The 72,089-nt window shown below is 44.3% G+C and overlaps 1 non-coding gene and 2 pseudogenes across 2 annotated transcripts; 2 read left to right on the top strand and 1 right to left on the bottom strand.

The window, feature by feature from the left end:
* Positions 1–50,323: 50,323 nt before the first annotated feature.
* On the bottom strand, positions 50,324–50,430 carry LOC115897071. Its single transcript, XR_004057018.1, has one exon. It is a non-coding gene; the product is annotated as a U6 spliceosomal RNA (small nuclear RNA).
* Positions 50,431–54,062: 3,632 nt separating this feature from the next.
* On the top strand, positions 54,063–54,501 carry LOC104662920 (annotated as a pseudogene).
* An 8,461-nt stretch (positions 54,502–62,962) lies between these two features.
* On the top strand, positions 62,963–66,916 carry LOC104662919 (annotated as a pseudogene). The gene is made up of 9 exons (XR_004056976.1): positions 62,963–63,116; positions 63,531–63,732; positions 63,851–64,120; positions 64,360–64,635; positions 65,212–65,487; positions 65,591–65,707; positions 66,138–66,170; positions 66,277–66,324; positions 66,492–66,916. The product of XR_004056976.1 is annotated as a class I histocompatibility antigen, Gogo-B*0102 alpha chain-like (transcript).
* The last annotated feature ends 5,173 nt before the right edge of the window (positions 66,917–72,089 follow it).

Here is a 72,089-nt window from a genome sequence, read left to right as displayed (position 1 = left end):
CTGAAGGCCGACTGAGCTCCAGGACTCCCTGATACCCTTACTGAACTTCCCTTAGCCTGCAGTGGGTCCAGGGCACTTCCAGCTGACTCTCCCTCCCTCTCTCCTTCACTGGAGTTTAGACTTGCATCACCCTCTGATGGCTCTCCCAGCGTTTTCTATCTTCCTCCCTAATTTCTGTCACAAGCATTTCCCCTAATAAATTCTTGCACATCTAATACTATATTAGGGTCTTCTCTGGGGACGCTAACAAGAGTGGTATCAGGAGTGTTCCAAGAACACAGGCCAAAGCATGGGGATTTGGGATGAGCTCACCCACTGCCTTGCTGGCCGAGAGGATGCCATCTGGGTTGGTGGAGGACACAGAAAGTGCATAGCACAAGGTGCCGCCAAGCAACTGTGGACCTGCCCAGTGCTGACCTGAGAAGATGCCCTGGTTAGGGGAAGCTCTGGCGGATGTGATGATAGAAGCCTCTGCACAATAATGACAGGGTGAGAGGGAAACCTACAGAGACAGTAGAGTTGGCTGAATACTAATCGGCTGTGTTGGTGTCCTATAAAAGGAGAATGAGAATCTGAGGAATGTTAACAGCAGTCAGTGGCTATGTGTGAGTGCCTCTGCAGTGTCTCATGGACAGTCCTTTATCTCCTCTAGAGGAAGGGCAGGTAGCATGGAATAGCAGCTGAAGACATCATTGTGAGGGTCACAGCACTCCAGAGATGTTTGACACTCAGCCAAGGCACACCTGTTGTGGGAAATCAGGGCCCTGCTGGGGAAACCTGAGATCCTGCAAACTGGAACAGAGTTATCTGATAGGTGCCCTCCAGGACCCTCTAGGCATGCAGGGGAGGCTCGACTTTCTCTGGTAATAGTTCCCACTTCCTATACTGGAAGATGCTGCAGAAGCCTCACCCCTGTGATGCTGTGGGAATCCCTCTCAGGAGCTTTGCAGGAACCAGCCGGCATGTCCTTGTAGGAGCCCACGGAGCACTTCCGGGATTGGAATGTGAGGGTGTTTGATCAAAGCATCAGAATGTCAGACTGGATGAATAAAAATCATTTGGCTTGAGGGCAGTTTCTCAGGACATGGGTTTATCTGGGACTCCAGGGCATGAGGCACACTCACTGCTGGGTGGCTCTACGTAGACTGGAAAAAGTAATGCCCAGCTCTCAACAAGTTAGCCATGACTTAGTTGCCCTGGAACATGCAGAGGATGAAATAAGAAGGCTGAGGAAAGTGGAGTGTGGATGGAGCCATTATGTGAGGCCAGAGGCCCATCAGGGTCATGTCCCACCAGAAGGCCCAGAGGGCACACCTTGTACCAGAGCCCTCATGAACTTGCTGGTGAGAGAGACCTGCATCACTAAGAAGTGTCGGGGTTCTGTCCTCTGTAGGATGGGGATGATGACAGGAAACGTGGTGCCAGAGTTGGGCTAGTTACTATCTGTTTGAGGATGTGGGCCTGAAAAGATAGAGATCAAGTGGTGGCAGTGACCTGCAAAAGTCAGAGGGCACAGTTACCATGACAACCCCAACAGAGCAGCCAAGGTTGTCAGGGAGTGTGGAGAAGGTTAATAGAGGGCAGTGTCTCAGGTTCAGAACAGAAGGACAGCCAGCAAGGGCACTGCTTGATATCTATGGAAAGAAAGCAAGAATTGAGGAGTAGGAGGCCGAGGGTGATTGACACAATACAAAATCATAATCCATTCGCAATGCCCAGACCTCAGCCAACTTTCAGATTCACATCCCAGTGACAGAGGAGGAGCCCATACCCATAGGAGGAAGACCCTGGAACAGCATGGAAGTGTATGCTGGCTCAATTCCCTGAGCTCTTCTGCAAAGGAACCTACATACTGGGCAAGGGAAATATGCAGAATTTGGAGGACGATTGACATTGGGTGTGAGTTGATATTGATGCCCAGATTCCCACAGCACCATCATGTCCCATCACATAGGGGCTTCCAGAGGCCGGGACACATTATAGTTCATAATCCCATAGTCCCAGACCTGTTTATTTCCTTTTTTCCTGAGTGCATAATTGGTCTTGATGCACTGGTAGCTGGAGTCACCCCCACACTGGATCCCTCGCCTGTGGAATAAGGACTCTTATTGGGCTGAAAGCCAAAGGGAAGCCTCTGAAACTGCCCCCTTCTCAACTGAATCGAAAGTGATGTCACATCCCAGGGCAGGTCTTGTGGAGGTTACTGTAGGTATTGTGGGTGTAGCACCACCAGTAGAGAGCTGTAGGAAGTGGGGTGGTGTTGGGGTTGCCTGTTATCTCCGTGTATTCTGTCCTTGCTGAAGCCTGATGGGGCCTAAAGAATGAACAGGATTACTTCAGACTTGACCTAGTAGCAGTCTTGATTGCAGCTGCCATGCTGGCCGGGTATCACTGCTAGCGGAGGTTAACAAGGCTGCAGGCCAATGGTGTGCAGCTGGGGATTTGCTGAGTGCATTCCTTTCCAATTAGAAAGTGGGTATGGAGTTATTCACATTCATATCATATTTATTTACAGTTTCCCTGAGAGCTATTAGAACTCTCCCGCAATCTATAACAGAGTCTTAAGAAATTCTGAACATTCTACAGTATATTCAATCTGTTCATTTCATTGGGAACATCATAGATTGGGATGGATGAGAAAGAAGATGTAAAGTATGCTGGAGGCCTTGGTAAAACACATGCACCCCTGTGGGGAAAAGAAAGAGAGATCAGCCTGTTACTATGTCTATATAGAAGGAAGTAGACATAAAAGACTCCATTTAGTTCTGTATTTGAGATGCTGTTAATCTGTGACCTTACCTTCAACTTTGTCCTTGCAAGAGACATGTGCGAAGGTGATTTAAGGTTAAAAGGATTTTGGGCTGTGCAGAATGTGCTTTGTTAAACAAGTGCCTAAAGGCTGCTTGTGGTTAAAGGTCATCACCATTCTCTTAAATCTCAAGAAAGAGAAAAACATTTGTCTCCTGCCCCTCCCTGGGCAATGGAACATCTCTGGGTAATACCCATTGTGTGCCTTGTTTACTGAGTGAGGAGAAACCGCCTTTAGGAATAAGGTGGGACTTGCTGGAGCAATACCGCTAAAAGGTTTATGGAGATGTTCGCATATGCATCTCAAGGCACAGCATTTTCCTTTAAACTTATTCATATTACAAGGATTTTTTCATATGTCTTACTGCCGATTTCCTCCCTACAATAATCCTATTGTCCAGCCACTCCCTTATCCTTTTAATGACTAAGATAATTCTCAATAAATACTAAGGGAACTCAGAGGCCGGTGCCGGCGTGGGTCCTCTGTAAGCTGAGCGCCGGTCCCCTGGGCCCCGCTTTTCTTTCTCTACACTTTGTCTCTGGTTTTATTCCTTTTCTCAAGTCTTTTGTTTCCACCTAATGAGAAACACCCACAAGTGTGGACGGGCAGGCCACCCCTTCATCTGGCGCCCAACATGGGGCTTTTCTCTAAGGTGAAGGTACGCTGGAGTGTGGTCATTGAGGACAAGTCAACAAGAGACTCCCGAGTACGTCTACAGTCAGCCTTGCGGTAAGCTTGTGCGCTCGGAAGAACCTAGGGTAACAATGGGGCAAACTAAAAGTAAATATGCCTCTTATCGCAGCTTTATAAAAATTCTCTTAAAAAGAGGGGGAGTTAAAGTGTCTACGAAAACAGTTTTGTCCATGGTTTCCGGAACAGGGAACTTTAGATCTAAAAGATTGGGAAAAAATTGGCAAAGAATTAAAACAAGCAAGTAGGGAAGGTAAAATCATCCCACTTACAATATGGAATGATTGGGTCATTATTAAAGTAGCTCTAGAACCGTTGCAAACAGAAGATAGTGTTCCAGTTTCCGATGTCCCTAAAAGCTGTGCAGTAGATTGTAAAAAAGAGGCAGGGAGAGAATCCCGGAAAGGAAAAGAAAGTTCACACTGTAAATGTGTAGCAGAGCCGGTAATGGCTCGGTCAACGCAAAATGTTGACAATAATCAATTACAGGAGGTAATATATCCTGAAACGTTAAAATTAGAGGAAAAAGATCCAGAATTAGCAGAGCCATCAGAGTCTAAACCACGAGGGCCAGCTCCTCTTACAACAGCTCAGATGCCTGCAACCTTAGAACCTCAAATGCAGGTTAAACAAGTACAAACTCCAAAAGAAGATCAAATAGAAAAAGATAGAGTCTCTGTCACGGCAATGCCAATCCAAATACAGTGTCCACAATATCAGCAGGTAGAAAGTAAGATTCAGCCGCCAGTAGCCTATCAATACTGGCCGCCAGCTGAACTACAGTATCTGCAGCCCCCAGAAAATCTGTATGGACAGCCAGGAATGCTTCCAGTGCCACAGGGCAGGGCGCCATATCCTCAGCCGCCCACCATGAGACTTAATCCTACAGCACCGCCTAGTACACAGGGTAGTGCAATACATAAAATTATTAATGAGGCAAGAAAACAGGGAGATATTGAGGCATGGCAATTCCCAGTAATATTAGAAGCAAGACCACCTGGAGAAGGGGCCCAAGAGGGAGAGCCTCCCGTAGCTGAAGCCAGATATCAGTCCTTTTCTATAAAAATGCTAAAAGAAATGAAAGAAGGAGTAAAACAGTATGGACCCAACTCTCCTTACATGAGAACATTATTAGATTCCATTGCTCATGGACATAGACTCATTCCTTATGATTGGGAGATTCTGGCAAAATCCTCACTTTCACCCTCTCAATTTTTACAATTTAAGACTTGGTGGATTGATGGGGCACAAGTACAGGTCTGAAAAAATAGGACTGCCAATCCTCCAATTAACATAGGTGCAGATCAACTATTAGGAATAGGTCAAAATTGGAGCACTGTTGACCAACAGGCAATAATGCCAAATGAGGCCATTGAGCAAATCAGGGCTATTTGCCTTAGGGCCTGGGAGAAAATCCAAGACCCAGGAACTGCCTGCCCCTCCTTTAATACAATAAGACAAGGCTCTAAAGAGCCCTACCCTGATTTTGTAGCAAGACTTCAAGATGCTGCTCAAAAGGCAATTACCGACGAAAATGCCCATAAAGTCATAGTGGAGTTGATGGCATATGAAAATGCCAATCTGGATTGTCAATCAGCCATTAAGCCATTAAAAGGAAGGGTTCCCGCAGGATCAGATGTAATCTCAGAGTATGTTAAAGCCTGCGATGGAATTGGAGGAGCTATGCATAAAGCTATGCTTATGGCTCAAGCAAACACAGGGGTTGCTTTAGGAGGACAAGTGAAAACATTTGGGGGAAAATGTTATAATTGTGGTCAAATTGGTCATCTAAAAAAAATTGCCTAGTCACAAATAAACAAAATGTAACTACTCAAGTTACTACAACAACAGATAAAGGGCCACCTGGCCTATGTCCAAGATGTAAAAAGGGAAAACATTGGAGTATTCAATGTCATTCTAAATTTGATAAAAATGGGCAACCACTGTCGGGAAACGAGAGGAGGGGCCAGCCTCAGGCCCCGCAACAAACTGGGGCATTCAAAATTCAACCCTTTGTTCCCCAGGGTTTTCAGGAACAACAACCCCCACTGTCGCAAGTGTCTCAGGGAATAAGCCAGTTATCACAATACAGCAATTATCCCCCGCCACAAGTGGCAGTGCAGCAGTAGATCTATGTACTTTACAAGCAGTCTCTCGGCTTCCAGGGGAGCCTCCACAAAAAATCCCCACAGGGGTATACGGCCCATTGCCTGAGGGGACTGTAGGACTAATCTTAGGAAGATCAAGTTTAAATCTAAAAGGAGTTCAAATTCATACTGGTGTGGTTGATTCAGACTATAAAGGCGAAATTCAATTGGTTATTAGTTCCTCAATTCCTTGGAGTGCCAGTCCAGGAGACAGGATCGCTCAATTATTACTCCTACCTTATATTAAAGTTGGAAACAGTGAAATAAAAAGAACAGGAGGGTTTGGAAGCACTGATCTGGCAGGAAAGGCTGCATATTGGGCAAGTCTGGTCTCTGAGAGCAGACCTGTGTGTAAGGCCATTATTCAAGGAAAATAGTTTGAAGGGTTGGTAGACACAGGAGCAGATGTCTCTGTCATTGCTTTAAATCAGTGGCCAAAAAATTGGCCTAAACAAAAGGCTGTTACAAGACTTGTCGGCGTAGGCACAGCTTCAGAAGTGTATGAAAGTACAATGATTTTACATTGTTTAGGGCCAAATAATCAAAAAAGTACTGTTCAGCCAATGATTACTTCAATTCCTGTTAATCTATGGGGTCGAGATTTGTTACAACAATGGGGTGCAGAAATCATTATGCCTGCTCCATTATACAGCCCCATGAGTCAAAAAATCATGACTAAAATGGGATATATACCAGGAAAGGGATTAGGGAAAAATGAAAATGGCATTAAAGTCCCAATTGAGACTAAAAAAACTAAAAAAAGAAAAGGAATAGGGTATCCTTTTTAGGGGCGGCCACTGTAGAGCCTCCTAAACCCATTCCATTAACTTGGAAAACAGAAAAACTGGTATGGGTAAATCAGTGGCCGCTACCGAAGCAAAAACTGGAGTCTTTACACTTATTAGCAAAGGAACAATTAGCAAAGGGACACATTGAGCCTTCATTCTCACCCTGGAATTCTCCTGTATTTGTAATTCAAAAAAAATCAGGCAAATGGCGTATGTTAATGGACTTAAGAGCCGTAAACGCTGTAATTCAACCCATGGGGCCTCTCCAACCTGGATTGCCCTCTCCGGCCATGATCCCAAAAGACTGGCCTTTAATTATAATTGATCTTAAGGATTGCTTTTTTACCATTCCTCTGACAGAGCAAGATTGTGAAAAATCTGCCTTTACTATACCAGCCATAAATAATAAAGAACCAGCCACCAGGTTTCAGTGGAAAGTATTACCTCAGGGAATGCTTAATAGTCCAACTATTTGTCAAACTTTCGTAGGTCAAGTCCTTCAACCAGTTAGAAACAAATTTTCAGATTGCTATATCATTCACTATATTGATGATATTTTATGTGCTGCAGAAACAAGAGACAAATTAATTGACTGTTACACATTTCTGCAAGGAGAGGTTGCCAACGCAGGACTAACAATAGCATCTGATAAGATCCAAACCTCTGCTCCTTTTCATTATTTAGGGATGCAAATGGAAAATAGAAAAATTAAGCCACAAAAAATAGAAGTAAGAAAAGACACATTAAAAACATTAAATGACTTTCAGAAATTGTTAGGCAATATTAATTGGATTCGGCCAACTCTAGGCATTCCTACTTATGCCATGTCAAATTTGTTCTCTATCCTAAGAGGAGATCCAGACTTAAACAGTAAAAGAATATTAACCCCAGAGGCAACAAAAGAAATTAAATTAGTGGAAGAAATAAGTAGTACAAATAAGTAGAATAGATTCTTTTTTTTTTTTTTTTTTTTTTTTTTTGAGACGGAGTCTCGAGCTGTCGCCCGGGCTGGAGTGCAGTGGCCGGATCTCAGCTCACTGCAAGCTCCGCCTCCCGGGTTCACGCCATTCTCCTGCCTCAGCCTCCTGAGTAGCTGGGACTACAGGCTCCCGCCACCACGCCCGGCTAGTTTTTTGTATTTTTTAGTAGAGACAGGGTTTCACTGTGTTAGCCAGGATGGTCTCGATCTCCTGACCTCGTGATCCGCCCGTCTCGGCCTCCCAAAGTGCTGGGATTACAGGCTTGAGCCACCGAGAATAGATTCTTTAGCCCCACTCCAACTTTTGATTTTTGATACTGCACATTCTCCAACAGGCATCATTGTTCAAAATACTGATCTTGTGGAGTGGTCATTCCTTCCCCACAGTACAATTAAAACTTTTACATTGTACTTGGATCAAATAGCTACATTAATTGGTCAGACAAGATTACGAATAATAAAATTGTGTGGTAATGACCCAGACAAAATAGTTGTTCCTTTAACCAAGGAACAAGTTAAACAAGCCTTTATCAATTCTGGTGCATGGCAAATTGGCCTTGCTGATTTTGTGGGAATTATTGATAATCATTACCCAAAAACAAAAATCTTCCAGTTTCTAAAATTGACTACTTGGATTTTACCTAAAATTACCAGACATAAACCTTTAGAAAATGCTCTGACAGTATTTACTGACGGTTCCAGCAATGGAAAAGCGGCTTACACAGGGCCAAAGGAGCGAGTAGTCAAAACTCAATATCAATCAGCTCAAAGGGCAGAGTTGGTTGCAGTCATTACAGTGTTAGAAGATTTTAATCAACCTGTTAATATTATATCAGATTCTGCATATGTAGTACAGGCTACAAGGGATGTTGAGACAGCTCTAATTAAATATAGCATGGATGATCAGTTAAACCAGCTGTTCAATTTGTTACAACAAACTGTAAGAAAAAGGAATTTCCCATTTTATATTACTCATATTCGAGCACATACTGATTTACCAGGACCTTTAACTAAAGCAAATGAACAAGCTGACTTACTGGTATCCTCTGCATTCATAAAAGCACAAGAACTTCATGCTTTGACTCATGTAAATGCAGCAGGGTTAAAAAACAAATTTGATGTCACATGGAAACAGGCAAAATTTATTGTACAACATTGTACCCAGTGTCAAGTACTACACCTGCCCACCCAAGAGGCAGGAGTTAATCCCAGAGGTCTGTGTCCTAATGCATTATGGCAAATGGATGTTACCCATGTACCTTCATTTGGAAAATTATCATATGTTCATGTAACAATTGATACTTATTCACATTTCATATGGGCAACATGCCAGACAGGAGAAAGTACTTCCCATGTTAAAAAACATTTATTATCTTGTTTTGCTGTAATGGGAGTTCCAGAAAAAATTAAAACTGACAATGGACCAGGGTATTGTAGTAAAGCTTTCCAAAAATTCTTAAATCAGTGGAATATTACACATACAACAGGAATTCCTTATAATTCCCAAGGACAGGCCATAGTTGAAAGAACTAATAGAACACTCAAAACTCAGTTAGTTAAACAAAAAGAAGGGGGAGACAGTAAGGAGTGTACCTCTCCTCAGATGCAGCTTAATCTAGCACTCTATACTTTAAATTTTTTAAACATTTATAGAAATCAGACTACTACTTCTGCAGAACAACATCTTACTGGTAAAAAGAACAGTCCACATGAAGGAAAACTGATTTGGTGGAAAGACAACAAAAATAGGACATGGGAAATAGGGAAGGTGATAACCTGGGGAAGAGGTTTTGCTTGTGTTTCACCAGGAGAAAATCAGCTTCCTGTTTGGATACCCATGAGACATTTGAAGTTCTACAATGAACCCAGCGGAGATGCAAAGAAAAGCGCCTCCACGGAGACGGAAACACCGCAATCGAGCACCATTGACTCGCATGATGAGTCAAGTGGTGATATCAGAAGAACAGATGAAGTCACCACACACCAAGAAGGCAGAGCTGCCAACCCGGGCACAGTTAAAGAAGCTGACACTGTTAGCTAGAAAAAGCCTAGCCAGCACAAAGGTGACACAAACCTCAGAAAAAATGCTGCTTGCAGCTTTAATGGTTGTATCAACGGTGGTAAGTCTCCCCATGCCTGCAGGAGCAGCTGCAGCTAATTATACCTACTGGGCCTATGTGCCTTTCCCACCTTTAATTCGAGCAGTCACATGGATGGATAATCCTATTGAAGTATATGTTAATAATAGTGTGTGGGTACCTGGTCCCACAGATGATCGTTGCCCTGCCAAACCGGAGGAAGAAGGAATGATGATAAATATTTCCATTGGGTATCGTTATCCTCCTATATGTCTAGGGAAAGCACCAGGATGTTTAATGCCTGATATCCAAAATTGGTTGGTAGAAGTACCTACTCTCAATCCCACCTGTAAATTTACTTATCACATGATAAGCGGAATGTCACTCAAACCACAGATAAACTATTTACAAGACTTCTCTTATCAAAGATCATTAAAATTTAGGCCAAAAGGAAAACCTTGCCCCAAGGAGATTTCCATAGAAACAAGAGATTTAGTTTGGGAAGAATGTGTGGCTGATAGTGCGGTGATTTTACAAAACAATACATTTGGAACTGTTATAGATTGGGCACCTCGAGGTCAATTCTACCACGATTGCACAGGACAAACTCAATTCTGTCCCAGTGCACTAGTGAGTCCAACTGTTGATAGTAACTTAACAGAAAATGTAAACAAACATAGGCACAAAAAATTACAGTCTTTCTACCCTTGGAAATAGGGAGAAAAGGGAATCTCTACTCCAAGACCAAAAATAATAAGTCCTGTTTTTGGTCCTGAACATCCAGAATTATGGAGGCTTACTGTGGCTTCATACCACCTTAGAATTTGGTCTGGAAACCAAACTATAGAAACAAGAGATTATAAGACATTTTACTCCATCAACCTAAATTCCAGTCTAACAGTTCCTTTACAAAGTTGTGTAAAACCCCCTTATATGTTAGTCATAGGAAATATAGTTATTAAACCAGACTCCCAAACTATAACGTGTGAAAATTGCAGACTGTTTACTTGCATTGATTCGACTTTTGATTGGCAGCACCGTATTCTGCTAGTGAGAGCAAAAGAAGGCGTGTGGATCCCTGTGTCCATGGATCGACCATGGGAGGCCTTGCCATCCATCCATATTTTAACTGAAGTATTAAAAGGCATTTTAAATAGATCCAAAAGATTCATTTTTACTTTAATTGCAGTGATTATGGGATTAATTGCAGTCACATCTACAGCCGCTGTGGCAGGAGTCGCATTGCACTCTTCTGTTCAGACAGTAAGCTTTGTTAACAATTGGCAAAAGAATTCCACAAGGTTGTGGAATTCACAATCTTGTGTTGATCAAAAATTAGCTTGTTATGCCCAGACCCTTTATTCCCCGAAGAAGTCCACCAGAATCCAGAGTCAAAGCCAAGCGGCAAGGATCTTTAATGCAAGTTCGAACTTGGTCCCTCTGTTTTACAACATACAAGAGGGCCCCGAATGATGCATGTGGCCGCTCTTTATAGCCCGATGCATACAGGATATGCAAGGTTACAGAGGTACAAAGGAATTCTTTTGGTTGCAGCATTACAACTGGTAATTGGTTAATACAATTAACAGTTTTCCATTTGTTCCCGCGCTTTTAGTAAAACTACAAACGGTTGTGATCTTATCAGGGGCTCTCTAGGTGGTGTTTCTGAGATGTGTGAGGGGGGGATGTGTTGGGCTCAGGAAGTTGGGACAAAATAGAGGATTGTGTTTGTACTGGGCCCAGGACTAAGATATGTGGCAGACACCGGTAATTAGAGCAGGACAGAGACTTTCACAACGTTTGTCCTTACAATGTCCGGAGTCTATAGATAACCTAATTAACCTAATCAGTTGGGTCCGGGGTCGATCTTTAACTAGGCTGAGGGCGCCGCCCGGGCTGTCAGGGCGCCGCCCGGGCTGCTTGCCTGTAGACTTCATTTCTATCTTTTAGTTTTTTTCATTTGATCTCTTTCATTCCCCCCTTTCTCAGGTACATCTGGAGCCAATCTTGGGTCTTGTAAGTCTGATTCTGTTTCAGCGCTTACAGGTTGGTATTGGGCTCTGAGGACCATGAGCTGTATGGTGTCAAACCTTTCCCTGACAAACCGCAAAATTCTGTTAATAACACAAGTTCCTATGGTAAGCAGAAATAGTAGACTTAGCAGGGGTCCAAGGAAGGGGGCTAACAGGGGAAACATAGAGGAATTTTACCATTGTCATCATGACACTGAGATTACAAACTTTACAAAGTAATACAATATTACAAAGTAAGTGGGGGCAGGATGAGAGCACAGGATGGTGTTAACATTAAAATTGCTAATGAAATTTTGGGCACTCATAGTCATTGATAACATTTTGTCAGGAAATAGGGTTTGAGAGCAGACAACCTGACTGACCAAAATTTATTAGGTGGGAATTTCCTCATCCTAATAAGCCTGAGAGCACTACAGGAGGCCGGGGCTTATTTCATCCCTTCAGCTTCAACTGTAAAAGGCGGCACGCCTCCAAGGGGGTCGTTTATAGGCCTACCCTTAGAGCGCATTCTCTTTCTCAGGGATATTCCTTGCTGAGAAAAAGAATTCAGCGATATTTCTCCTATTTGCATTCAAAAAGAGAAGAAATATGGCTCTGTTCCGTCCGGCTCACCGGCGGCCAGTTCAAGGTTACCTCCCTTGTTCCCTGAACATCACTGTTATCCTGTTCGTTTTTTCAAGATGCCCAGATTTCATATTGTTCAAACACACATGCTCTACAAACCATTTGTGCAGTTAACTCAATCATCACAGGGTCCTGAGGTGACATATATCCTCCTCAGCTTACAAAGAAGATGATGGGACTAAGAGATTAAAGACACAGGAAATTACAAAAGTATTAAAGTAAAGACAGACATAAGAAATTACAAAAGTATTAATTTCGGAGAACTAATAAAATGTCCATGAAATCTTCATATTTTATGTTTTTCTGCCGTGGCTTTAGCCAGTCCCTCCATTCAAGGTCTCTGACTTCCCGCAACATTCTCTCTCCCTTTTTCTCTATATAAATGTGCCATGGCGATGAAGGCTTGTTCGTTCTCTCGATTGTGGCATAGGATTTTTTTTTGACTGGTCCAGCACACTAAAAACAAACCGATTAAACAGAGACACATAATTCCAAAATTTACTGCAGTAGAGTTCTCAATAGACCTAATCCAAGTGGTGGGGTTTAATCCATAAAGAATTTTTTTTTTTTCACACTTGATCTAATGCCTCAGTTCCAGGCACAATATTTAAATGACTTTGAGAGGCTTCAAAATTTGTTGTTCTAATTTAGAAATGTCTAAAGTGAGATTATCTTCTCTTCCCTGTAGATGGCGTTTTGCCATGTCCCAGTGATGCTTAGACTCATTATAAACTTGGGGTGTAATACAAAAATCTGAAGTATTCCAGTCACACTGTAACTGGAAACAATACCTAATGGAAATATTTATCATCAATTATTTTTCCTCCGGTTAGGCAGGGCAACAATCTCTGTGGGACCAGGTACCTACACACTATTATTAACATATATTTTAATAGGATTATCCATCCATGTGACTGCCCGAATTAAGGGCGGGAAAGGCACATAAGCCCAGTAGGTATAATTAGCTGCAGCTGCTCCTGCAGGCATGGGGAGACTTACCACTGTTGATACAACCATTAAAGCTGCAAGCAGCATTTTTTTTGAGGTTTGTGTCACCTTTGTGCTGGCTAGGCTTTTTCTAGCTAACAGCGTCAGCTTCTTTAACTGTGCCCAGGTTGGCAGCTTTGCCTTCCTGGCGCGTGGTGACTTTATCTGTTTTTCTTTTTTTTTTTTTTTTTTTTTTTTTTTTTTGAGACGGAGTCTCGCTCTGTTGCCCGGGCTGGAGTGCTGTGGCCGGATCTCAGCTCACTACAAGCTCCGCCTCCCGGGTTTACGCCATTCTCCTGCCTCAGCCTCCCGAGTAGCTGGGACTACAGGCGCCCGCCACCTCGCCCGGCTAGTTTTTTCTATTTTTTAGAAAAAAGTTAGCCAGGATGGTCTCGATCTACTGACCTCGTGATCCACCCGTCTCGGCCTCCCAAAGTGCTGGGATTACAGGCTTGAGCCACCGCGCCCGGCTATCTGTTTTTCTAATATCACCACTTGATTTATCCTGCGAGTCAATGGTGCTCGATTGCGGTGTTTCCATCTCCGTGGAGGCGCTTTTCTTTGCATCTCCGATGGGTTCATTGTAGAACTTCAAATGTTTAGTGGGTATCCAAATAGGAAGCTGATTTTCTCCTAGTGAAACACAAGCAAAACTTCTTCCCCAGGTTATTACCTTCCTCTATTTCTCATGTCCTATTTTTGTTGTAACAAAGTGAACAGTTGGTTTAACTGATTATCTATGCTATATTTAATCAGAGCTGTCTTAACATCCTTTGTAGCCTGTACTACATATACAGAATCTGATAGAATATCAGCAGGTTGATTAAAATCTTTTAACACTGTAATGACTGCAACCAACTCTGCCCTTTGAGCTGATTGATATTGAGTTTTGACTACTCGCTCCTTTGGCCCTGTGTAAGCTGCTTTTTCATTGCTGGAACCATCAGTGAATACTGTCAGAGCATTTTCTAAAGGTTTATGTCTGGTAATTTTAGGTAAAATCCAAGTAGTCAATTTTAGAAACTGGAAGATTTTTGTTTTTGGGTAATGATTATCAATAATTCCCACAAAATCAGCAAGGCCAATTTGCCATGCACCAGAATTGATAAAGGCTCGTTTAACTTGTTCGTTCCCTGAGGTAATACTTTCCACTGAAACATGGTGGCTGGTTCTTTATTATTTATGGCTGGTAAAGTAAAGGCAAATTTTTCACAATCTTGCTCTGCCAGAGGAATGGTAAAAAAGCAATCCTTAAGATCAATTATAATTAAAGGCCAGTCTTTTGGGATCATGGCTGGAGAGGGCAATCCAGGTTGGAGAGGCCCCATGGGTTGAATTACAGCGTTTACGGCTCTTAAGTCCATTAACATACGCCATTTGCCTGATTTTTTTTTTTTTTGAATTACAAATACAGGAGAATTCCAGGGTGAGAATGAAGGCTCAATGTGTCCCTTTGCTAATTGTTCCTTTGCTAATAAGTGTAAAGCCTCCAGTTTTTGCTTTGGTAGCAGCCACTGATTTACCCATACCAGTTTTTCTGTTTTCCAAGTTAATGGAATGGGTTTAGGAGGCTCTACAGTGGCCGCCCCTAAAAAGGATATCCTATTCCTTTCCTTTCTTGATTTTTCTCAGTCTCAATTGGGACTTTAATGCCATGTTCATTTTTTCCTAATCCCTTTCCTGGTATATATCCCATCTTAGTCATGATTTTTTTTTTTTTTTTTTTTTTTTTTTTTTTTTTGTGGAGGCTCCCCTGGAAGCAAAGAGACTGCTTGTAAAGTACACAAATCTACTGCTGCACTGCCACTTGTGGCGGGGGAAAATTGCTGTATTGTGATAACTGGCTTATTCCCTGAGACATTTGCGACAGTGGGGGTTGTTATTCCTGAAAACCCTGAGGAACAAAGGGTTGAATTTGGAATGCCCCAATTTGTTGCGGGGCCTGAGGCTGGCCCCTCCTCTCGTTTCCTGACAGTGAAAGGAGGGGCAGGAGGTTCCTGGGTCTTGGATTTTTCTCCCAGGCCCTAAGGCAGATAGCCCTGATTTGCTCAATGGCCTCATTTGGCATTATTGCTTGTTGGTCAACAGTGCTCCAATTTTGACCTATTCCTAATAGTTGATCTGTATCTATGTTAATTGGAGGATTGGCAGTCCTATTTTTTCGGACCTGTACTTGTGCCCTATCAATCCACCAAGTCTTAAATTGTAAAAATTGAGAGGGTGAGAGTGATGATTTTGCCAGAATCTCCTAATCATAAGGAATGAGTCTATGTCCATGAGCAATGGAATCTAATAATGTTCTCATGTAAGGAGAGTTGGGTCCATACTGTTTTACTCCTTCTTTCATTTCTTTTAGCATTTTTATAGAAAAGGACTGATATCTGGCTTCAGCTATGGGAGGCTCTCCCTCTTTTTAAGAGAATTTTTATAAAGCTGCGATAAGAGGCATATTTACTTTTAGTTTGCCCCATTGTTACCCTAGGTTCTTCCGAGCGCACAAGCTTACCACAAGGCTGACTGTAGATGTACTCGGGAGTCTCTCGTCGACTTGTCCGGCGTACCTTTACCTTAGAGAAAAGCTTCCACGTTGACGCCAGATGAAGGGGTGGTTTGCCTTTCCACACCTGTGGGTGTTTCTCGTTAGGTGGAACGAGAAACTTTAGAAAAGAAGTAAGACCCAGAGACAAAGTCACCAGCGCTCAGCTTACAGAGGACCCACGCCGGCCCTTCAGAGTTACTTTCCCTTTCAGTGGGTCCGGGTGCGCTGGCCGCCTCCCGTCCGCCCGCTCCCTCCCGCGGCTCAGCCTGGGGGGTGGGCTGAGGCCTGCGGCCCGGAGAGGTACGGAGGGGGTTCTGTGGACAGTGGGTCCTTGCTATCAGGTAGAACAGGATGGGGGAGGGGCAGTCGGTTGCTTGGATTTTAGCGGCCGAGCAACCAGTGTCTTACAGGGTTCAGAGGCTAATTGGAAAGGGGACAGCCAAGGGGGCGGGTTCCCAGCTAGATCCTGCCATACGAGGATATATGGGATATGATCCGGGTGACTAGCACGCCCAGGCTGGAAAACCTTGGACTTTACTCTAGTGATGACAGGAAGACAGAATGTCCCTTCGGGTGGCCACCCTACGTTAAGGGCGGGCCACTCGGAGCGGCACAGAGTAATTAGCTTTCCCTTCCTGATGTCCATACCAAGATCATGGCCCCTTGCCCTAACATCCTTGAAATTACTTGTAAGGAGAGATAGGGGAGTGCTCTGGGTATTACCCATCTTGAACAGTAGCGCCCAGAGTGGTGCCTGGAACAGGTCCTGCAAGGGAAAAGTGAGTTGCTGGAACAGGTCCTGCAAGGGAAAAGTGAGTTGCTGGAATATCAACAACAAGTTTACGTCAGTCGCAGGCACGCACCAGAAATCTGGGTCAGAGTTCAGGCAAGAACCAGATGAGAGCCGGGGGACGTCTCCCACCGGTCTCCGCTGGCTGTCCTATAGCGCGTCCGCCAGGACCTATGCCAGCTTTCAGCTTCAAACCTCGCGAGTCACAGATTGATTCAGAGCGGACTTAGAGAGCCGCGAATTCAGACAGGCTAACAGCCTCAGGCGGACTTAGAGAGCCGCAAATTCAGACAGGACACAGACAGACAAACATAGACGAGCCGGCTCACCTATTAGCAGATCGATCCTAGTAGATCCGTTGACCGGGGGCCTGGTGGGCTTGGGGGAATCCCAGGAGAGCCCCCAAATGTTATGCCCAGACCCTTTATTCCCCGAAGAAGTCCACCAGAATCCAGAGTCAAAGCCAAGCGGCAAGGATCTTTAATGCAAGCTCGAACTTGGTCCCTCTGTTTTACAACATACAAGAGGGCCCCGAATGATGCATGTGGCCGCTCTTTATAGCCCGATGCATACAGGATATGCAAGGTTACAGAGGTACAAAGGAATTCTTTTGGTTGCAGCATTACAACTGGTAATTGGTTAATACAATTAACAGTTTTCCATTTGTTCCCGCGCTTTTAGTAAAACTACAAACGGTTGTGATCTTATCAGGGGCTCTCTAGGTGGTGTTTCTGAGATGTGTGAGGGGGGGGATGTGTTGGGCTCAGGAAGTTGGGACAAAATAGAGGATTGTGTTTGTACTGGGCCCAGGACTAAGATATGTGGCAGACACCGGTAATTAGAGCAGGACAGAGACTTTCACAACGTTTGTCCTTACAATGTCCGGAGTCTATAGATAACCTAATTAACCTAATCGGTTGGGTCCGGGGTCGATCTTTAACTAGGCTGAGGGCGCCGCCCGGGCTGTCAGGGCGCCGCCCGGGCTGCTTGCCTGTGGACTTCATTTCTATCTTTTAGTTTTTTTCATTTGATCTCTTTCAAGCTAATCAAATTAATGATCTTAGACAAACTGTCATTTGGATGGGAGATAGACTCATGAACTTGGAACATCGTTTCCAGTTACAGTGTGACTGGAATACTTCAGATTTTTGTATTACACCCCAAATTTATAATGAGTCTAAACATCACTGGGACATGGTTAGACGCCATTTACAGGGAAGAGAAGATAATCTCACTTTAGACATTTCTAAATTAAAACAACAAATTTTTGAAGCCTCTCAGAGTCACTTAAATATTGTGCCTGGAGCTGAGGCGTTAGATCAAGTGGCAAAAAATCTTTATGGATTAAACCCCACGACTTGGATTGAGTCTATTGAGAACTCTACTGCAATAAATTTTGGAATTATGTGTCTCTGTTTAATCGGTTTGTTTTTAGTGTGCTGGACCAGTCAAAGAATCCTGTGCCAAAATCGAGAGAACGAACAAGCCTTCATCGCCATGGCACATTTATATAGAGGAAAAGGGAGAGAAAACGTTGCGGGAAGTCAGGGACCTTGAATGGAGGGACTGGCTGGAGCCACAGCAGAAAAACATAAAATATAAAGATTTCATGGACATTTTATTAGTTCTCCAAAATTTATGCTTTTTAAATTTCTTATGTCTGTCTTTAATCTCTTAATCCTATCATTTTCTTTGTAAGATGAGGAGGATATATGTCACCTCAGGACCCTGTGATGATTGCCTTAACTACACAAATTGTTTGTGAAACATGTGTGTTTGAACAATATGAAATCTGGGCATCTTGAAAAAAAGAACGAGATAACAGCGGTGTTCAGGAAACAAGGGAGGTAACCTTGAACTGGCCGCCGGTGAGCCGGACGGAACAGAGCCATATCTTTTCTCCTTTTGCACACAAATAGGAGAGATATCGCTGAATTCTTTTTCTCAGCAAGGAATATCCCTGAGAAAGAGAATGCGCTCTAAGGGTAGGCCTATAAACGACCCCCTTGGAGGCGTGCCGCCTTTTACAGTTGAAGCTGAAGGGATGAAATAAGCCCCGGCCTCCTGTAGTGCTCTCAGGCTTATTAGGAAGAGGAAATTCCCACCTAATAAATTTTGGTCAGACAGGTTGTCTGCTCTCAAACCCTATTTCCTGATAAAATGTTATCAATGACTATGCGTGCCCAAAATTTCATTAGCAATTTCAATTTTAATTTTAACACCATCCTGTGATCTCATCCTGCCTCCACTTACTTTGTAATATTCTATTACTTTGTGAAGCATATAATGTCAGTGTCATGATGACAATAGTAGTTTTGTTGAAAAGAAAAGGGGAAATGTGGGGAAAAGAGAGGTCAGCTTGTTACTGTGTTTATATAGGAAGAAGTAAATTTAAGAGACTCCATTTGGCTCTGTATTTGAGATGCTGTTAATCTGTGACTCTACCCCCAATCTTGTCCTTGCTAGAGACATCGCTGTGGTAATTAAAGTTGAAAAGATTTTGGGCTGTAAGGAATGTGCTTTGTTAGGCAAATGCTTAAAGCGTGTTTGTGGTTGAAGGTCAGTACCATTCTCTTAAATCTCAGTAAAAGAAAAACATCTGTCTCCTGCCCGTCCCTGGGTAAATGGAACATCTCCGTGTATCTGTATGTCTTACTGCTGATTTACTCCCTTATCTTTTGAGCAATAAATACTGAGGGAACTCAGGGGCTGGTGCCGGTGTGGGTCCTCTGTAAGCACAGCACCGGTCCCCTAGGCCCCGCTTTTCTTTCTCTACACTTTGTCTCTGTGTTTTATTCTTTTTCTCAAGTCTCTCGTTCCACCTAACGAGAAGCACCCACAGGTGTGGAGGGGCAGGCCACCCCTTCACTCAAATACAGAACAAAATGGAGTCTCTTATGTCTACTTCTTTAAGACACAGCAACAGTCTGATCTTTCTTTTCCCTACAAAAAGTTAGCTGTGTGTGGTGGCACATGCCTGTAATCCCAGCTACTCAGGAGGTTGAGAAAAGGAGAATCACTTGAATCCAGGAGGCGGAGGTTGCAGTGAACCAAGATCTCACCATTGTATCCCAGCCTGGATGACAGGGTGAGACTCCGTCTCAAAAAACAAAAAAAAAAAGAAAAAAAGAAAAGAAAATCAGGTAGTGTAATGCCTCCAGCTTTGTTCCTCGTGTTTAGGATTGCCTTGGCTATTCAGGCTCTTTTTTGGTTCCAGGTGAATTTTAAAATAGTTTTTTCTAGTTCTGTGAAGAATGTCAGTGGTAGTGGCCTGGCATGGTGGCTCTCGCCTGTAATCCCAGCACTTTGGGAGGCTGAGGCAGTGGATCACAAGGTCAGGAAATCAAGGCCATCCTGGCTAACAGGGTGAAAACCCGTCTCTACTAAAAGTACAAAAAATTAGCCAGGTGTGGTGGCAGGCACCTGTAGTCCCAGCTACTCAGGAGGCTGAGGCAGGAGAATGGCGTGAACCCAGGAGGCGGAGCTTGCGGTGAGCCGAGATAGTGCCACTGCACTCTAGCCTGGGCGACAAAGCAATACTCTGTCTCAAAAAAAAAAAAAAAAAAAAATGTCAGTGGCAGTTTGATAGGAATAGCAATGAATCTATACATTGCTTTGGGTGGTATGGCCATTTTCACAATATAGATTCTTACTATCCATGAGCATAGGAAGTTTTTCCATTTGTTTGCATCATCTCTGATTTCTTTGAACTGTGGTCTATAGTTCTCCTTGTAGAGACCTTTTACCTTCCAAGTTAGCTGTGTTCCTAGGTATTGAATTCTTTTTGTGGCATTTGTGAATGGGAGTTCATTCCTGATTTGGCTCTCAGTTTGCCTGTTGTTGGTGTGTAAAAATGGTAGTATTTTTCTCACCGTGTGAGCACTTACAGAAATAAAGACAGCAAATGTTATCAGCATTACTTCCTTATGTTTTTATAATGATATTTCTGTCTGTGTGTGTGTATCCAGACATGTTTTGAGCAAATACCTTTCTTTTCATCTTTTCCTGATCATCTTGTAATAAAACATAAGATGTGCTAACAATAGTTTCCTTTTATTAATGATGGTGTTGTTATGCCCAGACCTTTTATTCCCCGAAAAAGACCACCAGAGACCAGAGTCAAAGCCAAGCGGCAAGGATCTTTAATGCAAGTTCGAACTTGGTCCCTCCATTTTACAACATACAAGAGGGCCCTGAACAATGCGTGCGCTTGCCTTTTATAGCCTAATGTAAACAGGACTTGTAAAGTTGCAGAGGAACGAGGGAATTCTCTAGGTTACAGCATTACAATTGGTTAACATTTTAAGTCTATACATTTAGCAGTTTTTTTATTGGTTCCCGCGCTCTCACAAACGACTGTGCTCTTATCAGGGACTTTCCAGGTGGTGTCTTTCTAAAGTTGAGATATATGGTAGTCTTTGAATTGAGAGATATATGGTGGGGAGACATGTAGTGGGATGAGCCCAGTAAGTTGAGAGATATATGGAGGGATATGTTTATACTGGGCTCAGGAAGTTTGAGAGATATATGGCAAGCACTAGTAATTTAGAACAGAAAAAGAACAAGACAGGGACTTTCACAATGCTTGCCTATACAACATCTGAAATCTATAGATAACATTATCGGTTGGGTCCGGGGTCAACTTGTTAACTAGGCTCAAGGCGCCGCCCGGGCTGTCTGCCTGTGGATTTCATTATTTCATTTGATCTCTTTCAGTGTAACTTTTATTACACATGGTATTTAGGTTACAGTACATCAAAGAGAAGAGTGCGTATCATACATTCAGTTTGAATCTTTTTCTGAGGAAAGGGTTAGTGTGTTTTTAGTTGAATGCAAGCTAATTGTGTCATCTTTGGCAAAAGTATGACTTTATACTTGTTTTTATTTGGAGACGAAGTAAGGTTTAAGAAAATGTTAATGGGTGCCAAGTTCACAAGCATGGACTGGGATGGTGGGTCTTATGTGTCAATTTTACTAAACCATAGTACCTAGTTATTTAATCAAACACTAATTTATATGTTGCTATGATGGTGTTTTGCAGTTGTGATTAAAATCTGATGTCAGTTGATTTTATGAAAAGGAAATTACCCTCAAAAATCTGGGTGGGACTTTCTGAATCAATTGAAGGCCTTTGGGCAAAATATGAGGCTTCCCAGAGGAGAAAACATTCTGCCTGAAGATGACAGCAGAAACTACTGTTTAGGTTTCCAGTCTGCCAGCCTGGTCTACAAATTTCAGACTGAAGCCTGCAACATTGTGACTTTCCAGCCTGCCAGCCTGCCGAGGTGTAACTTGTGACATCGATAATGTAAAAGGAGGGGTGGGAAAAGATGTAAAGAAGCAGAGTTTCATATTGGCTTCCATTCAAGATTGTTATAACTGTATTGTTATATGCAATAACATAGTAATCACAAAGAAATAGACTTAAAATACACACAAAAGAAAATGAGAAGGCATTTAAAACATATCACTAGAAAAAAATTGACTAAAAACAAAGGAAGGTTGGAATGAAGGAGAGGAGGGACCAAACAGCTATAAGACATGCATAAAACCAACATCACAATTATAGAACTAAATCCTTCCTTATCAGTAATTACTTTAACTGTAAATGGATTAAACTCCGCAATCAGAATTCAGAGATTATCATAATGGATAGAATAAAAAGAATCTGGCTGGGCAAGGTGGCTCACACTTGTAATCCCAGCACTTTGGGAGGCTGAGGCTGGCGGATCACAAGGTCAGGAGTTCAAGACCAGCCTGGCCAACAAGATGAAACTCCGTCTCTACTAAAAATACAAAAAAATTAGCCGGGTGTAGTGGCAGGTGCCTGCAATCTCAGTTACAAGGAAGGCTAAGGCAGGAGAATTGCTGGAACCAGGGAGGCAGGGGTTAGACATGTTAAACACGTTAAACATTAGACATGTTAAAACTTTCTCTTTAACAATAAATTTTAAAACTATAGAAAATTCCAGCAAAGACCTAGAAAACCAAAAAGCATTAGCCACACAGTCTTTATTGATTTATACACATATGAACATCAGTGAAAAAATACAAATAGTCTCAAGGGCAAATGATACATTTACCAAGAGAAACTATAGGCCATAAAACAATCCATTTGAAAATATTGAAATCATACAAGATATATTTTCTGACCATATGGAAACACATTAGAAATCAGTAACAATAAGATGATCCTGTGGACTGAATGTTTTTGTCATCCCCTGAATTCACATATTGAAACCTAATCCCTAATGTGATGGTGTTTGGAGGTGGGGCCTTTAGGAGGTGATTAGGGCCTGAGGGCAGAGCCCTTATGAGTGAGATTAGCCCCCTTATAAAAGGGACCTCATTGAGCTCCTTTGCTCCTTTCACCATGTAAGGACACCAAGAAAAGACACCATCTGTGAATCAGGACGCACCCTTCATCACACACTCTCTCTGCCATTGTCTTGACTTTGGACTTCCCAGGCTCTGGAATTGTGAGAATTGTGAGAAATAGATTTCTGTTGTTTATAAGCCACACAGACTACAGTGTTCTGTTTCAACAGCCCAAATGGACTAAGATACGTGATCATAAAAATAGCAAGTATCTGGAAATTAAATATCAAAATTCTGATCGACAATTTTGTCAACGAAGAAATCACAAGAGAAATTAGGATGTCTTCTAAACTGAAGGATATGAAAGTACAATAAATAAAAATCTGTGGGATGTAGCTGCAGTAATAGAGAAAAATTGCTATTTTTAAGTGACTCTATTAAAAAAGAAGGTCTCAAATTAGCAACTTGGCTTCTGCCATAAAAAAACAAAAAGGAACAAATTAAACCAAAGCATGCAGAGGAAGGAAATAATAATGAAACAGAAGTCAATGAATCAGAAAGATAAAAATAAATTAATAAATCCAAAAGTTGGTTGTATGAGAAAATAATCAGTAAATTTTATAAACCCCTAGCTAGATTGATCAAGGCAAAAAGACACAAATTAACACTATCAGGAAGAAAAGAACATCAGTGCACAGTCTTCAGGTCCTGAAAAGAAATATTAATAATTTCATGCCAATACATTTGACAACCAACTGAACAATTTCCTTGAGAGAGAAAACTCAGGAAAATTGACCCAAGAAGAAATACAAAATGTGGCCAGCTATATATAAATTGTAGAAATTGAATTTGTAATTGAAATCCTTCCCATAGAGGAAACTCCAGGTCCAGAAGGCTTCAATGATGAATTATATGGAACATATAGTTGAGAAATAACATCAATTTTTCAAACACCCTTTTAGAAATTAGAGGAGGCAACCATTTTCAAGTCAATTTATGAGGGAAACATTATTCAGATTTAAAAAAGAAGAAGAAAACCCAGACAACAAAATCACAAGAAAAAAGAATCAAGAACAACTATTTCTCTTGAGCACAGACCCCAAATTCTGTGCAAAAAGTTATTAAATGCAGATAAACATGAAAAGAACAATGTGTCATGCCAGATTGGTTTTTTTATGGGGAAGTGTTTGGTTCAACACCTGCAAATTAAATAACACAACTCACTCAATTAATACAATAAAAAACAGGCTGGGTGCAGTGGCTCACGCCTATAATCTCAGCACTTTGGGAGCCGAGGTCGGTGGGTCACTTGAGGTCAGGAGTTCCAGACCAGCCGGGCCAACATGGCGAAATTCCGTCTCTACTAAAAATACAAAATTAGCCCGACATGGTGGTGGATGCCTATAATCCTAGCTACTCAGGAGGTTGAGGCAGGAGAATCTCTTGAACCCAGGAGGTGGAGGTTGCAGTAAGCCAACACCACGCCACTGCACTCCAGCCTGGGTGACACACTGAGACCCTGTCTCAAAAAAACCCTTTTTTGTTTTGAGACAAGGTCTCACTCTGTCACCAAGGCTGAGTGCAATGGCACGATCATAGCTAACTGCAGCCTCAAACTCTCAGATTCAAGCAATCTTCCTGGCTGTCACAGCTGTCTGCACGAGTACCAGAGCAGACACCAGCAGCTCCGCCTCTGCCACGCCACCATCACTGCTAGCACAAGCGTTGCACAGGAACACTACAGCCCCACTCCACTCCCAGCGATACCCCACACCAGCCGATGTACCTGCACTCCACTGTGCTGCCTCAGCTGCTGACGTGTTAACACCTGAAACTAAAATAAGCAGTAAAAAAACTAAATACCATTTAAAACTTTTTTTAAAGGTATCAAACAAAGATGCTGAAAGTCAAGTGCAGCAAAAACAAAAATTGACAAATGGGACCTAATTAAAGAGCTTCTGCACAGCAAAATAAACTGTCAACAGAATAAACAGTCAGCCTACAGAATGGGAGAAAATATCACAAACTATGCATCTGACAAAGGTCTAATATCCAGAACCTATGAGGAATGTAAAGACATTAACAAGCAGAAAACAAGCAATCGCATTAAAAAAGTAGGCAAAAAACATGGACAAACACTTTTCAAAAGAAGACATACACAGGGCCAGCAAGCATATGAGAAGATGATCGACATCAGTAATCACTACAGAAATATGAACCCAAACCACAGTGAGATACCATCTCACACGGTCAGAATGGATATTATCACAAAGCCAAAAAGTTACAGATGCTGGCAAGGTTGCAGGGAACAGGGAACGCTTATACACTGCCGGTGGGAATGTAAATTAATTAGTTCGGCCAGTCTGGAAAGCAGTTTGGCGATTTTTCAAAGAACTTAGAATTACCATTTGACCCAGCAATCCCTTTATTGGGTATATCCCCAGAGGAATATAAATCATTCTATCATAAGGACACATGCATGTGTGTGTTCATTGCAGGACTATTCAGAATAGCAAAGACATGGAATCAACCTAAATGCCCATCAATGGTAGACTGGATAAGGAACATGTGGTACGTACACACCATGGAATACTACACATCCATAAAAAAGAACAAGGTCATGTCCTTTGCAGCAATATGGATGGAGCTAGAGGCCATTATCCTGAGAACTAGCACAGGAACAGAAAACCAAACACCACGAGTTCTCGCTTATAAGTGAAAGCTCAACAGTGAGTACACATGGACTCAGAGAAGGGAACAGTAGACACCGGGGCCTACTGGAGGGTGGAGGATGGGAGAGAGTGAGGATTAAAAAACTTCCAATCAAGTCCCATGCTTCTAACCTGCATTGTGAAATAATCTGTACACCAAACCCCCATGACATGCAACTTAAATATATAACAGGCCTGCACATGTACCAGAGAACCTAAAAGTTAACAAATAATAATGAAAAATAGAATGTAACACTCATTTGTGACAAAATTTGCAGTAAATAGGAATCGTGGTCAAGTTCTTAAATTTGATAAAGGGCTTCTATGTAAAACCTACAGCTCACATCATATTTTATGATGAAAATAGATTACTCTCTACCTAAGATCAAGAAAACGGCAAAGATATTGTCCTGGAGGTCCTGGCCAGAGCATTAAGCCAAGAAAAAGAAATGAAAGACTTATAAATGAAAGAGAAGTAAAATGTCCTAGTTTGCAGGTGACAATATTATGCAAGTGGAAAATATTAAGGCAAATAAAACTTCTAGAAGTAAGAAGTGAATTTATCAAAATTGTAGGGTACAACTCCTATACAAAAGTTAAGTCTCTATAAGTAATGTAAAATCAGAGTAAAGAAAAATTTAAAAATCCACTTATAAAACATTTATTAAAGTAATACCATGTTCAGACATTAATTTTTTAATAGTGTTTGTGATTTGTACACTAAGAGCTACATGGCAGCACTGACAGAAAGTAAAGATGATCGAAATAAACAGAGAAGCAGTGTATTCAAGAACTGGGATCTCCAATGTTATTAATTCTCCAAGACTGAACTATTAAATTAAGTGCAATTTGAATTAAAACACTGGTGAGCTTTAAAAGAAATGTTTAAAGAAATTGGCGGCCGGGCACAGTGGCTCAAGCCTGTAATCCCAGCACTTTGGGAGGCCGATACGGGCGGATCACGAGGTCAGGAGATCGAGACCATCCTGGCTAACACGGTGAAACCCTGTCTCTACCAAAAAATACAAAAAACTAGCCGGGCGAGGTGGCGGGCGTCTGTAGTCCCAGCTACTCGGGAGGCTGAGGCAGCAGAATGGTGTAAACCTGGGAGGCGGAGCTTGCAGTGAGCTGAGATCCGGCCACTGCACTCCAGCCTCGGTGACAGACCGAGACTCCGTCTCAAAAAAAAAAAAAAAAGAAATTGGCAAGCTGAAGCTACCATTTCAACAGAAATAAAAATAACTTTGAATAGCCAAAATAATTTTTAAAATGAAGAAATTTGGAGGATGCATAGTGGGTGATTTCAATATTTACTATAAATTCTAGTAATAAAAGGCAGTGTGATATTGGCATAAAATAGGCATAAATCAATGGAATACAATAAAGCGTACATGAATAGAACCACACAGATCTCGGCGGATCCCAACCCTGACCTAGGTTAGGCGCGTCCTCTTGTGTTCAGACCCCTGTCCTGCTGCCTGGAGCCCAGGGAGACCCAGAGGAGGTCTTGGCTGAGCAGGTGAGGTGGGAGCTCAGGGCCACTGTCTTTAGCCCTGTGGCTACACCGGGGACGCCGCCGCGCTGCTCTCAGATTCTCTGAGCAGAAGAGGGGAGTGGGCTGTAAGTCAGGCAGAGATGGCTGACCCGGGGCTGAGCATCAGTGGGGGTGAAGGAGTCTTTGGGCAGCAAGGGACTCCACAATGATGAGAGGAGAGGGAAGCTCTGGAGCCTTGTGCCGTCCCTGAGGTTTCTGTCTCCTCCCTGCAAACCCTCTCTCCAGCTCTTCATAACAACACTCTGGAAAACCGAAAAGAAGAAACATTTTCTTCCTCTGCTTCTTTCTTTTCAGTGCTCCTTCTTCATGTAACAACAATAACACGTGCACAGCTGCTTTCCAGGAAGGATGCATGAGACATGGTCACGTGCTCTTTTCTGGCAGAGGACTTGGGGTCTGGGAACGGAGGAAAATTTCCCCTGTAATACCTTTGGAATGTTTTGAAGAAGCTTTCCAAAACATGTTACATGAAAAATCCCTCTCATTGGCAAGGCCCTCTCCAGTGACCGCCCAGTTTACCCAGATGTGGCTGTGCAATGGGGCCAGACTGAGGCCCTCCACGCGTCGTTCATCCAGCACGCCCAGGTGTCCACACCTCAGAACCTCTGCACAGCTGCTCCCCTCCTTGGAAGCTCATCTCCAGGGCTCCCTTCCACCCTGACATTCTCCTCATTCCCACCACAACCCATCCCCACACTGCCCACTTCATGTGGCATCTCCCATCCCCTCTGACCCCACCCTGTTTTGTTTTTGTTCACAACACTTTTACTAACATTTAAGAATTATTTACTTATGTATTTATTTTCAGAGACCAGGTTGTGCTCTGTCACTTAGGCTGGAGTGCAGTAGTGCAGTCTTGACTCACTGTAGCCTCAAACTCTTGGGCTCAAGTGATCCTCCCACCTCAGCCTCCCAAGTAGCTGGGGACTACAGGCGTGTGCCACCACACTCAGCTATTTTGTATTTCTTTTTGGTACATATGGAGACTTGCTGTGTTTCCCAGGCTGGTCTCAAACTCCTGGCCTCAAGGGGTTCTCCCACTTCAGCCTCCCAAAGTGCTGGAATTACAGGCACGAGTCACTGTGCCCAGCTAGAGACGTGTTTATTTTAATTGCTTATAGTCTCTCTCTCCTCTGGAATACAAGCCTCATGAGGACAAGGACAGTGATTTCGATTGTTCACAGCTGTATTTCCCTTGCCTTGAATAGTACCTGATTGTTACTTTAAATATACTAGTTCAGTGAATGAATGAATGAATGCACACATAGACTCACACAGCAACACACACAGACACAAAGATGCCGCCACACAGATTGACATATGTTCTTACTCAGATACTCTCCACACAATGACACAATCACACACAAAATACACACAACTGGCACACACTGACACATTCTCACACACATGCTCTTGAATGCTCTTAAAGCTTAATATTCTTTTCTTTCTTTATTTTTAATTTTTTTTTGAGACAGGACCTCGCTCTGACACCAAGGCAGTGGGATGATCATAGCTCACTATAACCTTGAACTCCTAGGCTTAAGCAATCCTCCACCTCAGCTTTCCAAGTAGCTAGAACCACAGGTATACCCGCCACCAGATTCAATTAATGGTTTAGTATTTTGTAGAGATGGGGTCTTCCTATGTTTCCCAGGCTGCTCTTGAACTCCTGGCCTAAAGTAATCCTCCCACCTCAGCCTCTCAAAGCTGTGGAATTATGGGCATGAGCTACCTCATCTGGTCTCTAAGCTTAATTTCCAATCCACATGATGTGGTGACATTTCTCATGTGATTATGTATTTTTACCTTTACTTTTTTCTCCAAATAATTACACAAAATTGCAAAGAGTCCAAAAGTTTGAAAGACTACAATGCTTACCATAGATCTAATTATTTCCTTGTGTACATAATAAATTATGTTTCTACAATTTGTGCTGAAAAATTTCACAATCATGCCAACCTCATGACCCTCATTCCTAAATACTTCAGTACTCGACTCTTAAAAAATAACATTTTTCCAACAATAATATTATTACACTGAAGAGAGTTACTACAATTCCCTAATATTATGAAATTTCCAAGTAATGTCAAATTGTCTTAATAATTTCCCAACCGTCTTTCTTGTGGAGGTGAGCAGAGCTCAGGAGCTCCAGCCCTCTCTGAGGTTTCTGTTTTCCCTGAAACTTCTCTCTCCAGCCCCTTGACAGCAACATTTGGGGAAACTGAAAAGTAGAAACATTTTCTTCTACTCTCCATTGCTCAGGTTTCTTAAAACTCCCATTTACTCAGTTTTCTTTTATTTGGAAACAACACCTCCATGTCCATATAGTATTCTAAGATGTAAACACGCATATTGGCATTATCAAATCTGAGCACAGCTCCCCTGGGCCTCCGTCTCCTCAGCAGGGGAGAAGAGGGCCCCTGTGCTGGGGTCACACGTGGGACCCAGAAGTGACACCACCTGCAGAAGGTGTCAGGGTAGACCTGAGACCTGGAATGAGCTCACTTCCCTTCCTCACGTTCAAGGGTCAATCCTCTAAGAATCCCCCTGCCTCAGGCACTCCATTCTGTCATCAGGGGGTCAAGAAAGGTCCAGACAGCACTAAGACCCAACCACTCCACCGTCCTCACCTCCATGGACAGAGCCCAGGTGACAGCCACCCCGCTCCTCCTCCCTGGTCTCCCACAGCCTCAGCACCATCGTCTGCCTCGAGTCCACCAGGACTGAGCTCCTCATGCCCTTTCCCTGTTTGTGTCAGTCACACCGGGTCCCCCAAACACCCTGCACTCGCATCCTCAAAAGGCTCTGCACACCCCTCTTCTGTCCCCCTCATCCTCCCACCCCAACTCCAGAAATCTTTCCACTGCACCCCCAGAATTCTCAGTCCTTGATCAGGTAAACCTCCACATCCTCTCTCAGGATGTTCCTGTGCCTCGCAGTTCCAGCAGGAACCTGAGTTTCCTGAAGGACACAGACCCTTGAGAAGTCCTCCCACATGGGGACTTTCCCCAGGGACTTGTACCTTTGGACTCATTTCTCATTGTGGTTTTGAGACCTTTCTGCCTCCCTCCTCCCAAACCTCCCTAAGCTGTCATCAGATTAGGGCCCCACTCCCTTCATTGTAGCCATTCCCTGTGGGCCGCAGGCCATTCCTCTCAATCCTGACTTGTAGCTCCTGGTTCCCTGGCTCCCTCTCCAGCAGTGCTGTCTCCTTGATATTGATGACTTCAATATATGCAGATGTGGTGGGCTGAGTAATGGTCCCCAAGGAAGTCCAGCCTCAATCCTTAGAACCTGTGAACAGCTTGTATTACATGGCAAAAGGGACATTACTCATGAAATGAAAATTAAGGACCTTAAAATAGGGAGATTCTCCTGGACTATTTGCATGGACCCAACCAAATCACATGAGCCATTAAAAGCACAGAGTCTGCTCTGGCTGGAGTCAGAGATGTTGCAGAAGAGGGAGGAAGAGGAGACCCAGGAGAGGAAGCCAAAGTTCCAAGCAGGGGCGTTGGATGTGCCACAGGGGCCACGTGTAAGGACGCAAGACAAGACGCTAGGAGCTAAGTGTTGCTCTCAAATGACAGTCAGAAAAGAAACAGTGACCTCAGTCCTATCTGCAAGGAAGTGAATTCAGCCAACAGCCTGAATAAACTTGGGAGTGGATTTTTCCCCAGAGTCTCCAGGAAGGAACACAGACCTGTCCCCACAGATCTTAGCCCCATGAGACTGGACCTGCAACCCACACATCTGTGACATGACAAAGAGGCGCTGCTTAAAGCCACTCGGCTTGTGGTAATTTTATGACAGCAATAGACACCCATACAGCAGAGAGGATGCCCTCACTTCCTGGCATCTGAGATCCTAAAACTCCTCTCCTCCATGACCTTCTCCTCTACTGTGCCTGGGCCCTGTGCCCTTGTCATCTAGGTCTCATCATGGCCAAGAACCCCAGCACTTAAATACTGTCAATCTCACACTTCCCACTCTGACCGTCTTCCCACTCATCCCCTTGCAGGGTGGCCACAGGCTCTGAGGACACAGATACTATCATTTTATCATATGTTGTAATTTGATATCAGCAATTAATTCATTCTATATGTATCTGTTTTTCAGGCTTGTGTCCACCCTGTAGTACATCAATTTCAGCAATCCTTTGACCCCCCGGCACCCCCTACCCCGAGATTCTCAATCTAGTGATCCTGCCATCTACCCATTGTCCCTGAGCCTTGGGTGTCCTCTCCTCCCTCCTCACCCATTTTGAATTCTATGGTAGATAATTTCCATCCCTCCCTTGTCTCTCCCTTGCACTGTCACACTTGCTTGGCAAAACTACACAGCTGGTGAATTCCACCTCTGCCTACATTCACCTGCCCCCATGAGATGCAGGAGGCTGGAGAGCAGCACACAGCACACTGACTATTCTCTCCACCTTCATGACCCAAACCTTTCGGGGAGTCCCCACCACGTTCAGCAATCACCCTCTCCATGCATAGCTCACCCTCAGCCTCCTCCTGGCCTGGGTGACTCTTACACACCTTCTCTCTGTGCTCTCACATCCAACCCTCCTTCCCCATTCTTACTTCCGCTGATGACCTTGCTTCCTACCTCACTGAGAGAAGTGAACACATTAGAAGACAATTTCACAGATTCCACCACCATCAGCTCATGCATTTGCAGCTGTACCACTTGATGGACCTTCCACCACATAGACAGTTGTTGTAGGTTAACCTAGTCCCAGCCAGAGCCAGTTCCTCTGCTGGTGTCCAAACCTCATCCTATCTCATCTACTTAAAGATAATAATTCATCAGTCTATTATTTTTTTCTCTTTCACCATCATCATTTTTTCTCTCTCCACTGGACCACTGTGGCAGTCACAGGAATGCACATCTGAGGCCCTCAGCTAGAGGAAGTGTAACTGATGATGGTCCCAGCTATTCGAGCCTGAAGCCTATGGCCACATTTGCTCTGAAACCATGTTCCCATAGGCTTCCTCCCGACAAGGTTGAGAACAGCAGGGAAATTAAGGCAGGACCTTTCCTCCACTGAAGGCCGACTGAGCTCCAGGACTCCCTGATCCCCTTACTGAACTTCCCTTAGCCTGCAGTGAGTCCAGGGCACTTCCAGCTGACTCTCCCTCCCTCTCTCCTTCACTGGAGTTTAGACTTGCATCACCCCCTGATGGCTCTCCCAGCGTTTTCTATCTTCCTCCCTAATTTCTGTCACAAGCATTTCCCCTAATAAATTCTTGCACATCTAATACTATATTAGGGTCTTCTCCGGGGATGCTAACAAGAGTGGTATCAGGAGTGTTCCAAGAACACAGGCAAAAGCATGGGGATTTGGGATGAGCTCACCCACTGCCTGACTGGCTAAGAGGATGCCATCTGGGTTGGTGGAGGACACAGAAAGTGCATAGCACAAGGTGCCGCCGAGCAACTGTGGATCTGCCCAGTGCTGACCTGAGAAGATGCCCTGGTCAGGGGAAGCTCTGGCGGGTGTGATGATAGAAGCCTCTGCACAACAATGACAGGGTGAGAGGGAAACCTACAAAGACAGAGAAGTTGGCTGAATAGTACTCGGCTATGTTGATGTCCTATAAAAGGAGAATGAGAATCTGAGGATTGTTAACAGCAGTCGGTGGCTATGTGTGAGTGCCTCTGCAGTGTCTCATGGACAGTCCTTTATCTCCTCTAGAGGAAGGGCAGGTAGCATGGAATAGCAGCTGAAGACATCATTGTGAGTGGCACAACACTCCAGAGATGTTTGACACTCAGCCAAAGCACGCCTGTTGTGGGAAAGTCAGGGCCCTGCTGGGGAAACCTGAGATCCTGCAAACTGGAACAGAGTTATCCGATGGGTGCCCTCCAGGACCCTCTGGCATGCAGGGGAGGCTTGCCTTTCTCTGGTAATAGTTCCCACTTCCTATACTGGAAGATGCTGCAGAAGCCTCACCCCTGTGATGCAGCGGGAATCCCTCTCAGGAGCTTTGCAGGAACCAGCCGGCATGTCCTTGTAGGAGCCCACGGAGCACTTCCGGGATTGGAATGTGAGGGTGTTTGATCAAAGCATCAGAATGTCAGGCTGGATGAATAAAAATCCTTTGACTTGAGGGCAGTTTCTCAGGACATGGGTTTATCAGGGACTCCAGGGCATGAGGCACACTCACTGCTGGGTGGCTCTATGTAGACTGGAAAAAATAATGCCCAACTCTCAACAAGTTAGCCATGACTTAGTTGCCCTGGAACATTCAGAGGATGAAATAAGAAGCCTGAGGAAAGTGCAGTGTGGATGGAGCCATTATGTGAGGCCAGAGGCCCATCAGGGTCACGTCCCACCAGAAGGCCCAGAGGGCACACCTTTGTACCAGAACCCTCAGAAGCGTGCTCGTGAGAGAGATCTGCGTCACTAAGAAGTGTCGGGGTTCTGTCCTCTGTAGGATGGGGATGATGATAGGAAACGTGGTCCCAGAGTTGGGCTAGTTACTATCTGTTTGAGGATGTGGCCCTGAAAAGATAGAGATCAAGTGGTGGCAGTGACCTGCAAAAGTCAGAGGGCACAGTTACCATGACAACCCCAACAAAGCAGCCAAGGTTGTGCTTGACCTGCAGGGAGTGTGGGGAAGGTTAATAGAGGGCAGTGTCTCAGGTTCAGAACAGAAGGGCAGCCAGCAAGGGCGCTGCTTGATATCTATGGAAAGAAAGCAAGAATTGAGGAGCAGGAGGCCGAGGGTGGTTGACACAATACAAAATCATAATCCATTCTCAATGCCCAGACCTCAGCCAACTTTCAGATTCAGATCCCAGTGGCAGAGGAGGAGTCCGTATCCGTAGGAGGAAGACCCTGGAACAGCATGGAAGGGTGTGCTGGCTCAATTCCCTGAGCTCTTCTGCAAAGGAATCTACAGCCATTTACTCAGGAGACTGTACACTGGGCAACGGAAATAGGCAGAATTTGGGGGAGGATTGACATTGGGTGTGAGCTGACACTGATGCCCGGATTCCCACAGCACCATCATGTCCCATCACAGAGGGGCTTCCAGAGGCCAGGACACTTTATAGCTCATAATCCCGTAGTCCCAGCCCTGTTTATTTCCTTATTTCCTGAGTGCATAATTGGTCTTGATGCACTGGCAGCTGGAGTTACCCCCGCACTGGATCCCTTGCCTGTGGAGTAAGGACTCTTATTGGGCTGAAGGCCAAAGGGAAGCCTCTGAAACTGCCCCCTTCTCAACTGAATCGGAAGTGATGTCACATCCCAGGTCAGGTCTTGTGGAGGTTATTGCAGGTATTGTGTGGGTAGCACCACCATTAGAGAGCTGTAGGAAGTGGGATGGTGTTGGGGTTGCCTGTTATCTCTGTGTATTCTGTCCTTGCTGAAGCCTGATGGGGCCTAAAGAATGAACAGGATTACTTCAGACTTGACCTAGTAGCAATCTTGATTGCAGCTGCCACGCTGGCCGGATATCACTGCTAGCGGAGGTTAACAAGGCTGCAGGCCAATGGTGTGCAGCCGTGGATTTGCTGAATGCATTCCTTTCCAATTAGAAAGTGGGTATGGAGTTATTCACATTCATATCATAGTTATTTACAGTTTCTCTGAGTGCTATTAGAACTCCCCCGCCATCTATAACAGAGTCTTCAGAGATTCCGAACATTCTACAGAATATTCAATCTGTTCATTTCATTGGCAACATCATAGATTGGGATGGATGAGAAAGAAGGTGGAAAGTATGCTGGAGGCCTTGGTAGAACACATGCACCCCAGGAAGAGGAGGACAAATCTTACAGAACTTCAGGAGTGGCCACTACAGTGAAATTTTATGGTTGTGGTGGCTAGGGGCATGCAGGGATATTTCTTCCAAGTGAAAACAAAACAAGACAGAAAAAAAAAAAAGAAAAACCTGTTGCATCTTTCATCTTCACTGAGAAAAAAAAAAAAAGAGAGAAGCACACTGCCTGGTGAATCTCTTCGGGTTCTCACAACACTATATTCCGTATCTAGGTATATCATTTTGGCCACATTTTTGGTGACATATGAGGATGCCAGCTTCAAGTAGGGCCCACACAGGAAAGGACCCTGCAGCAGATCCAGGCTGTGGTGCAGGCAGCCACCGTCCCTCAGTCCCCCTAGTGCTGGAGGTGGAAGGGGTGGGGAAAGATGCAGGATGGTGCTGAACCAAGCATCGGAGGAAAGTCACGGTGGAGGGCCTTGGAGTAAGATCATGTCATCCACAGCAGAGACATATGCCACCTTCTAGAAGAAACATCAGTGTTACTGGCCCTGATCAGATAGAATTCTTGACCATGGGACATCGAGAATCATGTGATTCCAACTGCTTATATCACTTGGCTTCTGTGTGATCTACAGAGTTGTAGATTGGATGGGCCCAACAGTGTCCATCATGAGATGGAAATGGTCCATGTGGATTGACCCTGAACCCCAAGTTAACACCCAATCCACGCAGAAAATACCTGCCCATGAGGTGTCAGTGAGCAACCAAGCTGACAAATGGAAGTTAGCCAGCCTTCACTGTGGGTCGCTCAGACCTGGCAGGATGGGGGCATGCATACAGGAACCACACTAGCTCCCTTCACTTGCCCATCCTGCCAGGTCATTCGACTGCTTTAGCAGGTGTAAGTCAATGCTGCTGAATCCATAGGTAGCCTCATATTTGGAGGCTACAATGGGTCCAGCACAGCACTGACTCCCACCAACCAAGGCTGATCCAGCTGCTGCTGCCTCTGAATATGCAGCTTGTCAGGATTAGAGGGCCATGATAGGCCCTGATGAGCCCTGCTAGGGCGCTATTTCTTTAGGTGATCAAATAGCCACTAAGTGACACACTGACCACACTGAGCCTCATCCTGGAAGGGCCAGGGGTTCATCCTCACAGGGATAGACGCTTCCTCCATGGGTAGGCTTGTTTTCCCCTATTCTCAGACTCTCCGCCAGCACCACTATCCGGGAGCTGCGGACATTCCTGATCCACAGGTTTGGAATTACTCTCAGCACAGTGTCTTCCTGGGGGACCCACCTCACAGGGAAATGGAAGTAGGCGCAGCATGGGCCATGACCAGGGGATCCACTGATCCTATCAGCATCTGCACCATGCAGGGGCTGCAGGCCACACAGAACCATGGACAGGCCTTCAACAGGCACAACTCAGAACCAGCTTGGAGGAAACACTGAGGAATGGGTGCCATCTTTCAGGACATTGCATTTATTGAATCAGAGACATAACTATGGTGCTGTATTCTCAGTAGGAAGAAACTTGGGTTCAGAAACCAAGGGATGGAAGAGGGTGTGGCTCCATGTCCCATCCCTTATATTCACCCACTGTGGAATTTGCACTTCTCATCTCCCAAGTCTGGGCTTTGTAGTATAGGAGGTCCTGGTTTTCCACAGGGAGGCACTCGGGCAAGGTGACAAACAAGAGCCCATTGAGCTACACATTGCAGTTGCTTCCAGGGAAGTCTGGACAGTATGGGCCCAGAGAGAAGCAGAGGAGAAGAGCACCCCTCTCCTCTCCAGGCAGAGGTGATGGACCCTGATCCCCAGGATGAGGCAGGGCTGCTGTCACACAATATGGGGCAGGAGGAGTTTGTGTGGAACCCACAGATTCACTTGTGGGCCTCCTTGTTCCCCTTGTCCCATTGCAAATGTGAACAGAATCGTCCAATAACCCAGTCTGAGAGAGTTTGATTTCCAAAGGCCCAGACCCCTCAGGAGGAAGGTTTGAGCCACTCTCCCAGGTAATTTCCCAAGCCTCGCTCTTGTGCTCTGATATCCTCAGCAGCATTGGTGCAGAGGCCCTGCTTCTCATAGGCAGTTCCCAGCCACTGACAGATAACAGCACGGACACTAAGGCAGGCCAATCCTGGGCAACAGGGAACTCCTGTATTGGCCATCTGTGGCCAGAGGACTCGTCCATGGCCTTGCTCAACTCTCCTTAGATTGCCTGTGGTCTAGGATGCGTCCAACAAACCTTCTCTCCTTTTGTCCAGCACTGGAGTCAGCCTTGCATCTGGGCCTGCCACTTTTATCAGGGTTCTCTGGCTCCCTCCCCATTTTCTATGGAAGGTGTGTCCCCCAGTAAACTTTGTGAGAGGCCCTGAGCCAGAAGCACTCAAGGAAATCTCTCCCAGATTCCTGACCACTGGAAACTGTGGGAGATGACAAGTATTTGTTGTTTTGGGCTGTCGAACTTTACGTTATTATACAGCAATAGACAACCAAAAGAGCTTCGAAAGAGAAAAAAAATTACTACACTTTAATTTTTATTTACTCTAAATTAACTAAAAGATATTCACTGTTATTTGGTTTTAAGATTTCAGTATTTCCGTGTATCAATAGGATATATTTTATTAACATTCACAGCAATCTATTTATGTGAACTTCAGTTTCCTACTGTGACCCAATTAGACACAAAAGGAAGATCCTGGCTATGCGAGGATGATTCAGTGATGGCCTCCAAATAACCACCCCTGGTGATTCACCTTCCCCAGCTACTCAATCAACACTACTGTAGGTGCTACTGTGAAGGGTTCTGCAGATATAAGGAAGGTCCCAAATCAGTTGACTTTAAGGCCATGATTATCCTGGCTTGGACTGTCCCAATCAGGTGAGGTCTTAAAACAACTTGTTTCTTCCTCAGCAAAGAGATTCACGGTGTGAGCGAGATTCCATGTGAGGGGCTTCCTCCACTGCGAGCTTTGAAAGTGGAGGGGCCATGTGGCAAAGGATGCTGGTGGGTTCCAGGAACTGAGAGCAGCCCCACCCCACCTCCACCCGACAGCTGCAAGGAACAAGGACTATAATCCTACAACTGCCTGAAACTGAATTCTGCCACCAAGCTCCGTGTAAACTTGAAGGACGACCCCAACCTCAAGATGAGGACACAGCTTTGTGAAATCCTGAACTGAGAATCGTTCACGCCAGGTCTGGATTTCTCATTAAAGAAATGTAGAGAAATAAATGGGTGCCGTGTGAAGCCACTGAGTTAGTGGTCATATGTTATGGAGTAACAGAAAATTAATACATAGGCTCAACAGGTAAGCGTATAACATTTTCTCTATTGGAATAAATTAACGAATTAAAATGTACACTCCTTGCGTAAAATAAAATCTTTCCTAATTTTTTGGTATTCTTCATTTTATAATTTTTATGCAATGCAATTACATTTTAATACAATCATATTCATGAATTCACCAAAGACCAAACCTAACTTTGTGTCTATTTTATACCAAATATGTCTTTATATACCGTGCAGTTGGTTCAGTTCCCACACCTGCTTTCCTCATGCTTCCTGCCCTGGGTCTGCAGTCACAGTTTTGGAAACTTCTCTGGGGTCCAAGACTAGGGGGTTCCTCTAGGACCTCATGGTCCTGTCTCTTCCCTGGCCCCTCACAGGATGATTTATTCCCAGGGGTAGAGAAGGAGGTGCTCAGGCGGTGTGTAAGTATGGGAGACAGGTGTGGAGGAGCTCACCTATGCCATAACTCCTCCTCTCCCACATCTCCTCAGGCTCTGACCAGGTCCTGTTTTCGTTCTACCCCAGGCAGCCCTGACAGTGCCCCAGGGCTGTGATGTGTCTCTCACAGCTTGTAAAGGTGATGTCCTGGAGGGCCTTATGTGGAAGGGGGACGGGGTAGAGGGGACAAGACTGGATTATGGTGATTCTTTGGGACATGTTGGGTGTGTAGTGGGGAGCTCAGAGCATTACCCTTTATAGCCACTGACCTCAATTTGTTCATGACTATTGTTTTCTGTAGCATGAGACAGCTGCCTTGTGAGGGACCGAGATGCAGGATTTCTTCACGCTTCCCCTTTGTGACTTCAATAGTCTCTGGCTTCTCTTTCTGCAAAGGCATCTGAATGTGTCTGCGTCCCTGTTAGCGTAATGTGAGCAGGTGGAGAGACAGCCGAACCCCGTGTCTACCATGACCCCCTTCCCCATGCTGAATTAGCTGACTTTACAAAAAAAAAGTTATCATCAATAATGTAAATGGGCCTCATCCAATCAGTGGAAGACTCTGTGAGCAGAAACTGAGGTTTCCCAGAGAAGAAGAAATTCTGCCTCAGAATTAGAACATCTTCTTTCTGTGTTTTCAGTCTGTTAGCTTATCCTGCAGATTTTCAGACCTACCTCCCTAATAATCACATGAATAAATAGCATCATATGAATACAAATACACACACACACACACACACACACACCCACCCTATTGGTTAAGCTTCTCTGAAGAATACAGACTGATAGAGACTATGGTATGAAGACTGATTCTAGAGGACCAGAATTCTTTTAAAAATGTTATAGCTAACCATAAAAAATACTTTATTAAAACGTTGAAATGTATATAAACATAATTATAATTAGCAAATTAAGAATTAAATTGACAAATAAGAAAAGAATTGTTTTCTTTTCCTTATACAGGACAAGCAACAGTAATCCGGATCTTCCTCACTTTCAGCCACCGTTTGCCCCAGGTGTCCTTCGCTTAAGTTTCTGGCTTGTGTTTTTGGAGTGAAAATTCACATGGATACTAAGAAGCAACTCTAATAATGTGAATCAGGTATCAAAAACGCCTTATGGCGTGTTAACACGTGATGATGGTTCATATATATTCCAACATCTCACACCAGGCAAGCATTATTTCCAGAGGAAAATTAAGTCACTCTTGTAGCTGCTAGTGAATGTTGTACAAATGAACACTGAAGATGTACGGCATTGTTCCGCTCTGCAGCGGTGCTTCTGTGGCTCCAGCAAACGGTGCAAAGGCTTTCTTTAATTATATATATATTTATTTTATATACACAAATATAATATATATACACACCCCCTGAAACTGAAAGTTGAAAAAAGAAAAAATACAAACATATCTTCTGTGATACTTCAGTTACTTCACTCCACTGATCATTTTCTTGGGCGTAGAACTGAAACTATCGCTCAATAATGTGTTTATACACCTTGCTGTGATTCAGATGGTTATGAACAAACAACCATTTGTTCCATTTTCTGTTGTCACTAGAACATGGTTATTTGTCCCTGATCTAACAACTCCTTCTCCAGCTGCACTCTCTGGCCACTGAAATTAACAGTCCAGGTGGTCTTTTGAGTCACGAGGTGGTTTGACAGGACAAGGTTGATTTGAGCTAATGCTTCTGGCATGTCCATTTTGATTTGCAACAGAAGATTTTTCTGGATTCATCACCTACAAGGTGAGCTGGAAAACTGCAACCATCACGTACACTTGAAAATACCGGAGGTAGCCAGTATTTATCTTCATGGCCAAACACTTGTCTCCAATTTTTACTATTGTCCTATTTTTTTAAACCAACACAGCGGTAGTAGCTGAAAAGAGAGAGGACACTGAAGAAGAACTTTGTAGGCACAAAGAAAAGGAAAAGTATGTGGAACTTTGCTGTGTATCTGTCAGTTCATTCTACTCCACTAGAACACGCTGTTCTCAGGACTTGATGTCCTGCAGGCCCCCAGCTGAGGGCAGGGAGCACCCTGAGAGTGGCCTGGACTCGCCTCTCGGAGTGTAATCGCAGCCACAGCATCTGCATGGGAAGCCGTCCTGCACTTCTGGAACCGTCTCTCTTGGTCATGGTGGCTTCTGTGACATTGTCCTTTCTTCCGTTTTCCTTTCTTCCTCTGTCTTGTTGCTGGGGATAACTTTGCCCCTGCTGGCATTATGTCCTGAAGAGCTGAGGATGACACATCCTGGCTGGCATCCTCCCTGGTCGGCCTTGGGTCACTGTCTAAGTGCTGCCCGTGGCAGGAGGTTCTGGGAATGAGCGGCAGTGCCTCAGGGAGCTGTCCCTGTGAGAGTGGCCCGCAGGTGTTTGTACCTGTGGCATTTTCACAACTCTTTCCAAGACTCAAGACATTCTTGAGTTTTGTGGGAAGAGACCAGGTCTGGGTCCTCACCTGTGTCCCCCATCTCTCATCTGGATGGCTATGGGGCCGACATTGTCGGAAATGAGAAACGCTGCCCCTTCACAAGCACTACCTAGTTTTTCTCTTTTGAAAGGCGGCAGCACAATGCCCAGGCTGAGATGGACACAGGAGTCAGCATCCTAAAGTAAAACGTGTGATTCTAATAGAAATACCTGAGCTTGTCGATGTGAATGAGCAGGACCTTCCACCCTCTGGCAACTGTGTATTTCTCCTTGAGATGTGACAAAAAAGAAAGAAAGAAAAAGAAAGAAAGAAAGAGAGAGAGAGAGAGAGAGAGAAAGAAAGAAAGAAAGAAAGAAAGAAAGAAAGAAAGAAAGAAAGAAAGAAAGAAAGAAAGAAAGAAAGAAAGAAAGAAAGAAAGAAAGAAAGAAAGAAAGGAGAGAGAAAGAAAGAAAAAAGCAGGAGAAGTGGTGGCTGGGGTGTGGGGAGCTGGGACCCTGGCCTTGTGCAGGTGAGTTGCCAGGTGCTTTTGGGGAGGCCGCCACCATCCTGGGCTCTGGCAGGTTGGGACACCACAGAGCCAGCCTTCCTGGCAATGTAGTTTGTCCCAGTGGCTCACCAGAAGTCACAGCGCCCAGATTAGTTTTGTGTTAATAGAAAATTTTAAAGTATTATGTTACATAATTTTATGCTTTTTGAGGAGGCAAATAAGTCTCTCTGGCTCAGCTGCTACTCATGGTAATCTCTCTAATGTGCTTGAAGACGGTCAGATCTGTGGGGTTCCACCCTCAGTGAAGACCTGCGCTTCCCTGCTGGGTCGTTTTCTGGTGTCTTTGCCTGTTGGTTGCCCCTGCGACTGCTGACCTCATGCCCTCTGGTGGAAGCCATGCTCTCTTGCTCATTGAGGGTTGGAAAACTGGAAAATTACGCTCGATGAGGATAGGCAGTAACATTTGTTCTGTGTGGCACTGTCATCGCCCGCACTTGAAGGTGAAGCCGTGTTTCAGAAAGTACAAAACGTGGCCCCATCCCCCTCTTGGCTGCCAAGTGGCTGCCAAGTGGCCTAGTGGCAATGTGAGCCCGAGTGGATGACACTGTGATGCAGGACAGGGTGGATTCAAGGGCCCCTTCCCAGCTCAGGGATTGACTGCAGGGCTGGTGGTAACCAGGGCTGAGAGGAACCTGGAGACATGCTGGGGTGGGGCCGGGTGAGAGCCTGGAGAGAGCCTCCATCTATCCTCACAGGACCTGGGGGAGACATACTGAGGAGGGGGCACCTGTCCCTCCGCTCTGCCTCACCATTGTCCCCCAGCCACACTGGCATCCCTGGTGTCCACCGGGCACTTTTCACGTGTCTCTTCCTTAACCTTCAGAACCTCTCCGTGAGGTCCATGTTGGATTTGCATTTCCGGAGTTGAGGGAAGACTCTGAGGCTGGGAGACTCCATAGGGAGGGGTTCACACTCTATGACTGATGCCACAGTTGAGCCCCAGCAGCTTGGACTTCGGACCCCAGAGTGTTCTGAGCTCTGAGTTGCTCTGGGCTGGCAGTGCCCTGTGCCAGCTGCACTGAGGCAGCCGTGTGCCTGCTGGTCCTACAGGATTCCCCACCTGAAACCAGAAGCAGATCAGGATTTCCCAAGTTGTCTCTAGCCCTGATGGGTGACATCTCCACTGTTTTAATAAGGTAATAATCTCAACTACCACTTCTGTGGTGGGTGCTGCCATGTGCTAGGCATCTTTCTGGGTACTTAGCATATGTGAACATACACATTTACAACGGAAGCTCGTGAAACACAGAGAGATTAAGTGACTTGGTCAAGGTCACACAGCAGTAAGTAGTGGAGCTAGAATTTGAGCTGAGACAGTCCGGTCAAGGGCTCAGGCCCTCCCTGCTGGCACCATGTCACATACAGTGAGATGACTGGAGGTGGGAAGAAGCTGGGGTGTGTTGATTACATGGAGTACACATGGCCTTTGTAGTAAGCTGGAGCCTGTGGCCAACCAAAGGTGGATTTGTGCATGAGCCGAGGACAGGTTTCTAATGTGCCAGATGAGGTGAGTAGGAGGTTATGCACCTGTGTCTTCAGCCTTGTCCTCCCCATCTTTGTCATCTCCTGAGGATGGAGCATCTGTCATGTGCACACTGAGTGAAACCGCTCCTGCTGGGTGAGTCGCTGCAACTGCAGGCCCCCACGGTCCTCATGAGAAGCAGTCAGCACCTGCAGCTGCTGGGGCTCCACCAGGATGCATTTTGAAGACACCAGTTCTGCACCATCCTTGACCCAGACAGCGGGTCCCATGGGACCACCTCCAGGCAGGGAGCAACTCAGCCTTGCGGTGTCCCCGATGCCAAAGAACAACTGTTCCTGCTGGTTTCAAGACCTCAGCGGGAGGCTGCAGCAGGCCTTGAGTGAGGGAGGATCGGCTCCCAGATCCTGGGGTCCTGCCAGACAACACTCAAACCAGGGGCTGGTAAATAATCCCCAAACGGACCCGGGACAACATTTGCAACTTTGCCAACCAGTCTCTGTACCAAAGGCTTAACTCTGCCCTTGCAGCATGAAGCAGCCTTCCATAGACATCCTGCTGGTCTCCCCGAGACAGGCTGCTCCCAGTCCTAGGGGATCTGAAGTAGCGCCTTAATGGCCACAGCCATGCAAAGCACTAGGGCACAGGTCAGGGTGTCTGTGGCAGGGGCTGGGGCTGCAGTTTGCCAGGCAGCGTGCACAGTCATGATGCTCCCCACAGCTTAGCTTGGCACTAGCAGGAGGAGAGTGTCCCTTAGAAGCCTGGGGGCCATTGGAGCCCAACTCGGTGTGTGCAACTCCCAAATGGGCTTGGTGCCCATAAACCCAGCACCACTGTGAGCTGCTGACCCACCAAGGCATAGTGCGCCCCAGCTGAGCCAGCTGTCCTTGACCCACCAGGCCTCAGACCATGACCAGCCCAGCTTACTGGGGCACAGGGACACTGGAACAGAATTTTAAGAACAAGTTCACTGAATTTGGTGGGGGGATTTCTTGAATTGTTTCTCTAATCTATTTGGATTTAAAGGCACAAATGGCTCTATTTCCAGTAGTACAGAGAGTGTGAATACTCAGAATATCACCATTGCATAGACCTAATCAAATAGTTATAAGGTCTGGGTGATCATGTATTTGACACCTTAGAAGACTTTGTTAAACTAGCAAGTATACGGTGATTGGCTGATTTTTGCCAGTTGTGCTGGACAAAATGGGGGAAAAGAAGATGAACTCAAGGCTGCAAACTTCTAGCTCATGAGCCACGTAAGTCACCTAAAAGTTTGTTTCCTTTGAATGAAATCCTAATCTCCTGTAGCTGCAGGGCTGAACTTTCTGAAAAATAACCACAGAGTCTCATTCTGTGGGTGGCTAAATTACAACACAAAACAAATCCCAGACTCAAAGAATATCTGTTATTTAAGTGAAGTCATTGATTGGGAATAAATGGGATCCTGAAAATCAGAATGGGGACATCTGGGCAGATCCTAATGAAACTAAAGATACTGAACTCCTAAATTCCTCTGAAAATTATTTGCCATTACATTCAACCACATTTGGCAAAATTAATCCAGTTTTCCCTAATGAAAAAGTACTGGTCTTCTTTGAGGTAGTTGCCCTCAAGACCCTGTGATTCCACTCAACATTTACCCCCAACACCCCTCTGTGATTCCAGATCCATAAATAGCCTTGAGTCCTAGCATGTCCTGAAAGGCGTGGTGGAATGTGTCAGTAAGATGATTTAGAGAAGCAATGTGACAATGTGATGAAAATAATTAAAAATGTTTAAAAGTCTGTGTCTTAATATTTATCGTTTGAGTAGCCTATGAATTTTCTAAAATTCTAAACATAGAAGAATCTCTCTATATAAAGATACTTGTCAAAACATTATTTACAACAAGACAAAATGAAAGCAGGTGGATCCAAAAGAAGTTGGGTTACATCTTCCTATCTGAAGTGGGATGCAGCTTGTAAAAGTGTATAAACTTTATGCAAAGTTTATAACATGGAAAACTACTTGTATAATAATACATTCAAAAAGCAACATCCAAGATAACCCATAACATATGAATGCAACTTTGTAAAATGACAGCATATATAAATACATATATAGAAAATAACAAAATGAAAATGAGCACCACTGCACAAGACAGCTCCAGGGACCACCATTTGCACTGCAGTCTACAAAGGTTCAACAATATAATAACAGTGAATTTTTAAAGAAAGACCTAGGTGATGTTTCTGTCTGTGCATTTTAAAGTCTTCTGTGATCAAATAGGGTTTCACTTTTCCAATATAAAAACATATATTTTAACATTTAAAATAAAACATTTGAAGTAAAATAACAATGAAATGAGGCCAGACATGTTGGCATGCACCTGTAGTCCCAGCTACTCAGGAGGCTGAGGCAGGAACATTGATAGAGCCCAGAAGTTCAAGAATGTAGGACACTATGATCACAGCTGTAAATAGTCACTGCACTCCAGCCTGGGCAACATATCAAGACCTTATCTCTATAATAATAATAATATTCACAATCTTCTTTCTGCCTCAAGCTAAAGCTACTTTCTCATTTGAACCCAAAGGGCAAAAATGCCTACTGAGTGCTCCACCAGAGAAAAGAAATGAGTTCTTCCTTCACAATCCATGATCCAATTTTTGGTTACAGAGTTCAGCTGAGCAATAAAGGCAAAACTAAGAACACCATCAATATATAGATTACTGATTGTCGTGTATGTCTTTGTGTATAAATGTGTGTGTGTGTGTATATATATATATATATAATTACCACTACACCTGAAAGAGGGAGATGGATTCTTCCATTTCATAGATGAAAATGTGAGCCCCCGTGAACTTCGAGGCTTTCTCTGGGTTCACTGAATGTCAGCCTTGAAAATTGGGAGACACTCAGCCTCCTGCAGAGCTCATCTAGGCATGAGCCACACCAGTGGAGACTCCTCAACAGCAGGAAGAGCAACTGAGATCCAGGAATGTCCACACTTGTAGAGGGTCCATGTCCAGTGGAATACAACTGAAGGATGGGCGAAGGGTAGAGTCTAGCTGTTTCCTCCAACTGGGGGTGGCAGATGTGTGGGTCAGTCAGCTACCCACGAGGTGTATCATGTTCCTAGGGCTATCTTTCATTCCTCTGCTGAGAACTCCATCCTGCACAGACAAAAACCATATATTCACTGGTAAGCAGGATCCTTTTTAGAAATGCAAACATAACTTCCCTAACATTAAAGCCAAACATTCTTTCTCCCAGTGAATCATCTTATTTGGATAATCTCCTAACTTCCCCTGAAGTTAGCCCCAGAGTTGCATCTGAGCATTTGGATCCAAGACAGAAAGTCATTTTGGGGTTTGGACCTGGCTGATCTTGGAACCATGTTCTGAAAAGGAAGCTTTCTACTTGCAGAAGAGCAAGGGTGAGCTCTGAATAGGAGAGGAAATCATGAGGGGAAAAGACAGATGGGCAGATTCCCAAGCAAACTTGGAATATATTTGCCAGCCTCTTTTCAGCTGTGATAAAATACACATCAACACAAAATTTGCCATTGTAACCATTTAAGTGTACAATGCAGTAACATTTAGTAGGTGCACAACGTTATGCAGCCATCATCACTATCAAGTTCCAGAGCATTTTCATCACCCTAGAAGGAAACTCTGTACCTGTTAAGCAGTTACCTTCCACTCTTCCCTGCCACCAGCCCCTGCACCATTAACCCAGTTTCTGTCTCTCTAGATTTGCTTCTTCTGAATATTTTATCAAAATGGAATCATACAATATACGGCCTTTTATGACTGGCTTCTTTCATTTGACATGTTTTCAAGGTTCATCCAAGTTGTAGCATGTATGAGTACATTATTCCTTTTATGGTAATATAACATTCCATTGCACAATAGATTACATGTTGTTTATCCATTCATCAGTTGATGGGCATTTTCTTTTAAATTAAATAGAGAAAACAAAAGAGGAGTTACAAATTATCACCCCCCCCAAAAATACTTGCTTTTCTATTTACCTATGAAGTTACTTTTAGCTGTGTACTTCTTTGCTGCATATGGCTTCAAGTTGCTATCTAATGTCCTTTTATTTCAGTGTGAAGCATTCCTTTTAGCATTAATTGTAGAATAGGTTTACCAGAGACAAATGCCATCAGCTTTTATTTACCTGTGCATGTCTGAATTTCTCCATTATTTCTGACAGAGAGTTTTGCCAAATATGCAACTGTCAGTTGAGACAGGTTTTTTTTTCTTTCTGAACTTTAAGTTTGTCATGCCAATGTCTTCTGAACTCCATAGTTTCTTTTTTTTTTTTTTGAGACGGAGTCTCGCTCGGTTGCCCGGGCTGGAGTGCAGTGGCCGGATCTCAGCTCACTGCAAGCTCCGCCTCCTGGGTTCACGCCATTCTCCTGCCTCAGCCTCCCGAGTAGCTGGGACTACAGGCGCCCGCCACATCGCCCGGCTAGTTTTTTGTATTTTTTAGTAGAGACGGGGTTTCACCATGTTAGCCAGGATGGTCTCAATCTCCTGACCTCGTGATCCACCCGTCTCGGCCTCCCAAAGTGCTGGGATTACAGTCTTGAGCCACCGCGCCCGGCCTGAACTCCATAGTTTCTGAAGAAGATTTGGTGGTTAATCTCATGGAGGATCCTTGTACTCGATGAGTCCCTTCTCTTGTTGTTTTCAAGATACTCTGTTTGTCTTTGACTTTTGACAGTTTCATTATAATGTCTCTCAGTGTGGACATCTTTGAATTACGGCTACTTTAAATGTTTCAGTGTGTTGGATACCCAGATTCATGTTTTTAATAAAATTTCCGAAGTTTGGGGTCATTATTGCTTTAAATACTCTTTCCTCCCTCTTCTTCCTTCTCTCTTTTGGGGACTCCCAAAATGCATATACTTGATGTTGTCTCTCAGATCTCTTCTGTTCATTTTTCTTCATACTTTTTCCCTTCTGCTCCTCAAATGGGCAATTTCAATTGGCCTATCTTTGAGTTTACTGATTCTTCATTCTGCAAACTAAAATCTGCTCTTGAAGCCCTCCAGTGAATTTTCCATTTTACTTCCTGTACCTTTCAGCTCCAGATTTCCATTTGCTTCCTTTTTACAATTATTTATTGATTTCTGCTATTTAGTGAAACGTAGTTCTCCTGATTTTCTTTAGTTATTTGTCCATAGTTTCCTTTAGCTCTTTGACTATGTTTAAGATGGTTGATTCAAAGTCTTTGTCTAGTAAGTCAGTCCACTCTTCTTCAGGAACAATTTCTTTCCATTGTTTTTCCTGTGAATGAGTCATACTTTCATACATGCATAACTCATGTTTTTTGAAGTTGAAAACTAGACATTTTCAATATTATGATGTGGTAACTGTGAAAATTACATTTTCTAAACTATTTTTGTATAGATTATATTCTTTATTGTATGTGGTCACTGAAGTCTCATAGTTGTAGATGTGTGGCCTTATTTCTGAGTTCTCTATTCTATTCCATTGGTCTATGCATCTGTTTTTGTACCAGTACCATGCTGTTTTGGTTACTGTAGCCTTGTATTATAGTTTGAAGTCAAGTAGCATGATGCCTCCAGCTTTGTTCTTTTTGCTTAAAATTGTCTAGACCATAAAGCTCTTTTTGGTTCTATATGAATTTTAAAATCATTTCTTCTAATTCTGTGAAAAATACCAATGGTAGTTTAATGAGAATAGCATTGACTCTATAAATTATTTTGGGCAATATGACCATTTTCACGAAATTGATTCTTTCTATCCATGAGCATGGAGTGTTTTTCCATTGTTTGTGTCCTCTCTGATTTACTTGAGCAGCAATTTGTAGTTCTCCTTGAAGAGATTCTTCAATTCCTTTGTGATCTGTATTCCTAGGCATCTTATTCTGTTTGTAGCAATTGTGAATAGAAGTTTATTCACGATAGATTAGCATCCCTAGTGAGGAAAAAGCACCTAAAACTCTTCAGAGAACAACAATAAAAATTTTTAAATATGTTTAGTTATAAGTTAAAATTAGAAGTTAAAAATTTTTAACTTCTGCATTTTCTATAAATCTTATGTATCTTCTTTCTACCCATCTATCTTTTAATCCATCCAGATACATTTTTTTTCAATATCATCACCTGAATTTATCCAATGCATGATGATCCATACAAAGTTCAGAGATTGGTAAAAGTTTCTAGAATTAAACTGCTATGAATAGTAGCTTAATTTCTGTCTCTCTCTGGATGCAAATTTAATTAAGTAAACTGTCAAATGTCTACTCATTTATTTATATGTTATATGTACATTACAATGAATATGAAAATATATACAACAGGTATATATTTGACATGTTTTTGTCATAAAATAGTCTGTATATTGAATTAATTGCTAAAACATTTTGTTGACCATGTTATGTATTAAACTAAACCTTGATAATCAATTCTGCAAAATGTTATGGTACATAGAAGATTATATATAAGATTGTAAAGAAACCAAAGTGGGCAGGGTGCTGTAGCTCACGTCTGTAATCCTAGCACTTTGAGAAGCCGAGGCGGGTGGATCACAAGGTCAAGAGATCAAGACCATCCTGGCCAGCATGGTGAAGCCTTGTCTCTACTAAAAATACAAAACTTAGTCGGTTGTGGTGTCACATGCCTGTAATCTCAGCCACTAGGGAGACTGAGACAGGAGAATCTCTTGAACCCAAGAGGCAGAGATTGCAGTGAGCCGAGATCACACTACTGCACTCCAGACTGGCAACAGAGCAAGACTCCATCTCAAAAAAAAAAAAAAGAAAAAAGACAAAGAAGAAGAAACCGAAGTGAGTTATAGCTTTAAAAAAAAGTATGAAATATTCTTCATTGTCTAATTTTTATCATTTTTAATGTGGTAAATTTTATAATACAAAAAGCTAAAAAAAAAAAAAAAGAAGTTTATTCACGATTTGACTCTCTGCTTGTCTATTGTTGTATAGGAATGCTTGTGACTTCTGCCATTGATTTTGTATCCTGAGACTTTACTGAAGTTGCTTATCAGCTTAAGAAGCTTTTCAGCTGAAACAATGGGGTTTTCTAGATATAGGATCATGTCATTTGCAAACAAAGACAATTTGACTTCCTCTCTTCCTGTTTGAATATCCTTTCTTTCTCTCACCTGATTGCCCTGGCCAGAACTTCCAATACTGTGTTGAGTAGGACTGGTGAGAGAGGGCATCCTTGTCTTGTGCTGGTGTTAAAAGGGAATGTTTTCAGCTTTTGCCCATTCAGTATGATACTGGTTGTGCGTTTGTCATAGATGACTTTTATTATCTTGAGGTATGTTCCTTCAATACCCAGTTTACTGAGAGTTTTAAAATGTGGAATGCTTCATGAATTTGCATGTCACCCTTGTGCAGGGGCCATGCTAATCTTCTCTGTATCTTTCCAATTTTAATATATGTGCTGCCAAAGTGAGTACTGACCACAAGTTCTTAGAAGTGGAGATAAGTGAAGAACTGTGGGTGAGATGGAGTGTTGAATTTCATCTGCACTAATTTCTGCATCTAACAAAATGTGATTATCTCTGTCTTTTATTCTTTAATTAAGTGGTAAAATGCATTACAGATTTAAAGTTTAAATATTCTTGTATCCTGGGGATGAATAACCTGGGCAGGATATTTAATTTATTTAAAACTCACTGGTGGACACAGTCTAGTACTGTTTTTCTCAGTATTTTTACCTCTAATTGCTTCGAAATGATTATCCTATCATGTTTTCTCTTATGTATTCCCTTGTTGGCTTTAGAATCAATGTTATTTATACATAAACAATAATGAGTTTACTGGCTTTCTCTCTGTTTCCTCATTCTCTTGAATATTACGTATAAATTCAGTAGCCTTCTTCGAAGTTTTGGTAGAACTTATCTGTAAAACAGTCTGGATATTCCTGAAGGGAAATAAAGTTTTACAACCGTTTTAACTTCTTTACTTGTAATAAGTTCTCCCCATTGATATAATCTTATTCATAGTCTCAAAATTATTTAAACTGCTACTATATTTTTAGTGGCATTTTTATCTATCATAATGTTATTTATTCTTAATTGCCATTGCCTGTTTTATTTCTCCGTCCAAAAAAAGCAGCTGCTTTTGGTTAGCTGGGCCCTCAGCAGTGGCAGCTGCCAGGTCAGCCCTGTTGAGTGGCGACTCAATTGCTGTGCCCATGCAGTGTCCATGGCAGCCACCACGGCCACTTTGTGCAGGGAGTCCATGAGCAAGCCCTGTGCAGCTGAGTGGCATCGTCCGTCAAGCCACCTCACTCACCTGATTACAGGGAGCCCCAGTACCTTAAAGACCCTCTGGTAGCCATCCACACACAACCACTGTAGGCACACACTCGGCCTATAGCAAGAGGTCTATGCGTACCTCTCTCCTCTACCTCCCAGTTTTCCAACTCTATTTTCCCCAAGTTCTTGACTGACCAGCCAAGGCACGAGCCACTGCCCATGACTCATTCAGTCATGCACTACTGGGCATCATTTCACACCCCCCACCTCCCATGGGCTTGTTTGGGTTCGATTCCTAGTTCCTGGCTTGAGAGCCATTTCCAAAGCTGTTCTGGTGTCAGCTCCCAAGCCTACTGCTGTTGTTGTAGATTTTCCTGTTTACGTGTATTTATTTCCTGGAATTAAAAACAATTGCACTAATTTTTTCAATTCAGCATTTCCAAGGATATGCAGTAGGAGTGATTCTTCTCAGTGTAGATAGAATTGCTTCAAAACACCAGCAATGTATATTTGAGGGAAGGACAGCATGCACGGAGAAAGGAGGACAACCCACAAGTGGGCAGTGGAGTTTCACAAAATGAACACTTGGGTAAACAACATCCACCTCAGGGTACACCAATCACAGCCTGCCGGAAACACCTTTGGGTCCTACTCAGTCATAAACCACCCTCCCCACCCTAGAGTAGCCACTCTTGATTTCTGACACAGACGAGTTCTGCCAGTTCCACTTGAATGGCATTATACAGTCACCATCATGCCCCTGGGTCTCATCATCTGGCTCTGTGTGGTTGTAGCCTATTCACTCCTGTGGCTGTCCAATGCTCCACTTTATAAATAGCTCATATTTCTTGTCCCTTCACTACTGATAGACAATTGTGTTGTATCCAGATTTTACAAGTCGTGCTGCTATGAATAATATTTTCATATATTTTGGCACACACATACACGCATTTCTATTGGTTGACAACTAAGAGTGCTATTGCTGGGTCATAGGTGAGTAGATGCTTGGCTTAGTCTCTGGTTAACAAATTTCTAGTAGTAAACAAACAGTAGAGGAGCGTGAATCTCTTACTTAGAAATTATTCGGATAATAAATGAGGAAGGAATGAGAGACCGAGACTATAATAACTCTTTTGCAAACCATCATGAGTTAACAGATTTAACCATTGAACAGCAATGGCAACTAACAACACAATAAAACAAAAAACTAATGTCAGGTTCTTCCTCTTGATGGAAGAATGCAATACAGCACCATCAAGCAAGTACAAGTGACAAAGAAACCAAGCTTGAATATAAGCTAACCTCCGTAGCCAATTACCAATTTACAGGCAATACAGATAATAAAAACACATATTAAACAATGGCTTGGGAAGCAATCAGCAAAATGCACACTATGGGAAGCTCTACCACACAATATAAATTTCAAGAAAGAATCTATAGAATAAAAGAGAACAAAAGCATATTTCTAAATGTAAAACTAAATTATAATTTTGGATGATAAAATATAAAATAGAACAAAGAAGTGATGATGTGAAAGTCAGGATATATTTTTATTTGGGGGAGAAAAGAGTTTATTGCTGAGCTGGGGCAAATGATGGGGCTTCTGATTTGCTCCACAAACGTCTATCCCTGGTAGTTAATGGGTGTTCACTTTTTATTCAAGGACACAAATTTTAGACAGTTTCTTTTTCCTTTTGGAGTCCTACATTTTATTTTATGACACAAAGGTTAAGGAAAAAATAATTTATAGAGTATGGTTACTGTTTTGCACAAAGTCCCCTCCCCATCTTCCCCCTGAGCACCCAGAACAATCAGCAGACCCAGGACCCCCAGCAGGGGTGACCTCACTTCTAGGTGTGTGTGCAGCTCACATCAGCAGAGGCAAATGCAGGTCTACTCCTTGACTCTTGGAAAAGCCTGATAGGACACAGCTGAGGGGAAGCCTTCCCCGCCGTCTGCAGGCTCTTGACCATCAGTGTAGAGGGAGCGGGTGCTCACCTCTCCCACAGCAGGCGCCTTCACGGCCACAGCCTCCTCTCTGCATGGGGAGTTCATGGCCCTTCCCCTGAACACAGTGACATGGATCTCGCCAAAGGTGGAGATGACACTATTCCTCCTCCCACCATCTTTTGCTATAGAGCAGCTGGAGTACGTTCCACCCACACACAGGACAGGGAGCTGACAACCAAGGAGGGGAGGATCAATACTCCAGCTTTCTCTACTTGTAATAAATTCTCCACATTGCCATAATCTTGTTCATAGTCTCAAAATTATTTAAACCTCTACTATATCTTTAGTGGCATATTTATGTATCCTAACGTTATTTTATTCTTAATTACCATTGCCTGTTTTATTTCTCCATCAAAAAAAAAAAAAAAAATTAGCTGCTTTTGGTTGGCTGGGCCCTCAGCAGTGGCAGCTGCCAGGTCAGCCTTGGTGAGTGGCGACTCAATTGCTGTGCCCATGCAGTGTCCATCGCAGCCCCCACGGCCACTTTGTGCAGGAACTCCATGAGCAAGCCCTGTGCGCTTCTTTTGCTTTACAGGAAACTTGACTCAGGCTGGTGTCCAGTGAAGAAATCCCAGGTGCATGGAAAGGAGAGGAGGACCTCAGGGATGCGAGAGATCAGCAAAAGGAAGCGCATGGACCACCAGGTGGCGCTGCTGCGCTGTTCCTGCTACCAGGAGGTGGATGCCCAGGATGAGCTTTAAGGTGGAGAGAGGGATGTCATTGTTCATCCTCCAGGTTCCAAGTAAAAACCTTCCGGCCAGTCTTGGCCGCGCGTCCCTGTGTAGCGAGCGGGCTCGGAGGTGCTCACCGCTGCTGTCATGGTTCATTTGCTAAACTGCATCATCGCTGTGTCTCAGAACATGAGCATTGGCAAGAACCGAGAAGAATCGATCTTTAAAGGATAGAATTAATTTAGTTCTCAGCAGAGAACTCAAGGAACCTCCACAAGGAGCTCATTTTCTTGCCAGAAGTCTGGATGATATCTTAAAACTTACGGAACAACCAGAATTAGCCAATAAAGTAGACATGATTTGGATAGTTGGTGGCAGTTCTGTTTATAAGGAAGCCATGAATCACCCAGGCCATCTTAAACTATTTGTGACAAGGATCATGCGGGACTTTGAAAGTGACACATTTTTTCCAGAAATTGATTTGGAAAAATATCAACTTCTGCCAGAATACCCAGGTGTTCTCTCTGATGTCCAGGAGGAGAAAGACATTAAGTTCAAATTTGAAGTATATGAGAAGAATGATTAATATGAAGGTGTTTTCTGGTTTATTTTAAGTTGTTCTCCCTCCCTCAGGAAAAAAAATTATATGCTTTTACATGAGAAGAAAAAGACTTTTGCTGACTTTGGATCCATGAATAATTATTTGTAAGCAATGTGTTTTTATTCTGCACTAGTCTTGAATATATCAGATACCATTTATGAAACATTCTTGCTATAACGAAGTGCCTCTCCAAGACCCCAACTGAGTCCCCACACCTGCTACAGTGAGCTGCCATTCCACACCCATCGCACATGGCACTCTGCCCAGTCCTTGACATTGTCGGGCTTTTCAAATGTTGGTAGTATTTATTAAAGATGAAGATGCACATACCTTCCAACTGAGCAGTTTCACTAGTGGGAAATACCAAAATCTTCCTACGTGTGTATCTAGAGGTTTGTAGACAAATGTTGCAGCCTTGTTTGTAGCAGTGAAAAATTGAAAACAACCTGGAAGTCCAGTGATGGGAAAATGAATATATTTCTGTCTCAGATTGGGGAAGCCAAAGCAGATTCCAAGACTGAAATTTCAGTGAAAACAGTTTATTTGCTAGGTCTTACCAGAAAGCATCAATTGAGGTATGGAGAAATGGAACTGAGAAGATAAGAAAAGCAGTTTGAAGTCAGTGAGCAGGTTCTCATCGGTAACAAGCTCCATACTGCTGAGATACAGGAAACGGAGGGGAGAAAGCTGGAGTATTGATCCCCCACTCCTTGGTTGTCAGCTCCCTGTCCTGTGTGTGGGTGGAACGTACTCTAGCTGCTCTATAGCAAGTTCCAGGTGTTTGCAGTAAGAAGCTGCTGGCACGCGTGGGAATCATGAATGGCAAACGCTTAAAGCAATTCCATGTTTAAGTATATAACCTCTTCATATCTTTTTTTTTTTTTTAACAGAGTTTCGTTCTTGTTACCCAGATGGAGTGCAATGGCGTGACCTCAGCTCACTGCAACCTCCGACTTCCCGGGTTCAAGCGATTTTCCTGCCTCAGGTTCCCAAGTAAATGGGACTACAGGTGTGCACCACGACACCAGCTAATTTTGTGTTTTTAGTGCAGATGACGTTTCACCGTGTTGGTCAGGCTGGTCTCGAACTCCTGACCTCAAGTGATCCACCCACCTCAGCCTCCCAAAGTGCTGGGATTACAGGCGTAAGCCACCGCACCTGGCAGATCTTTATTCTTTTTATGTAGTAAAAAGTATAAAGACACACATGGTTTATTTGAAATATTTTATGGTTTAAAGAAATACAGAAGCAGGAAATCCAATTCTAAGTTCAAGTGAGGGATTGTGGTAGTTTGAACCAGAAGGTTGCATGTAGTAAGACACTGTGATTTAAGACATATTTTAAAATTGGAAGTAGCAGGATATTCTGATGGAGTTTGACTTTGGTTTTGGGCCCACTGAGTTTGAGATGCCTTTGAGAAATGAAGGAAGAAGAGAGAGAATAAAAGAAAAACTGGCCAGGCACAGTGGCTCACGCCTGTAACACATTGGCTCAGCATTTTGGGAGGCAGAGAGAGATAGATCCCTTGAGATCAGCTTGGGCAACATGGTGAAGCCCCATCTCTACAAAAAATACAAAAATTGGCTGTGCATTGTGGCGCCCACCTGTAGTCCCATCTGCTCAGGGGACTGAGGTGGATGAATTGAGCCCAAGCAGTCACGGCTGCAGTGAGTTGTGATTGTGCCACTGCACTCCAGCCTGGGTGACAGAAGAGACCCTGTCTTGAAAAAGAAGCTGAAAACAATGGAAGCATGCCTTCAGAATTCTAGAAAGAAAGTGATTTTCAATGGATAAATCTATATTCAGCCAAATAATCAAGGATGAAGGTAAAATAATACATTTTTAGGCAAGCAAGGACTCAGGGGTTACCTCCATGTGCCCTTTCTTCAGAAGCTATTGGAGAAAATACTCCCACAAAATGAAGTAGACAAACCAGAGAATGACATGGATCCAGCAAATAGGATCCAACACAGGAAATATTCCAGCTATGGAGCTGGCTTAAAAAAAAAACAAAAAACAAACAAAAACAGTAAAAATATTAATAGGCTAGCTGGGTGGAATGGCTCATGCCAGCAGTTCCAGCTACTCAGGAGGCTAAAAGCAAGAGGTTGGCTTGAGTCCAACATTTCCAGACCAGCCTGGCCACCATAGTGAGATTCCCTTCTCTTAAAAATAATAATAGGTTATTGCCAGATTTGGGGCATTTGGAAAGAAGTTCATTGAAGATAAAGCAAAAGTGAAAAAAACAAGAGGGAAGGGTGGTTAGACAATCATTAATTCTAGGGCACAAGGAAGTGCAGGATAGGAAGTAAGAGCATGATACCTTGTTTTTCTCAACAATGAGCAATATGTATATAGTCATAATGATGCAGTGACTGCTTAGCCCCTAACTCTGGTAACTACTTTGGGACAATATGGGAGGAAAAGTGAAGATAGTGATGGTGTAAGAGCTAAATCCTCATCTGTCATTCAAGAAATCACTTAAAATGTGTAAAATAATCAAGAAATGACTAAGTAGTTATGTGAGGAGAAAAACAGAAGACATTGCAAAAAGAGTTGAAAGTCATTGCTCTGGAGGATTAGGAGAGACAGGGCAGGGGACAGTTAGGATGCATTATAAACTGAAGAGGCTTTTTAAAATTACATGTGTTAATATATGCACCCACTTGAAAAACTGAAAAAGTAATAATTTGGAAAAACCCATGAAGGCAACTACCAGAAGGAAAAACTGAGAGAAAAAAAGTGCTTGTCTCTGGAAAGAACAAATGGCAGGACTGTTGCTTTCATTGTAAGACTTTTAGAGCCATTTGATTTTACTTAACCATTTTCACCTATTTCTTTAGTAAAACAACTCTATCATAATAAAAAGTTACATTCATTCACAGAAAACAAACAAACAAACAAAAACCTTTCCTGCACAGCCCATCTCATTCTCCAGGAATCCTCAGCGCTAATGAGGACTGTCTCCTTCTCACCTCCCTGGACTGGACTTTTTACCACTGGAAAGTGGATGTGATTTCTAGTTTTTGCATGTCCTGGTTTATTGTGCTGCCAGTAAAATAAAATCAAAATACATACTGAATAAATAATAAATAAAATAACCCACAGTGAGCAAAGGTTTACAATGTATTTTTTGGAGTCAAGATTCATTCTGTGGCCTGGACTGGAGACCAGTGGTGCGATCACAGTTCACTGCAGCCTTGAACCCATAAGCTCAAGGGATCTTCCCATTTCAGCCTTCCCAATACCTGCGAATACAAGCGTCCACCACCAGGCCCAGCTAACTTTACTTATTTTTGTATCTTTTAGAGATGAGGGTGTCACAATGTTGTCCAAGCTGGTCTCCAACTTCTGATCTCAAGCAATCCTCTTGCCTTAGCATCCTGAACTGCTGGGATTACAGGGGTGAGCTGTCATGCCTGGCTTGTAATATATGGACACCATCAAGGTTTTCTTCTCCAAGTGTGGACACAGCAGCAGAGGCCCCTTGTCTCTTGGGTCAGGACACTGGGTAGAGTGGAATAGCAGGACAACAAAGTCCCTGCAGAAAGCGCCCATGCGGAAGAGGTCCAGCAGGAAGGGCCAACTGTCCCAGGGCCACCATGTTTAGGGATAACTCCTCTTTCTGGGCAGGACTGTTCTGTGATTAGTTTTGTATTCGCAATAGTTCTGAAATTGTAGGATGATGAGACTCAAGACTGGCTGGAATTTGTTTTCAAAAAACCATCTCCAAGATTTGTTGATTTTTTGAATGGTTTTCAGTGTTGCAATTTCCTTCAGAACTTAACTCATTCTTAACATTTCACAGTCTACTTTCAGTTAATAATGTACTAGTACCCATACATGTAGAAATATTGCAATCATTTATCCTCTGCAAAATGTCCATCTTTTATGGTATAAATATTATATGGAATATATCTGTATAGGTTGTAAGTCCCATGATAAAAAACTTTTTCTTATCTTTAAACAGTTCTATGTATATAAAGTAAGAATAAATGAGGGGAGCAAGATAGCCTTTTGCACTTAGCTCAGTATTTACCATTTTTGATCATCTTCATCTTTTCTGATAATCTCAGTTTCCACCTGGTATCATTTGTCTCTAGTCTGAAGAATTTTCTTTATCAGTTGTTATTGTAGAGATCTGCTGGCGAGAAATTCTCTTAATTTTCTTTTACCTGAAATATCTCCTTATTTGCCTATCCTTGAAGGACATCTATGCTGGATATAGAATTCTTAGTTAACTTTTTTGTCCTCTGGCACTTTAAAGATGTTATTCTACTTTCTTTTGTTTCTATGGTTTCTAATAAGAAGACATGGGTCAGGACAAGAGCAAGAGAGAAACAAAAACTGGGAAAATAACATAGTAGACCTAAAACTTGTCATATCAATAATGACAAAAACCTCTATGAATCAACACTCTAATGAAGGGCAGAGATTGTGTGACTGGGTTTAAAAAAACACGGAACCCAACCATATGCTCTTTCCAGACATGCACTTTGTTTGTTTGTTTTAATTTAACTTTTATTTTTAGTTAAGGGGCATATGTGCAGGTTTGTTATATAGGTAAACTTGTGTCGTGGGTTTTGTTGTACAGATTATTTCTATACCCATTAGTATCCACCCAAGTATTAAGCCTTAGTACCCATTAGCTATTTTTCCTGATCCTCTCCCTCCTCCCACCCTCCACCCTCAAGTGGACCCCAGTGTGTGTTGTTCCCCTTTACGTGACCGTGTATTCTCATCATTTAGCTCCCACTTATAAGTGAGAACATGTGATATATAGTTTTCTCTTCCTGCAATAGTTTGCTAAGAATAATGGCCTCCAAATCCATCCATGTTCCTGCAAAGGACATAATCTCATTCTTTTTATGGCTGTATAGTATTCTACAGTGTATATGTGTCACATTTTCTTTATCCAGTCTACCATTGATGGTCATTTAGGTTGACTCCAAGTCTTTGCTATTGTGAATAGTGGTTCAATAAACATATGTGTACATGTAAGACATGCACTTTCTTTTTTTATTTAACTTATTTTACTTTAAGTTCCAGGATTCATGTGCAGAACATGCAGGTTTGTTGCATATGTGTAGTCTGCCATGGTGGTTTGCTGCACCCATTCACCCATCTTCTAAGTTCCCTCCCCTCACCCCGACTCCCCAACGGGCCTTGGTGTGTGTTGTTCCTCTCACTGTGTCCATGTGTTCTCATTGTTCAGCTCCCACTTAGGAGTGAGAACACGCAGTGTTAGGTTTTCTGTTCCCATGTTAGTCTGCTGAGGATGATGACTTCCAGCTTCATCCATGTTTCTGTAAAAAACATGAACTCATTTCCTTTTATGACTGTGTAGTATTCCATGGTGTATATCTACCATATTTTCTTTACCCAGACTATCACTGATGGGCATGTGGGTTGGTTCTATGTCTTTGTTATTGAATACAGTGCTTCAATAAACATACATGTACATGTGTCTTTATAGTAGAATGATTCATATTCCTTTGGGTGTATACCCAGTAATGGGGTTGCTGGGTCAAATAGTATTTCTGGTTCTAGATCTTTGAGGAATGGTCCCACCATCCTCCACAATAGTTGAACTATTTTACATTCCCACCAACAGTGGAAAAGCATTCCTATTTCTCCACAGTCTCGCCAGCATCTATTGTTTCTTCACTTTTTAATAATTGCCATTCTGACTGGCAGGAGATAGTACATCATTGTGGTTTTGATTTGCTTTTCTCTAATGATCATTGATATTGAGCTTTTTTTCATATGTTTCTTCTTCTGAGAAGTGTCTATTCATATCCTTTGCCAATTTTTGATGGGGCTGGGGTTTTTTTGTCTTGTAAATTTGTTTAAGTTCCTTGTAAACAAACATGTGAGCTCTCATCGTTCTTGTTTAAACACCTAACAGGCATCCTAACCAGTGCAACATGGCAAGAAAATGAAATGAGACCAATAGAAGGACAGGGCATGGTGGCTCATGCCTGTAATCCCTGCATTTTAGGAGGCTGAGGTGGGAGGATCACTTGAGTTCAGGAGTTGGAGACCAGCCTGATAGTGAGACCTCATGTCTACCAAATAAAAATGATTTTAAAAGAAAAAAGATCAATAGATAGGAAAGGAAGAAACAAAAGTCTTTCTTTGTCACCAGCTTCATTGCATATGTAGAAAACACTAGGAGATTCTGAAAAAGTCTCTGGAATTAATCATTAAATTTGCAAAATAGTTCACAAAATATATGTAATAAGTCAGTTAGACGAACATGAAAAGATAGAAAACAATACTAGTCATCTAAGAAGCGCAAGTTAAAACCACAATGAGAAGCCATCACACACCACCTAGAATAGGTAACGTTAAAAAGACATTTGATAAGTCTAAATACTGTCAAGTATATGGAAAAAATAGGAATGTCTGATATTGCTGGTAGGAATGCAAAAAATGTGGCAGTCAACTTGTAAAGCAGTATGGCAATTTCTTATACAGCTACCCGTCCACTACCACATGACCCAGCAATTCCACAAATATGTATTTATCCAAAAGAAATAAAAATGTAAGGCCACACTTGTAAGCAGTTATTTCTAGTGGCTTCATTAATAACAAACCCTAGCTGGAGGAATCCACATGTCAATCAGCTAGAGAATAGAGAAACCAATGAATAAACTGGGATTCCACCAATACTCAGCAGCTGCTCAGCAACAAACATGAGTGAATGGCATCATCTCAAATACCATTATGCTAAGGGAGAGACCAAACGAAGGACTACACAACATATGATTGCATGTCCATTAAATTCTAGAAATTTCACTATTGCAGTGACAGAAAACAGAGCGGCGGTTGAGTGAAGGGAAGGGGTGAGGGTGGGAGGCAAGGATTAAACTAAGAGGAGAGGAGGGTGTGAGGGATGAGGGCAGAGAGAAGGGCTGGGGAAGCAGGAGGTAGGGAAAAGGAGCAGGGGAAAGGACTCCAAAGCAGTGGAGGAGACTGGCAGGGGGTTCTCTGCCTTCGGTGTTTCTCTACTGGGCAGTATGGTAGTTACATGACTATAAATAATTACCAGTATTCACCAAGAAGCACAGCTAAAACTGGTGAATTTTATTAAACGTAAACGCCCTAATTAGCAAAAAAAAAAAAAAAAAAAAAGTTGGGGGTGGGGGGGAGGAGAGGCAAAAAGAAAGACATTTTTAGATCATCAAAGCCATAAAATTCATTTCCTATGGGTCCTGTAGTACATTTAATTTTAAAGGAAATTCTTCAGGTTGAAGGGAAATGATACTAGATGGTGACCCAGATACACAGAAAGGAACAATTAACAACAAGAATGATGCACATACACATGTCACATTCACATTCATTTTCTTAATTTCCTGAAGACATGTGGCTGCTTGTCTAAAACAAAAGGTATTACACTGTATCATTGAGTTCATAATATAGATTGATGTAATATATAAAACAATAACAGCATAATGGTAGGTTAAATGAAGCTACCCTGTTACAAGTGTCCTCTATTTTGCCGGGTGTCGTTTAATAGAACCTGAACTTCACTGTGAAAAGCCAAGGAATCGGGTTCCATTCTTACAACAGTAAAAAATTAGTGTAAAGAAATATAACCAAAAGCCACTAGGAGAATTAAAATCATAAACTACAAAATGTTTATTTGACACATAAGGAAGTAGTAGAGGAGGAACAGAAACAAAAAGAGATGAGACAAATTGAAAACATATAGGAAATTGTAGACCAGAATCCAACCATTGTTAAGTGAAGAAATGACAGGACTTTGCTCACATTAGCAGGACTGCTGAGCACTGTGGGGTGAACAGACACGGGCAGAAGGTGAGGGACAGTGTTAGTGCCACAATTCAGGAGTGACAGGGTAGCGGGGACTTAGGGGAAGGTGGGGTGTGAGGGATGAGAGGGGCAGAGAGAAGGGCTGAAGAAGCAGGAGGTGAGGAAAAGGAGCAGAGGAAAGAATTCTAAAGCAGTGGAAGAGCCTAGCAGGGGGTTCTTTGCATTCGGTATTCAATACATTTTGTTGGACTTCCTAAAAGCTAATTGGCTCCTTATGATTAAAAAAAAAACAGTTATAAAAATACCAAGTGTCCAGATAAAATATACACACTGCTTAGATGTGCATAGTTCAGGAAAACAGGCAGTGCTTGAGCGTCGGTGAAGAGCATTGGGTCTGCATGGAGCATGCGAAACTTTGAGGTGATGACTACAGGCTCCCGGTTGCAATAGACAGTAACAAACCCTGCTTCTCTGTATTCAGGAGATGTTCTGGACTCACACAGGGAAACTCGGGCTAAGGAATGAAGGTAATTTTAAATGCAACAACCCAGAGCCACAGATCCATAGTCTGGGAAAGTAAAACTTAAGAGTTTTGTAATGCTGTTTTGACACAGGTCTTTTACAGATTGGAATCTAATCATTCAGGGATTATCAACACTGTGCTACCTACTGTATTAATAAACAAAAAGGAAACTTCGTTTCTATGAGAATCTCTACGTGGTGGCTTCAGACAAAACTTCACCAGGTTTCAAGAAAAAACCCCTGTCTCTACACCTCCATTCCCAGGGCGAGCTCTCTTTGGCATGAAGTTCCCCGTGGTGAGTTTCCCTGTACAAAGGTCCAAGGGGAGAGGGAGTGGGAGGCAGGGAGTCCAGTTCAGGGACGGGTATTCCAGGACGAGTAAGGAAGGGGAAGGGGCTGGGCGCAGCCTGGTGGTCTCTCCCTGGTTTCCACAGACAGATCCTCGTCCAGGACTCAGGCAGACAGTGTGACAAAGAGGCTTGGTGTAGGAGAAGAGGGATCAGGACGAAGTCCCAGGTCCCGGGCGTGGCTCTTAGGGTCTCTGGCTCCCAGAGCCTTGTCTGCATTGGGGAGGCGCAAGTTGGTGATTCCCCACTCCCCTAGTTTCACTTCTTCTCCCAACCTGTATCTTCTCCCAACCGGTATCTTCTCCCAACCTGTATCTCCCAACCTGTATCTTCCTGTATCTTCTCCCAACCTATATCTTCCAGGATACTCCTGACACGTCCAGGTCCCACTCTCATAGGGTGTCGGATGTCTAAGCCAATCAGCGTCGCCGCGGTCCCAGTTCTAAACTCCTCACGCGCCCACCCGGACTCAGAGTCTCCTCAGACGCCAAGATGCGGGTCGTGGCGCCCCGAACCCTCCTCCTGCTGCTGTCGGCGGCCCTGACCCTGACCAAGACCTGGGCCGGTGAGTGCGGGGCCGGGAGGGAAATGGCCTCTGCGAGGGGACAGCAGGCGGGGGCGCAGGATCCGGGGAGCCGCGCGGGGAGGAGGGTCGAGCGGGTCTCAGCCTCTCCTCGCCCCAGGCTCCCACTCCTTGAGGTATTTCAGCACCACCGTGTCCCGGCCCGGCCGCGGGGAGCCCTGGTATCTCAAAGTCGGCTACGTGGACGACACGCAGTTCGTGCGGTTCGACGGCGACGCCGAGAGTCCGAGGATGGAGCCGCGGGCGCCGTGGGTGGAGCAGGAGGGGCCGGAATATTGGGAAGAGCAGACACGGAGAGCCAAGGCCGTCGCACAGTATTTCCGAGAGAACCTGCAGACCCTGCTCGGCTGCTACAACCAGAGCGAGGCCGGTGAGTGGCCCCCGCCCGGGACGCAGGTCACGACCCCTCCCCATACCCCACGGACGGGTAGCCCCGAGTCTCCGGGTCCGAGATCAGCCCCGAGGCCGCGGGGCCCGCCCAGACCCTCCATCGGGGAGAGCCCCAGGCGCCTTTACCCGGTTTCATTTTCAGTTGAGGCCAAAATCCCCGCGGGTTGGTCGGACGGGGCGGGGCTCGGTGGACAGTACTGACCGCCGGGACGGGGCCAGGGTCTCATACCTTCCAGATGATGGCTGGCTGCGACCTGGGACCCGACGGGCACCTCCTCCGCGGGTATTACCAGGAGGCCTACGACGGCAAGGATTACATCGCCCTGAACGAGGACCTGCGCTCCTGGACCGTGGCAGACACCGCGGCTCAGAACACCCAGCGCAAGCGGGAGGCGGACGGTTTTGCGAAGCAACTGAGAGCCTACCTGGAGGACGAGTGCCCGGAGTGGCTCCGCAGATACCTGGAGAACGGGAAGAAGACGCTGCAGCGCGCGGGTACCAGGGGCAGTGGGGAGCCTTCCCCATCACCTCTAGATCTCCCGGGATGGCCTCCCATGAGGAAGGGAGGAAAATGGGATCAGGGCTAGAATGTCGCCCTCCCTTGAATGGAGAATGGCATGAGCTTTCCTGATTTCCTCTGAGGACTTCCTCTGCTCTCTAGGACAATTAAGGGATGACGTCTCTGAGGACATGGAGGGGAAGACAGTCCCTAGAATACTGATCAGGGGTCCCCTTTGACCCCTGCAGCAGCCTTGGGCACCGTGAACTTTTCTCTCAGGCCTTGTTCTCTGCCTCACACTCAATGTGTTTGAAGGTCTGATTCCAACTTTTCTGAGTCCCTCGGCCTCCACTCAGGTCAGGACCAGAAGTCGCTGTTCCTCCCTCAGAGTCTAGAACTCGCCAAGGAATAGGAGATTATCCCAGGTGGCCTGTGTCCAGGCTGGTGTCTGGGTTCTGTGCTCCCTTCCCCACCCCAAGTGTCCTGTTCATTCTCAGGGTGGTCACATGGGTGCTGCTGGAGTGTCCCATGAGAGATGCAAAGCGCCTGAATTTTCTGACTCTTCCCATCAGACCCCCCAAAGACACATGTGACCCACCATCCCATCTCTGACCACGAGGCCATCCTAAGGTGCTGGGCCCTGGGCTTCTACCCTGCGGAGATCACACTGACCTGGCAGCGGGATGGGGAGGACCAAACTCAGGACACAGAGCTTGTGGAGACCAGGCCAGCAGGAGATGGAACCTTCCAGAAGTGGGGAGCTGTGGTGGTGCCTTCTGGAGAAGAGCAGAGATACACCTGCCATGTGCAGCACGGGGGGCTGCCGGAGCCCCTCACCCTGAGATGGGGTAAGAAGGGGGATGAGGGGTCATGCCTCTTCTCAGGGAAAGTAGGAGCCCTTCTGGAGCCCTTCAGCAGGGTCAGGGCCCCTCATCTTCCCTCCTTTCCCAGAGCCGTCTTCCCAGTCCACCATCCCCATCGTGGGCATTGTTGCTGGCCTGGCTGTCCTAGCAGCTGTGGTCACCGGAGCTGTGGTCGCTGCTGTGATGTGGAGGAGGAAGAGCTCAGGTAGGGAAGGGGTAAGGGGTGGGGTCTGGGTTTTCTTGTCCCATTGGGGGTTTCAAGCCCCAGGTAGAAGTGTTCCCTGCCTCATTACTGGGAAGCAGCATCCACACAGGAGCTAACTCAACCTGGGACCCTGTGTGCTACTCTTTTGTGTAGCACATGTGACAAAGAAGGACAGATGTATCACCTTGATGATTATAGTATTGGGGTCCTGATTCCAGCATTCATGAGTCAAGGGAAGGTCCCTGCTAAGGACAGACCTTAGGAGGGGAGTTGGTCCAGGACACACACCTGCTTTCCTCCTGTTTCCTGATCCTGCCCTGGGTCTGCAGTCATAGTTCTGGAAATTTCTCTTGGGTCCAAAGGAGGTTCCTCTAAGATCTTATGGCCCTGCTTCCTCCCAGCCTCCTCACAGGACATTTTCTTCCCACAGGTGGAAAAGGAGGGAGCTACTCTCAGGCTGCGTGTAAGTGGTGGGGGAGGGAGTGTGGAGGAGCTCACCCATCCCATAATTCCTCCTGTCCCATGTCTCCTGCGGGCTCTGACCAGGTCCTGTTTTTGTTCTACCCCAGCCAGCGACAGTGCCCAGGGCTCTGATGTGTCTCTCACGGCTTGAAAAGGTGAGACTCTTGGGGTCTAGAGTAGGGGAGACGGGGGAGGACAGAGGGGAAAGGCCTGGGTAATGGAGATTCTTTGATTGTGACGTTTCAAGTGTGTGGTGGCTTTTCAGAGTGTCATCACTTACCATGACTGACTTGACTTTGTTCATGACTGTTGTTTTCTGTAGCCTGAGACAACTGTCTTGTGTGGGACTGAGATGCAGGATTTCTTCACACCTCCCTTTTGTGACTTCAAGAGACTCTGGCATCTCTTTCTGCAAAGGCATCTGAACGTGTCTGCATCCCTGTTAGCATAATGTGAGGAGCTGGAGAGACAACTCACTCCCGTGTCCACCGTGACCCCTGTTCCCATGCTGACCTGTGTTTCCTCCCCAGTCATCTTTCCTGTTCCAGAGAGGTGGGGCTGGATGTCTCCATCTCAGTCTCAACTTTATGTGCACTGAGCTGCAACTTCTTACTTCCCTACTGAAAATAAGAATCTGAATATAAATTTGTTTTCTCAAATATTTGCTATGAGAGGTGGATGGATCAATTAAATAAGTCAAATCCTAGAATCTAAGAGAGCAAATAAAGACCTGAGAACCTTCCAGAATCTGCATGTTCGCTGTGCTGAGTGTCTTGCGGGTGGGGGTGGAGAAGGCAGTGAGGAGCCCAGTGTGGACTGGGCCTGTGCCTAGTTGCTGTTCAGTTCTTCATGGGCTTTATGTGGTCAGTCCTCAGCTGGGTCACCTTCACTGCTCCATCGTACTTGTCCCTTAGGTGGAAACTTGTCCAGTGGGAACTGTGACCACAGAGGCTCAGACATCGCCCAGGACGGCCCCTGCACACGGGGGTCTCTGTATTCGGAGACAAATTTTCAGAGCCATTCACCTCCTGCCCTGCTTCTAGAGCTTCTGTTCTGCTCTGCTCTCCTGCCCTCTCTCCCCGCCCTGGTTCTAGTGATCTTGGTGCTGAATCCAACCCCAACTCATGAATCTATAAAGCAGAGTCTAATTTAGACTTACATTTGTCTGTGAAATTGGACCCATCATCAAGGACTGTTCTTTCCTGAAGAGAGAACCTGGTTGTGAGCTGCAGTGTGCTGGGGTGGGGGGCATGGGGGGCGTTGCTGTAGAAAGAGGGATGGGGGAGGGAGGACACACAAGCAGCACTGCTGAGAAAAACATAGGTGGCCTCTAGCTCAGTGTGAGGGGACCTTGTGCTATAGCTGCCATAAAATGGCATTTGGCCTGAGGCTATGTTAATAAAGATACTGCCTTTAGAATAGGGAGGTGCTCTACAGTGATCATTCATTCAACTGACCTTTGTCGTTGGCCAGACATAGGACAGAATTGTTCTGCATCTGGGGAACACCATTGAAGTAAAATCAGAAAAATCTCTGGCCTTTTGTAGCCTATGTTCCAGTGGGAAGAGGCAGACGATAGATACACTATAACCAGAGTAAGGCAGGAAAGTTCTAGAAAGTGGTAAGTTCTGTGAGCAGGTGATTCAGGATGTGGGCAGTGGGGACAGGGAAGGTGGCTATTGTGCTGGGTGGTCAGTGTGTGCCTTGTTGCAAAGGTGACCTTTGAGGAAGGATTTGAGAGACATGAGGATGTCCAGGGAAGTTCTTTCCAGGCAGAGGAACCTCCAGTCCAAATGCACTATGGCAGGAAGGTGTCTGTGTTCCCAGAACAGCAAGGAGGCCAGGAGGGCTGGACAGAGAGAAACTGAGGTGAGGTCAGAGGTGCGGCCAGAGCAGGTGGGGCTTGAGGGGAATGGGGTTGGATATGACCTTTGATCTGAGTGGGATGAAGAGCCAGAGGATAGTTTTGAGCAGAAGAGGGCCATGATATAACTTCTCTTTTAAAAGGATCTCTGACTGCTGTGCTGAGAACAGAATTGAGAGCTGAGGGACGAGGGAGGCAGAAGGGAAACCAGTAGGAAGTGAGTGCAGTATTCCAGGCTGGAGATGTCGGTGACCTTGACTAGGGCATGAGAAGGGGAAAGAGTGGGACATGAGGGGATTCTGGATGCATTTGAAGATGGACTCACAGCATTTGCCAGTGGATTGTATCTGTGGTGTGAGAAAGACAAATCAAGGGCACCCATAGTTGTAAAATGAGTGAGTATAAGGGTGGAGCTGCTGTCAGTGGAGATGGGGAGACTCTGGCAGGAGCATACTGAGGAGGGGGCATCACAGGCACTCAGTGGAGATGTCTACTAGGAATGCAGGTGGGGGAGCAGGGGTGGAATTTGGACAGACAACTCCGGAGTTTAGAGGAAAGGAGAAATAGACTGGGCAGGAGAAATAGATTTAGGAGGTCACACCATATAAACAATACTTAAAACCTCAAGCATGGATGAGGGCACCCAAGGCAGTGATTGGCGGTGGAAAATAATGAGGGCAAGGACTGAACCCTGAACCTCCAGTTCTAAGGGATGTGATCAGACCACACGCAGAGCAGACTGCATGGTTCTGACCCCACATCTAGAGGACACTTAGACAAGGAACTCCTGTGTGAACAGGGATCACCTGGACGTGGTGCTGAGATCCAGGAAGTCTGGAGTCGAGCAAGAGATTCTTGATTTATGAAAAGGCTGGAGCTCATGTTGCTGGTCTCCAGATCAAGGACACCAGGATCCCACATGCCTGAGCAACAGCCTCGCCTCTAGGGTTTATTATATAAAGGATTCCTTGGTCTTCAGCATAAAACTCTGAGACAGGGGTTCTAGGGAGTGGCCTGAGTATTTTCTAAGCTCCCGCCAGCAATCGTGTTGCTCAACTAGATCGGGAACCACTGAGATCAGAGATCAGAGAGTGCCCAGGGAGGGTGGGTGGGGTAGGTTTTCAAACCCTGTTTAAAAGAGGATTTTCCTCACAGAAAGAAAAGGGAGGATGTGTATTATCAGTTATGAGATGTGGCATTCCCTGTTGTTCTCTCCACCATGGGGTAGAGGCCAGGTACACAATTCAGGATGTGGCTCTTGCACAAGGAACACCTGTGAATGCCGCTCTCTGACACCCGCCCACAGACTCAATTCTCACTCACTTATTGGAGCAAACCATGCGAAACAAATTTCTGTAATGTACACATAAAGTCGTATATCTGGTATTGGGGGCTAGTTTTATTGTGGGGAAGGCCACAGAAGCAGGCTGGAACCTACACATACAGGAACAGAATCCACAGCCCACCCTGGATCAGGTCCCTCCTAGGAACAACTGCCCCTGCTGCTGAGCACAGATGTCACTGCTCACACCTCTGACACCCTGGTGCTAGGACACTGGACCCTGAGGCCAGGACAGATGTCACTGCTGCACCTGGAAACTGGACATCACTACTGTCACTCAGCCATCTTTACTAAAATGCATTGCTGCACAGTCCCAGCCTCTCTGTCACCAGCATTCTGGCTCAGAGTATGGCAGTGATATAGGAGTGAAAGACAAATTATTTAGACAGGTAGTGAGGGTATAGAAGGCTTTTAATGAAAAGCAGGCTCCAAATTATTTTCTTTTCTATCAAGGTGTAGCCTGTAATATCAAGCTTCAGACACTAGACAAGTAATCTAGAAGCTTGCACGGGTGAATGCTGGCAGCTGTGCCAATAGGAATAGGACACCTGGGACTGGGCATGATCACAATGCTGACTCCATCTTCCCTTCTCTTTGCCAGGCTCCTTCCTTACAGTAAGGGAGCAGACAACATGGCACTGGCCAAGTGGCAAGCCCATTTACATAATAGGATTAGAGTGGGGCGAACAGCCTTCCACTTGCACTATGGAAATATCACACCTGGTCCAACCAACCTGTGCACCCTACAAAAATCAGACACCATCTCCTCAAGCCTGCCTGTAAAATCTGATGCACTCCCACTCCAGGCCGGAATTCCCTTCTGGGTGCCCCTTTCTCTCACAAGAAGAGAGCTGTTCCCCTTTGTCTTTCTTTTGCCTATTCAACCCTTTGCTCCTAAACTCACTCCTCGTGTGTCGGTGTCCTTAATCTTCTTGGCGTGAGATGACAAACCCTTAGTATTTACCTAGGACCTAGGACAATGACACCTCTTCAGCAGGTGGTCATCAGACTGGTGGAGCTTAAGACGCATGTCCATGATCAACTGCAGGGTGACTGGAGTGTTATCCTCTTCCAGGGAGGGAGGTGGTTTCTGTCTCCTCTCAACATCTTGCATGTTGTAAACCAAAAATAAACATCAAAGCCACCCTCTCCTAACCATCTCAATTGACACCCTCAGCCAGGGTGCTCAAAAGTTAACCTGAAAGACTGGCTGAGGCCACCATGGGAAGCAAGTGTTGAACATGCCTCATTATGCCCTCTTCCCTTTTGGAATTCAGGAAAAGCTGACTAGCATTTACCACCAACACAGACCTTCAATCTGATCAGAAACATTTACAATCTATTCTCTCTGAAGCCTGGCACCTGGAGGCGTCATCTGCATGAGAAAATTTTGGACTCCACAACCTCTTATCATAACCCAGACGTTCCTTTCTATTGATAGTAACTGAACCAATTGCCAATCAGAAAAATTAAAAATCTGCTTATAACCCAGAAGCACTACCCCGCAACCCTTGCTTGTTTCACATTGTTCCAACTTTCTGGACCGAAACAATATATAGCTGAAATGTATTTGATTGATGTCTCATATGTTCCTAAAATGTATAAAACCAAACTGTGCCCCAACCACCTTGAGCACATGCTCTCAGGGTCTCCTGAGGGCTGTGTCGTGGGCTGTGGTCACTCACTTTTGGCTCACAATAAATCTCTCCAAATACGTTACCGAGTTTGACTCTTTTCATTGACAGTGTGGAATTCTGGTGTAGTAAGAGGGTTCAAGTGCTGGAGTGTAAGGAGTGGGGAAAAGTGACAAATTTTAATTCTTGGAGCAGTGATCCAGGAAGAGAACTTTATCTGGTACCTGGTAGGCACGCAGAGTGGCTGAATGAACCAGTGACTAATAAATAACATATTTCCACCCATTCCCTTAAGGATAGATTATTACATCAAGTTTCTGTCTATCCCAGTTTATAGTCTAGATTATTGGAGTGGCATTGTGTGATGGTGAAATGATTATTCAAACAGCTTCCCTCAGCATTGTCTCTTACTAGGATTAAAACACCCAGGTTTGTAAGATCTCAGAGGATCTGGGTCCATACCGATGTTTTATATTAATATCTATATTTTCTTGTGTGTGGAAATATTTCTGGGGAGAGAATCTCTAACATTTATTAGTTTTTATATGACACCCTCAAAGGCCTAAGAAATCCTAACTTCTAGGTTAGAGGTAGGACCACTCCACGTCTGGACAATGAACAGCTGGCAGCAACCTGTGTTTAGTAGATTAGGGACATGAAATAAATGCTTACATTTTGTTTAACTTTTCCTCTGGGACCAAAGAAGGTAGAGGTGTACTTGCTTACTCTTACTGTAAGTTTCTCTCTGTGGGATAGTGATGGGGTTTTCCTCCACCCAAATAACTTTCTGATTCTCCAACAGCAGCTGGGAGTCCTAGAGTTTGACTCAATTCTGACACTAACTACCTGGAGTTCACCTCAGGCTCCACAGGTTTAAGGGCTCAGTCCCACAAGACTGTCCTCACTTCAGATGCAAGTCACAAGTATTGGGTGCCAGGTTACCTGCACTTCTGTCTATCACGGCTGTAAAGTCAGGGGTCTCTCACCTCCCAAGGTCTGAGAATTCTTAAACTAACTCAAAGAACTTAGGACGTTGCTATAGTCATGTAAACCAAAAAACGTCTGCGACAGGTCTCGGTC

Source organism: Rhinopithecus roxellana, chromosome 4, assembly GCF_007565055.1.
Source record: "Rhinopithecus roxellana isolate Shanxi Qingling chromosome 4, ASM756505v1, whole genome shotgun sequence".
Lineage (NCBI taxonomy): Eukaryota > Metazoa > Chordata > Mammalia > Primates > Cercopithecidae > Rhinopithecus > Rhinopithecus roxellana.
Note: the sequence above shows the minus strand (reverse complement) of the source record. Positions and strands in the feature narration are given on the sequence as shown.